Here is a 72,089-nt window from a genome sequence, read left to right on the forward strand (position 1 = left end):
CAATTACTTCTTCTCAATCCTGTAGAAGTTTTGACATGCACAGCTTGCAATTCTGCACACTATTCAAGCAGAAAATTGAGCCACAGAAAACCTCAGAGCAAAGCRGAGGAATCAGACAGATCTTTATCCAGCCCCCAACCAATGCTCCAAAACTTTAACCCACRCAAAAAACCCTTGACCTCTAATACACACTAACCACCAAACCTTCCTCCCCTCTAACTTCTGCTCAGAAGGTGCTGAATAAATTAAATTCAGAGCAGCTACTTTTAATCCATAATTGAATTATGTACTTGTACTTCGCACCTGTGCCTTAAAATTGTTTCCCCAGAGCTGTTTGCTTTAATAAATCACAGCTTCCCATAAATCCGAGTTCTTTCAAATAACAGGGTTTGTCAGTGATTTAATCTCTGTATCAGATCWGTCTGCTCATCGAGCTCCTCAGCCAAAATCAGCATCAAAGACAACTTGCTAGAGCTGCACAAAACCAGGCAGCTGCCAGCAAGATTATGAATGGAGGATTGGTTTGGGGCAAGCTTCCTGATGTTGGGCTGGAGGGAGARAGAGATGGTGGTTGCTGGGTGTGTGAAAATCTGCAGCTGTGTAAGACTGCTGATGTACTGATACTTCCTACAAATGCAAGGAAGGTAATTCAAAGTGCTGGCAGCAAGTCTGGGTGCCCTTTGGTGGTCCCACAAGGCCTGGCTGAGGATGGGCTTTCACAGGTGCCTCTCAAGAAAAAGTAAGGCAGCATTGTCGTTCTGGTGGATGAGACCACCCCAGAAAATGCTGAAGGGCTAGACAGCCCTGGGATTGCTGAAACTCAGTGGTGGAAAGATCTTGATAACCCCCATGGGAATTAGATAGTTCCTGCCATGAATATGTAAATCCTGATACCCTGGTTGGATTTGATGTAACCCCTCACTCCGCCTACCCCTTCCCCCATTGGTCATTGTATTCCCTTTGCCTCCTCTCTCACCCAGCTCCTCAGGTAACTGGTCCCCAGGTGTATCCCTGTGGCCAGATAACCCCGCCCCACTCCTTGTCGCCTCTGGTGTCCTTTGGGAATAAACTCCTGGAATAAGTACACGATTGAGCCCTCTGTTTCTTTGTCTCTGGTACCGTATGGACTATCAGCGCACTGGGGTGTGTGTGCCTGCCATTCACCGGCCTGGGCGTAGGTTACACTGCACAGCACCAAAGAAGGGCCAAAGCGATCTCCATAGCCAGGGATGCTTGTGGTACACACAGAGAGATCAGACCATCCTGGACATCCCCCACTTCATGTTATACAGTAGCAGCACTGGGGTTTAGTATTTGATGCTGTGGATATTTTTTTCCAAATGCTAATGGGACTGATTAAAGCATTTGTGTTTCCTGTATAAAGGAATGTAGAAGCTATATTTTATGGTTTGCGGGTTTTAAAAATAAAATTATGCTTGAGCTATACTAAACAAAGGTTTTAAATTTACTTCACTAGTTACATGAATCTCAACTTTACATGGGGTTCATTAGAGACACTGSATAAAGCTGGACTGCATCTACTGGGATTTCTCATACGATTGTTGATGMAAGATCTCTCATTTCTTCTGCTTTTATGTGCATAACCTGCCTAACAYATTTACTTCAAGACAGAGGTTCATGACAAAATTTTCTGTGCACAGCCTAAAGGGCTGGTAAAAGATAASGGTCTTTTCATAAAAGAGAATGGGATCCAGCTGTGAAGATTCAAATTTCAGCCCCTCTTAAAACATGGAATTTGGACTAAAGTTCACAGTTCTTAAATTGCACTTCCCTGTTTGGATGCTGTAAATTARGCTCTTTTTTGTTCTCAGCAGCTCTGATATTAAATGCTGATTTAAGACCTTTGGTCTTCCAAAGAGTGCCCTTGCCTTTCACTTAGCTCTTGAAGAGTACAGGATTGTGATACAAAGAAGTAAAGGAATTGAAATACATTGCTAACAGGTGACATCTATTTGTGTTGGGAGACAGGTCCAGTGAGAAAGGCATAGACTTTGTATCAGCTTCCTGAGCTGGAAAGAAATATGCATTTTAGAGAAAAAAGGGACAAGTTTCAATTTTACTATTCTTCAGTTTTACCATATTTTGACAAATATTCATCATTGACATCCCTGAGACACTGAAGACCTCAAGAAAAGAAAGTACCAAGTACTGTTCTCAGCTTTAGTAACTACTAGCAAAGCATAACTCTGAGTAGCCAAGGCTGAGATTTGTTTATTTTTAAATTCAGCTTTATTATGTTAAGTAGAGAGCAAGACGCTCTACTTGGAATCTACACTATCAGCCAAGAGTCTCCACGACTCATCCATCATGCTGTGCTGGCCAACAGAAAATTAGTTAATATCTTATTTGCAGTGTATAAGCAAGGAAAAAAACAAAAGTAATATCTTGTTCACACAAAAAAAAAGACAAATGGCACTAAAGCTTTAACAAATATTTGCTTGCATAAACAATATCCAAAGCAAACACTGAATTGTCTTCCGCATTTTTGAGACACTGCACTCTCTAGTAATCTCAGAAATAAAGCACGAAGTTTTAAGCAAATATTGGGCAAAACATGTATTGTAAATGCTAAGCAGTAATTTCCTTGCAAAGYTGTTCTAAATACTGCACTCAAATASTTCATGCTTTTAAATCAGAGCAGACAAAAGAAAAAACACAAAACCCCACACCAAACCCAAACCTCAACAAAAATGTCATACACACTTAGGAGCCAACTGGTTTCAAATGTATTACTGAATTCTATACATCAGACTACTCCTAAACAAGATATTGATTGATCACAAAATAATTTCAAATTAGAAAAACGCTCGCGAGGGCTGCAAATTATTGATAGATTATTTGACAAGAAGCTTACATTTAATTTCCTGAGTTTGTGAGTCAGTACAATAAGTAACTTTTTTTGTCTGTGGGCACAGAATGATCCTCAGTAAGAACTTAAGCACTGTGAGCATTTGAATAACCCCSAGAGAAAGGATCGCCGTGATCGTAATCAGATTATTTTTGATCTTCTGCCACTAGATGGTGTCCGGTTACCTGAGCCGTAACCACAGCTGCATTRATCAAAAAACAGCCTTTAGAATTGCTGAATTCTCGCTCTTACAGCTTTTGCTGATATTTTTGGTAATCTATTTTCAAGGGAGTTTTGGCTTTTCAAGTCTTACTTTTGATCTCTGTATGGTCTTTTAGAAGGGAAATGAGGAAGTCTTTGATGAGGATTCTTGCATAAACAGAAGCAACGAACTACAGAGCACTTGAACTGCAATCAATGAAATGTGAGCCAGGCTTGAAGCAATGCAAAATATATTTTCTAAAAGTAAGGAGGAGAACAAAAGGGAGAGTAATGCAAAGTCCAGAGTGCAAAAACCAGCACCACTGTCCAACTTAGCAAGCATCAAAGGATTGTAAAAGTCAGTCTGAAGAAAAATGAAACCCTTCCTGTGCGTGTTGTGCAGCTGGTATTGTGGTGCTTTACCTCTCATTTAAAAGGTACTGCAGAGCCTTACTGCTGAGAGGAAAGCTGCAAGAAAAAGAAAGGGTAAGAGAAAGATATTGGGGTCCAGACTGGAATGTGTATTGGAAGGGAGTATTCTCTCTTTTGCCATTACTCCTTTTTTACCCAAAASAAACACAAGGACAGAGAGAAAACTGCAATGCTTCCCTAGCTTCTCAGATCTGCTAATAAATAAGGCACCGGGAGGCCTCAGTCATTCACCAGCAAGAAAACCAGGGCACATTAACTCTTTACTTGCTGAATTAATGCACTTCAGACTTCATTTAGCAAGAGACGTAAGAGAGAAACCATAGAAAAGGAGCATTAAAATTCAGCCATGTAGAAAATTGCAGGAAAATTACAAGAAAATGCCACTCAAACTCAGTTTTACTGTTTGCAGGGCAAGTCTCAAAGTATGATTTCATGGTAGAAAAAATAACAAATCCCCCTTACTACTGTCAAAATGGGGGATTGAGTGATACAAAATTGAATTTTAAAAAGTGCATTTGAGACCTTTTGATCAGCTCAAGCATTGAGAGTTGCTTAGAGCCAGCTATGCTGTGTAAAGGAAGTTGAGTCAGTGATGAAACTCATGAGTTCAGGGTTGTTTTGCTGTAATTTAAGAAGAGAGCACTCTGAGTTTTCCCTCACTGATACTGCATGTACAAGCACAAAGTAGACTCTTATTCTGTAAGAGTATTACAAATCAGTGCACCCACCACAAGTTGTCTTCACTGATATCAGTCAGCTTGCATGCAGTCTCTCCTACACATCTGGAGCTTGTAAATTAGCACACTTGATACCATTCAACAGCTGTCTGGAAATAAGATTAGTTCAAAGTAACTCGCATTTTCTGCAGAATAGCTTCAATCTTACTTCTTTTTTATTCTATAAAGCACTACAATTACAGCCATCTGAGTGCTGTCAGAAGACTGCACAGCAAAGTAATAAGGCTGTAGGATCCAATTACAAGCAGCTTAAAAAAACCCCAAACCTTCTCTGATGCCCAGTCTATTTTCCATTTGAGGCAGCTGCAGCTGGATGYATCTTGGGAGTTCAAGGCAGCACACTGATCCAAGATACAAAGAATAAAACATTGTTCTCTTGCATAACTCTGGGAAGCTTCTCATATCATGAAAACAAGTAGAGAAAACTGTACTTGAAGGCTCTCCCTTTGGAATAAATAACTTACCTARCCACCTGAAATGCCGAATCAGAAATTAGTATAACTTAAATGGTACTGGGAAAATTTGCTTTAAGAAAATGATACCTGAGCCATGTGCAATATTATGGCTAATTTGAGGATGATAAACTGTAGTTAGATGACTATTTAGCTGATTACACTAGAGCAGTACTGAAAGTTTAAAACATTATTTGTGTTGTGCAACTTGATGTCATGTATTGGCAGTAAGGATTAAATTCCAAGACTTACGGGAAGATATACTGCACTTGGAAGTATTTTGCTGCTGAATGTTYTGGTATCTCATGACTGGACTGACTGGCTTTTAAACATTTCATGAGACCACTTGCAACCCAGAGTAACAGAAATGWGGAATCTGAAATACAGACAGACACAGAACCAGCATGTCTTTCTGTGATACAACAGTAATTCTTCATTTTCCAAAGCCATGATTATATTTAAGATTGCTATATCAAAGTAATTATTTTGTTCACAATATACCTTGTTAGTAATTGAAATGACAGAATCTTTAATTTACGTTTCATAAGGCTCCTTTTCCTGTGACAACATTAATCTTGACTTCAAGGTAATATCAATCATTTGGATGAAGCTCCTTCTTGTCCTACTGATCTTTTGAGAAAACACTTAGGCCCCATCCTGCATTTGCAGCACATGTATCATGCCAGTACAAGAGAACAACCTCTGAGTGAGGAGCTGTTAAAATCTCCCCTGAGGTACCCAGTCCCTGGGCGGAAAGGTGTGTGGAGATATTTGGGCAGGTTCCTAGGGCGGTTATCACCTCCCATTGCCTGGGACTTTACCCCTGAAGAAGTAAACAACCTTGACAAACTAGCCCATCCATTGGCAGAAGGGTGTCTTGCTTACACCCACGAATGTGAGCAGCTTCTTGCCCTGTACTGGGGCCTCTGTTCAACACTCCCAGAGGACTGAGAGTCGAGTAGTCAAGGCAGGAACACAAACTGTTTCTGAGGACCCTGTGGCTGAGGGAGGAACATAAACCACAACAACTATGGCTGAGATAGGGACTCAAACCACAGCAACCGCAGTAATTGCCCCGGTAGTGAAAACAAAAAAATGGACAAGGCAAGTTTCAGGCCCATACCACGGACTAGTAAGGGAAGAAGAAGAGGAAGAAGAAGAAGAAGAGGAAGAAGTAGTAGGAAAGGAGGAGTTAGATCAAGAGGCAGGCCCTTCAAAGAAATCAAAGGGAGTGAGGCAAGTTAAGCAGGCAACTGAAGTTACTCAGTCCCTGACCTCATCAGAACTTCGAGACTTACGAAAAGATTACAGCCATCAGCCAGGTGAGCATATTTCTGCATGGCTGCTGTGATGCTGGGATAATGGTATCTTTGCTCAAAATTCTGAGGGCTCTGCTCTTCAACCTCATGGTTCAAGACTGCAGCCTGACAGGTGAGTTGCTGACCTGATACCCATGTTAATGGCCTTGCTTTTAACCACCTAAATTTTGGAAATTTTCACCTCCCACTACTGAGATTGAAGCTGCCCATATCATTTCATGCCTAATATTTATAAGCAGGCAGTAATTTGGCACAGAATGTCTCTTGACACTGGAGAACACTGGTAGCCATCACTGCTCAGTGAATCACAAAAGGAATAACGAGCAGACCCAGGAGGGGTCYTAATCATCACAGATAGGACATTGAGACCCTCACATCCCCTCCTGCACAGCCAGTCACTACAAGGTCCAAATTTCACCTGGTGCATACCCAGCTCTATAGTCTGACCCTGTCTAGGGCCCAGCAAAACTTCAGAGGAAGCATTTCTTCGTGTGTTTCCCACCAGCCTTCCCAGTGAAACTCCCTCCAAGTACTCCAGTCTTTCTGTATCCAAAAGCCTTTTTAGCAGCCCTTGGACAGTTAGAAAACTCCTGTGTTCACGCCAATCCTTCTAAAGTTGCAATTTGGTGGATTAATTCCCCTCACACATCGGGTATGAATACAGCACTCATTTTCCAGGACTTCTCTCAGTCCTTCCTAGGGCTTTCTGGGGAGAGCGGTAGTAGTTCTAAGAATTCATTAGATCTAAGAGTTAAAACCAGGAGCAGCAAACAGACAAATAGCTATTTTATGTGTTGGAGTAGGGTTCCTACAAGGCAGAAATGCCAAGAGCCATGAAGAATGACACACTTTCAGAATGGCCACAGTGAATGAGGAAAAGACACGAACTATCCCAGCTTCCCCCACACACACACCCTCAAGGCAAGCTTAGTCTAAGTCTTCTACTACTTAAAGAAGGGACCTCAAAACAAGCCCTTGCATAGGTGCTCAGGGAAATAAAAAGAAGCAATGGCCACTAGTTGCATTAAAGGAAATTCCTACTGGACTCAGACCTCAGCACTGAAATGGTTCAGGGCTGAGATGTTGTCCAGAGAGGCTGTTGCATCTCCATCCTTGGAGATTTCAGAAGCTGACCAGATAAGGTCCTAAGCAAGGTCCTAAGCATTCTAACCTGGGAGTTATACCACCTTTGAGCTGAAGACTGGACATGCTCCAGAGCCTAGTAACAATCCAAATACCTCCATGGATTTTCTAAGAAGGCATATAGTTAACACAAACTTGAGAAATATTATAATGTGTGTTGGTTCATTTTATTTRCCTTTTGGAGCCAAGGTTATTGAGGGTGATTTTTTCATGTGAATAAAAGCTGTGGTTCTAAAAGAAAAAAATATTCTGAATAGAAATCTGTGAAAAAGCTCTTACTGTGTGTTTCTTAACTGTTGTACATTTGTTGCTTTTTAAAACAATGTCTGAAGGAGGATTTTTTGAATATAAGAACACTCTCATTCTCCTTTTGTGATTCTTCATTCTAGTAAAAATCCAATTCAAAATGAAAGAAATAAAAATTGTGTAACTGCAGGAACATAAATTTGTCACAGCACCACAGAATGAAAATGAAGCTAAATTTTCTTGCTTCACTAATAATAAAATACTATTTCAGAACAAATGTACAGTTTACAGAGGTTTTCAGACCCTAAAGTAATTTTTCACAGGCAGTAAATCTAGCTGGCAAACTGAGAAATAGACAAATCTGAGTACTGCCAACTTGTCCTTGAAAATTTGGATTCCAGGGAACACCCACTGAGGACTGAGCTTTCACAGGAAGCACATAAATCCCACAAGAAAAACCATTTCCTCCTTTCTGTCTCAATCAAAGGGTAACATTAAAAACATCTTTACTGGCAAAGTCCAGGCTCTCAGGTCCATAAAATTAATCAGTAAAACCTAGCAGAGAGAYGGGTGTCACAAACAGCCAGGGTAAAACACATGAAGATCACGGACATCTGTCTTTACTGAAAGCCTTCCTGCCATGACAGAGCACAGACACGTCTGTCTGGAGGAGATACATCATGSCAAATGTTTTTGGCCCAGGACCAARCACACTTTATTTAATAGATACAAGAGGCCATATCAGACGTCATACTCKGACTTATTAGTTGGGTGTAACACAGCACAGAATCTGGCAAACACGCCAGGATTTAGGCTGAAACACCCATAAAGCAAAACCCATTGGTTCTTAAGGTTAAGGGCAGATAAAAATGCCAGTGTGGCCTGTCAGCACAGAAATCTAGTATTGAGCCATAAAAGCACAGAAACTGATTGCAGTACATCAGCCTTTTACTAATTTGAAGAAATTAGTGTCACATTTGCATTGTCACTCGGGAAGCAAAAGCCTGGAAGGATACTCTGCCTAGAAGAGGATGAAATGTGTGGTTTGCCATCTCCCATATGTGTATGTTTGAAATTGCAACAGGCCACTAAAGATAAATGATTGATTAGAGTGCAATCACTTAAAAATACATGAGATGAGATACATCCTCTCAAATGTTAATCACTAGTAAGACAGCCTGTAATACAATGCAAGGGGAAAAATCTCGTGGTTACAAATGCATCAACAGGGACCTTTGGATTCAAGATGCTGAATAGGTTTAGCAACTTGTTAGCACACTAGTGCTTTGTTGCTGCTTAGTATTAAAGGAGGCCCTATAGCACACTTGCTGTACAGTTAATGTGCACAGAAAGCCATAGCTAGAGGATCTAGTCCTGGAAAAGGTGGTGCAGGTGGGTATTAGTTGGGAGTACCAACTAATGGGAGCAGCTGCACCATGAAATGCCAGCAGTGGCTCACCAGGGTATATGGTCAGATTTCTGAGTATTCAGCAGGGTATTCTAGCTGCGCCAGAAATGAGGCAAGTTATGCCCAGCAGCATGCTCTCCCCCTGGTTGGAAGCTGGCTGCACCATTACTCTCTTCTGGCTTATCTGCTTAGGTGCCTTATCTGATAAAGCAGGGAAGAGAGACGGGAAAAGCAAAATCTCCTGCTCTTGGGTTTTGCCCTCAAACAGAACAGGGTCTGGAATCAACAGTGGCTGAAGTGGCTAGGATAGTGCGGTTCTGGTGGGAAAGAAAGAGCCTGGAAATGTTTCTGAAGTTCAGTGTAACACAGCTATTCTGCATCTGAGTCTCTCTCACCCAGCAGCACACTACTGAACTGACTGAAGACCACAAACACAGTACCACCATCACACTGCTAATTGCTTCTCCTATCTCCCAAACTTCACACACTTCTGCATCTACTGCCATAAAACCTTCCTCTTCAGTGCCTTCCMCAGCATTTTCCCTTTAACCCTGGGAAGCTCCTGGAAGATTTGCACCATTATCCCCAGTGCTGCTGTGTGAGTTGCTGGGTGAGACCAAAGGCACCACGTGCCATGGCCAACCAGATTCTGTACAGCCAACCATTTTCCTCTTGTTGAAGGCCCTGTGCTGCACAGCTCCTCTGTGTGCTTCCTGCGTGTTCCAGACACCCGATGGAGCAGGAAACACTGCCTGCTTGGAGCAAGCAACACCACCATAAACCAAATAGATTCTGGTGAATACTGAAGACCAAGAAGCAAAAGGCTGAAACACAACATCCTGGTTATTTGTGGAAATGGCAGTTTGTCCCCATTCATCAACTCCTGAATCCTTTTGGACAAAAAGCCCCATTAAGTTGTTGCAATCCCATCTGCTCTGCCACAAAGCAGCAGGGAAGGTCACTCGCTGCATTCCACTGCCAGCCCAGCCTTTTGTTTGCCAAGCAAAGCTCCAGACTCATCAGTATGTACATTTGTAGGGTGCAATATACTGACCTTTCACCTATTTTCTTGCCATGCTATCCCAAAATCATTTATAAGATAAAGGACAGGCTTCAATTAGAGTAGAATTTAAACAAAGAAAGTGATTTAATCAGTGCATGAGCAAACTCCTGCCGGATCCCCAGCTGGGGACTCAGGTTCTGGAGATAATATTTCATTCTTACTGACAGGACAAGCAGGGGGCTTCTCACAACTGTATTCCCTATAACCATAACCATACGTGTTTTACATSCTACTTCTTTTTTTTTTTCTCTTCCCCAGCAAATTGTCCAAGGAGTAAATTATGAAATACCACACAAAAATACCAGTTTGCATTTAACCATAGGTTAAACTGATGCATTGTGACACTGCCATGGARGGGCCATTATCCTCTAGTAATCATCTGTCATTGTTAATCATATGCCTACAAGTTAAAAATCTAATATGTTGTGACAAAACTGTGCAAGTGGATAATGCAGACTAAGCAATTTGTCAACCTGGAAAAACACACTGGTCAGGATGCTGAACTTCAGAAAGCCACACAGGATTTTCATCATGAGGAAGGGTATTTGCAAGTTAAAAAGAAAGTAAAGTTGGTGTTTTCAAAGACCTGTCAGATGGAAAGGTAGCCAAACCATCCAATTAAGTCATAAGGAAGCCATAACTACTTTCAGTAGTTTCACTGTTTTGCTACATATCACAAGATTGGTAAACATCATTAATAATCTGATCATTAGGTGTTTTTGTGTGTGCTGGAAGATCTGAATGGAAGCATTTAAGAAAATATTTGACTTTCCTCTGGAATAGCTCTAAGAAGTATTTTGTCTTTTGTTTAAACATTGAAGTAGTTTTCTTCTTTCCTGGAAAACCTGGGAATCTACAGGTTTTTGTAGGAAAAAAGAATGAACTGTAGTTACCCAGAATCTTTTCTTCAGCCAGAGACTGACATGACTACTAGTCCCAGCCTATTATAATAATAGAAAATTAATATTAGTAATGAAATAAAACACATCCTATTTGGCACTGTCTGCCTCAGCTGGGGTACCATGGGACCGGTCCATTGAGGGGAAAACCATCACTTYTGCTGGCCCCCCTTCCCTGAGGGAAGAGCTTTGCCCTTGCTGCAAAGAGCATAGAGCTCTTTTACTGGCATAGAACTCCAAGAGCTGAAATTAGCTGCAAGCATTAGCTGAGAAACAAAACGTGATGCCAGAGCTTTGTAAAAGGTCATCATTTTTAGGGACTGGAATGCTGAAGGTTGCCTTGAAGCAAAYTGCCACATCTACACCACTGACATGGATCTGCTGAAGCTTCCCCTTGTCCAGCTACCTACTCCCASAAGTGATACCTGAATTACTCCGTTCAAAACCTCAGTCCACAGTAATATTGTTTGTTTCTTTGCATGACAGACTACTTAGAAGCTCACACATCAACACTGGAAGTTCTTCTGACATCTTGACATCTTTGTCATTGCTCATTGATTTGCCTAGAATATGCAGACTCRTGCTTAGTAAATTAGTAAACACCATAATGCACAAAGAGAAACAATGTGTTGATTCATAGTTAAAAGATATGAATAAATCAATGTATACAGTCCAATTCTATGTGCACTCCCCAGCATATATCAGCACCTATATCCTGTTGTAACTCCAAATGCCACTCTTTAGATCCCAGTAGCTCTCCCTGCAAAGCACCCTGCCACCTAGAAACTCAGTACCAGGGCATCTTTGAGCATAGAGATAAATTCTACCCTTTTTTAATCTTGTCCTTGTCCTATATTTTCACTAAGGCAGAAGTCTGAAGTATGGGATAACTGAATTATGCTTATTTGACAAAAGTGAACAAGAATTTATAACCAGCAAAAAGATTGTGTCAAAACAGAGAAAGCTCTATGTTCCTCAAGCACTCTCATGTATGTGTTTGGAAATATCCTACTTTTACCAAAATACAAAAGCCCCAATAGCAGTTTTCTCCCCTATAATGCTGCATCTTTGAAGAGAAGTACCATCACTAGATATGGGAGTTAGCTAAAATGCAGAACTCAACAGCAAAATGTATTTGAGACACCACATATCACTTCCTTCTGCAGGCATGACATTCTTTTTTATAGAAAATAAAAACCAACCATTTTTATTGACGGTATTGTAGACACCTGTACAGAGTGTAAACTTTAATATTTCACCAGATATGTGAATACTTCTGGAGAAAGAGTTACCAAAGCACCTTCATTTCAAAAAAATGTTTGATATTTACAGTAAGACATACTTACGTGCATGAATAGAATTAATTAAAAGTTATAAAAAGTTATAAAAAGTTACAAAAAGATCTTTAAAATGTTTATATGTTTTGTTATTTTATGATAAATATACAATTAAAGAGGAAGATGTCACAGAGTTAAAACTCAGAATGGCTCTGTTTCAAACTGTCACTGCTGTGTCTGAAGAGGGAGTAAGGAAATGGAAGGTTAGCTTACTACTCTGATCAGGACACGGTGAAATGTGCTCTGGCAGGAGCCTCACAAGCCCTGTTTTGCACTGCCAAAGTTTGGTTTGCCAGCAACGTTCCTTCCCAACAACTAGTGGGGAGCCCAAACTTAACACCCAGATTTGTTACTGCTATTTTGACATAAGAGTATGCATTTAGTTTTTTCCTCTCCACACTTACTGGTGGTGATGAGAACATCAACTTTGCTTTGATTTTCAGAACACCTTTTTGCTGTTACTGAACACTGGCACAGAAGTGGGACAGCATTATATTTTTATCTTTTAAGCACCAAACCAGAGGTGAGCTTTCTGAAAATSAGATTTTTAACTGCCATGGTTTCTCACGGTCTACAAAAAAGCATGGCCTGGTTTACTAAAGAAGAAAGATTGCTAAGATAGAATTCAGAGACCGCTTTGAGGCTTATAGAATCAAATGTTGAACTAGTATCTTAAAATCTCTCAGGAAACAAATATGACTCTCTATCTCTTAAAAACCATTTGTCTCCCAATAAACCAAAATCCATTTTTTGATGGACTATTGTTCAAAATTGTTCAAATTGTTCAAAATATCTAAATTTTGTTTAGTGAATTTTAGGGAACTACTCAGGAATCCACCTCAGACAGAAGAAAAATAAATCTCTTARAATCTAACAAAAATGTCAAATATATCCACTAAGCAGTGTTAATTATCTACAACAAATCATGTGCTGTAGGAAAGGATCACATGAGCCAGGGTGAGAATTATAATCCTTACAACACGTGGATAAAGTACTTCGGTRATACAGAAATCAAAAGTTGAAATTCAAGTTTTTCAAGTGAAAGGAMTGGTAGTGAGAAGGAATGTGGCTAGGAATTAAATACGTGATATTAGTGGGTGTTCTTACTCATGTGTCCATGCTTGGGACCCCCTGATTGTTTCTAGCTAGAGATAAGCCACTCCACACATATGATGGGCTAAGCATACCACTRCTGCAGGAAACTGCTGCATACTCCAAGGTACGATTCAGTCTCAGGATTTGAGTAGTTCCACTCTCCTTACTCTGTTCTGTGCTCGTTACTTCAGTTTTGCCAAGAGACACATCCTCCTCGTCTGGGCTAGGCACAGCTAAGGCCTCCACATTTATCTTTAAAAGCAAGGAGATAATATTAGAAGGAATAAGGTGAAGTTGGACCCAACCTGGGCAGCTCTGTCTTGCTACAAAACAGMCTCTGCCTCTGTGTGTGTCTGCAAATGTGCCTTGTGGCTTGCTGTCAGCAGCATGGAGCACTTATCTTCAGGGCCTGATTGTGTTGATAGTAGTGAATAGTTTACAGCACATTTCCAAAAGGTGTCTGCTGCTCTAAAGCTTATTTTAATGCTCAGTTTCTTTCTATACAATCTACTCCAACTGTGTTGTCAGGGCAGCGGCAAGTGCGGCCTCCTGGGGTGGCCAAGCAGAGGTGAGTGCAGCCACCGTTATTCACTGCACAGTAGTTATGTCCTGGAAAAAAAAAACAGAGATGCAAAACCTTAGAGAAAAACAAGTGCAAACCCACAATAAAATCTGAAACAGACACATAGAATACAAGAGATGTTAAGGTTTATGGCTACACTAGGGAAAGAAGCCAAAATGAGATTAGGAGTGAAAGAAAAACTATGCCATATCCCTTGAGTCAACTTGATATTTATATCAAAGGAAGATCAAGATATCAGGACAGAGTGARAGAGGAAACATGAATCAACTGGGATGCTCCTGAAATACCTTTCATAAACTGGCCACAGGGTCACAGCATTAGAATGAGGAGACAGTAAGTGAGTAAATAGAGAAGTGCAACGTGGGGGCTAAGTCCAAAATGCTACAGAACATCATCCTTAGATACCAACCATACAAAAACAGAGGAATGGTCCATGAAAACAAGCAAACCAATAAATTGGGTGGTTGGGCAAGTGTTAACATTAAGGAACAAAATGCAAGTAAAATCAGTKCCAAAAGCAGTGGATCAGAGAGGAAAGGCAWCCATCCAGAAAACCACTTGAAACASACATATGGCAAGAAAGAWATGACACCATGGTTCTGAATATTATAGGTATAAGCAGATACTCAGAGCACACAATATTGTTTGGTTTTATAATGCCTCCAAAATGGATCTGTGAATTAACTAAWAATGACAACATAACTAATTTCTTAATTATGACATTTGTATGTATTTTTAAACTCTGAGCCAAAATTTCCACTATATAGTTTTTCATTGCATATACTGAATAATTTGAAGATAAACTATCCTAGGGTTTTTTTAAGTCTTAAAGAAAAAATAGCACAATCCCTATAATTCCAGCCATTATAATAAAAAACAGTGGATGCTTCTCCTGTGATTTGCTAAGAACAATATAACTGCACAATGATAGTGCTTCACAAAAAAGTTATATTTCAAGGGTATCAGCTTCCTCTCTTCTTCTTTTCAGTAGCATATCTAAAAAGCTTAGCATTCAACAGGGCAGAAGGGCCTGCTCAGTCCATCTACTCTACCACCTGCTGTTTTCTGAACATTCCATTTTGAAAAACACTGGATCTCATTAAGGACATCTGAAGACCATAATATTTCTTTAAATTTATTTAAATATTTCTCAAAATTTATTATGTGAATAAGGCCCTAGCCACGAACAYAGTATTCAATTTAGAAGATGAGACATTAGCATTTATGAAAGGTCAAATGTTCATCTTAATCATAATCATGTCCTTTTACAAAGGACATAGCATGCCCCTTCCCCCCTTCAAATTCTGGTTTCACGTGGACACTACAACAAATGCTTTTATGAAAAAGAAATTAGGTGGCTTTTAATTTCTTACTAAACAGAAATCTAAGCACGAACTCGTTCCTCACTACCTGAATCAGTAGCCAGCTTATAAATGGGAGCTGCTACTAAGTTAATTTATACAGCAAGGTGTTACACAGCTGTAAAAACTTGAGAATCATCTGGATTACCTCCTGGRCACTGAGCAAAGGCTGTGGTGATTCCATAGAGTCGTGAGCGCTTGTGAGGCTGGAAGTTATCATTTTCCAATGAAATTGTGCGATCCACTGCTACAACAGCATCCCTGCCATATGCAGAAGAAAATATACAGAAGTGAGATGAAGGTGAAAGTACAGGGAAAAACAAAACCACACAACCAAAAAACCAACCAACCAGTCAAAAAATCAAAACAAAACCAAWAACAGAGAAAATCTGAAGCTGWTTCATTTTTAYGATAAGGATAAGATAACAGAAWTAAAATCTTGCAAGACATCACCTTTCCTGGACAAACATAGTGTGTTATGACTTTCACTCCCGGCAGTTAAGAAAGTTATCAGAGAGACACCTTGATAATTTTGAAGATACTTCCAATATAGGACAATGTCCCCCTACAGGAAGGATGCATGTGTTAGTAGTTTTGGCACATTTTTCACATTCTGCTCCTCTGGCAAGTGTTGTGATATGGCTAACATTGCATTTATTAAGCATGGCATGACAGTAATGGGCAATGTTGTATTTCAGGTGGAGCCTGATCTCTAGAAGGAACACAGCTAATCATAAGCAATCCTTCCTTCCTAAGTGTAAAAGGGCAGTCAAGTGACAGACTTGCAGCACACTGCATTTATCCAAGCCTGCTCTAAACCAGCACTTCCTAGTTGTTAGTTTCTAACCTGGAAATCCTCACAGACAGTAATAGGTACTCCTGCAGAAATTGGTAGGGGCATTTAGGTAAGAGTTTGCTGATAGAGCACATACAACCATTTACAACCAGGAAAAAAAATTATTTTAAATTCAGGGACTGGATTTTTTTTCCAGAAGTTAAAATAAACCTTGAAGTCTTGTTCATGTGGCAATGTTTTAGATAATTTGCAATAAAGAAAGTGTCATCAAGATAGTGAATACCTTTTTTTTTCCTTATTTTTGATTAAATGTTCATATAATATAGGGCATAGAAGGCCAAGAGTGATGAATGTCTGCCCTCACACATAATGCAGCAGCTGTAGGAGAAACAAGTTACTGCCCACTCCTTTCCCAGAAATGTTCAATGTTAGAAGTATTTTCTTCAAGGACAAATCACTGTGCTAAAAATTGAAAACTCAGCTAACTGGCAGCATGAATAGGTCAGCTCTACAGATCCACTCCACCCTGCATCAACTATTGCCAGGAAAGCAACCAAACAGGAATGTGTGAGAGGTCAGGCATGAGAAATGCTGTATATACTTCAGTTTCCACCAGGGAGGAAAAAAAAAAGATCAAAGTACTTTGATTACTCCATAATTTSTTTAGCAGATAACGTACCTTCTCCAGTCTGTATAGTATAAATTCTTCCCATARCTTGTAACACCAAAAGGATACTGAATCCCTTCAACAATCTTTCGTCGACCAAGCTGATTAGGGTTCATGCATTCCAGCCTCTTGGTACCTRGGTGTAGGGAAACAATTAAGTCTTTGAATCAGAACAAGAGAGCTTTCTCTTATCAGGGATAAAAGACAAGCACAAGTATGTAAGAATGACAGGGTAGAAAATCTTTCAGCGTGCTGCTTAATCAAAGCCTTCTTCCATGTCACATCTATGCATGTGCCAAAAATTGGATGGGTAAGTACTTCAGTGTCAATGCTACCCCGCACACCACTGAAGTTAACGAAACACAGACATCTCACGCAGCCATGGGCAATTTTCACAAGCTCAGATTCCTGCTAGGAATACCAGCACCCTCAGGTTGGTGCGGAACTGACAGAGGGATACTTCATCTGGAGGGATACTTCATTCTGGAGGGGTACTTCAGCTGTTTAGTTCCACTTCCTCTGACAGGTATTTTTGCAAAATTTGTTTGTGAGCATGTTCCTGAAACGTTTGCTGCATTGGGCTGCGAAGGTGAGACTGCAGGGAGAACATCTGACTTGTAGGTGCAAATAGGGTGCAAAAAGGTTGAGCTGCAAAACTACTGGGGGCTGGGGACACTGCTGGGGACACTGCTGATGAATGTAAACACCTGTAGGCTTCTCCTAAGTAATGGGTTTCAGAATTAGACAAAAAAGGAACATATGCAAATGTGAGAACAAGAAAGGGAGAGAGAGAAAGTAACTAGAGATAGCAGAAGGAGATACATTTGAAGGAAAAAGTGTTTTACAGTGAAAGAGAGAGATCCAAAACTCGAAAGGTGATTTGAAGTGTAAAAGCACCTCCACAGGAAGACATCTCTGCCAGACCCTACAGGGTGAAAGACAGCAAGATGCAGACAAGGATAAAAAAATAAATGAGAATTAAAAGCACACTTCCCACACTTTTTGCCACAAAACTAACAATGGGATCATCTCTTGATCTTCTGGGTGCATTGCTTTTTCAAGACTTGCTTCAGTCAAATATAAGCCAGAATATGCCTCAGGTTGCAGGCCTTAGAACAACAGTGCCAGGATGGCATTCTGTAAGGCAGATTAGATAAATCTGTGGTTTTTCCCCTAGTCTTAAACTAACAACCTCTACAAATCCCTAAACTACATAAAAACTACATAAAAAATAGGCACATACAAGACACATAGACATAGATCTGTTGCATTCCTAGAAAGTTTTATGATCAGAACTGAAATCCTTCAGCTTGCACACAGTCTCAGGTGAATAGCAATAAATAAAACATTAAAGCCAAAACCTATGCTTGTGCATAATTTGAGATTGGACATACTTGCACCACCGCTACTATAGCCCCTCTTTACCTGCATCTACCCAGCACAGCATTGAGGAATAAGGATCAAATGTCAATCCATTGGGTAGCCCAAGATCATCTTTAACAAGAATTCTTCTGTTTGTGCCATCCATATATGAAGTTTCAATTTTAGGAGCTTCTCTGTTCCAGTCAGTCCAGTACAAGTTTCTTAAGAAGAAGAAAAAGGCAAGAGTTAAGACAGGAACTGATCTCAAATGATTTTTGTAATTAAGAAAATGCTAAAAACACAAAAGTAACACACAGCCCTTAAATCATTTAAATAAATAAGAAGGGCCCTACTGCACTTCAGTGTTGAAGTCAAAAAAGTATAGTAAAAATGTAGCAAATATGCTTCCATTAGAAACAAAAGGAACAAGCATAAACATAAGAAATGTTTTCTCTACATTGTTTAGCTTACGATCAAGATGCCAGCCAAAAAGAACCATATTGCAACAGTCCTGAGGGCCATTCAAAATGTGCATCTACTCTTTGAGTTCTTCATCTCACTTCCCATCATGTCTGCTCAGGCTAAAGCAAGAGCATTTGGCAYACATTTGGGCTCCATTTGAAACTATATTTTTCTTTTCAGTGTACCAAGTAAGCAACACACAATGGAATCAGAGYGGTTTATCCCCAGGGGAGATCCACAGAGAGGTCCATTAATTCTCTGATATTTTATTATTAATAGCCATTTTTTAGTGGCTATTTTAGTGGAGTGCTTTTCCTGGGATGTACATTCTGTGCATGGCCCCCCAATGGYACCTTTGCTGTTTACTCCTTAACACACAATTTACTCTAAGATGGAAGTCCATGGTACTTGACCTGAGTTCAGTGCCCTTCTCCATCGGGGGATGGAGGGGTGGTGGGGGGTTGCATGGAGCACAGGTCTCCCCTCAGTCTGTTAACCTCAGTTTTATTAATCTGATTATTTATCTCTTGACAGCACATCCATACCCTCTCACAGGATCCACGACAATTGCTCTGGGGTTCACCAAACCAGAGTCAAAAAGGATGCGACGCTGGCGCCCGTCCAGCCTGGCCACTTCTATTCTATCCAGTTGAGAGTCAGTCCAGAAGAKGTTGCGACCTAGATGATCCACAGCTATCCCTTCAGGGCTTCCCAAGTCTGCAGGAGAACAGAGAAAAACATTCCTAGGCATTATATTTGTTCCCAATATGCTGTGTCAGCCTCATAGGAATGGCCTTTAACAGAGATAAGTTTTCTTCAATATTCTGGCTGTGGTACAACAAAAGCTGCTTTATATCACTTGGAAGAGGAACATGCATTTTACTTTGAAGTTTAAATGCACAAAACTTTCATAAAGACATAGAATGAAAAGTTCCATACAGAACAAACTTGCCAAACATAGAAACTCTACTTGAAGGGGCAGACAGAGAAAGAGTTGATAACACAGAAATGAAGAGCAGATAGCRTCAGAATCTTATTCTACCTTCCTTAGAAGAGCATAAAATGGATTTTATAACACTTAATATTTTCCCTTCTTTAGTACTGGCATATGTGGCACCCTCTGAAAGCTGAATTTGTGCTACATTTACCCTATGCAACAATTAAACAAAATCAAACTCTAAACACCAGAGACAATGACACTAACTAACTGATGCAATCTAGATCTAGTTCTTTGTTTTTGCAGAGCAATTCTTCTTGGAACACATTCTAGTACTGCATTCACACAGTTTTTCTTGGACAGTAACTTGTTCCAAAAGCAACAGGAAATAGCAGATAGTGACTTTACTGCTTTAGCATTAGTGATTTCTAACTTGGATGCAGGATGCAGAAAAAAAAATATAAAGTTTAATTCAGCCACTGTGAGAAAGAGCTCTGTTTTTTTCAAGGTTCATATATTCATTGAAAAAGAGCATGCAGGCTGTGTGGAATGTAAGGCAAGTAAAATGAAAGAATGAAAGACAAGTTTAAAAAAGAAAAATTAGCACTATTTCAGTTCCAAAAGAAAAGGGAAGGATGGTACATGGTCACTCCACAAAAGAGAAGTGACCCTTTATAGCAGCCAGCTGTTGAAAAAAGCCATCTTTTATTGCTGATCCACACCCATGGAAAGTGGCCCATTCACCTCCTTTTAGTTCTTAAGTTTATTTACTAACAGCCATTAAACAAATAGTATGTGACACAAGCAACCTTTCCCGTGAAAAAGCATTTGTCCCAGAACATGGGGTAGGGCTCTCTAGAATTTGCTACTGTGACTTTGCTATGAAGAACAGTAGAACAATGCCTTAAGCATCCTTTGCTCTCCCACTGGAGTGGATTACATTTACCACTTAATCTGCACACATGACATTTCACATTTATATTAATTGTTGAAGAGGTGGAAAGGAACAAACAAGATGTATCTCACTGTTTCTGACTCACATCTCATGGCTGGAGGGGAGGGGCATTGTGCAAGAAAGTAAATATAAATCAGGCGTTTCTTTACTCCTCCAGAGGACTCTTGGGCATACTTTGACTCAGTTATACTGACTTCACATTACCACCTGTATTCTCTAAGTGCCTCTGTGGAGCTGAACCATCAATTCATCTGCAAGAAACCAACTCACATATACTTCAGACCGTCAAATGTTTCTACTTATTTTCTTGCTAATGGCAGAAGCTGCAAAGCAGGCCCTCATTTTGAGGTGGTGGTGGCAACAGTCTSCAGTCTCTGGGAGCAGAAGATTACTGGCCAAATGGTAATGGAGGAGCTCCCAGATGCTTATAGGAAACAGAAGACAGTAGTAGGCAAAAGATTTGCAGTCACTGATTCCCAGGAGCCCCTGTTCCCTGACTAGTTTCCTTGTTTCAATTTCCTTATGTCAGCTATATGTTAGGAGATTTATAGAAGTCTAAAGTAAACGTCTCTTCTGTGTGGTTGATAATGAGCCAGAATAAACTATTCCCCATGGAGGGACGGGTAAGGGAATATTTATAGGCTTCATTTATCACCAGTCTTTCCAGAGACACAAATATGTTCCTGCCATATTGTCATCAGGCCTGATAGAGTCACGGGCTCTGTCCCTGGGGGCAGGTTTGTGCAGACATGCACAGCTGATACAGCTTTCAGCAATTACAACAGAGGAAAGCTCTCCTGCCCAACCTGCCACAGCTGCAGAGCTGAGAAAGCCTCCCCAGCCTAAGCAGCTGCAGGGATAAAGGGGAACTAGATGGGGCTCAAGTGTTTCTGCACTGCAGTGCAACTTGGATCACAAGAGCTTTAAAAAAAACCCAAAAATGTAGTACATTCCACAAAAATACACATGAACTGAAGAAAGCAGCTGGAGCTCACAGGAGGAAGAAGGCAAAGATCAAAACAAAACAAAAAAAATTCTCATGAGTCTTCTGAGGGGGAGGCATTTTTCTATTTAATGRAATTTTAAAGTTTGGCCAGCATAGAAGATATCCATTTGAATGCTGAATATTCCATATTATTTTGATCTGAATCCTYATTGAAATACCCATTAATACACAGAAAGTAAAGTGTAACCTCTCTCCCAGTCTMTTCAGGAAAAGCATTCACATCCTACATAAACAACAGAACAACAAAATTAATGAGATATCTTTGTACATTAAATATTTTTGTAGCAGATAAAACCCATGAGCTTTCCATGTGGCATTGAAGCATCTTGAATTSCCTTAAGTAATCAACTAAATTTATCTGAAAGGCTTCACAAAGATTTTCCCAAMATTTTATACATTGCAAGAATTTAAATGCCTACAAACGGTCTCATTAGACAAACATTCATAGCCATATAAAATTTTTAGCRACTTCCCCCATTTTTTAAAGTTCAGATTCTGAAAAAATTCATTAATAGTGCAAAGCARGAATCTTTTCCCTGCAGAGTTTCTAAGTTGCACAGGCATGTACTTGTACTGCAGGTTAGAGTTCCTTTCAGATTAAATATGTTGGGATGAAAAAAGAAGTCATACAAAGTATCTCAGCCATCAAGTGGTACAGAAATATGAAGCTCCATAACTSCTGGAATGGTTAGGGATGGCCTTAAGCTTTCCCTTTTTCCCTCCTAGGACAATGGTAGGATCCAAGTCACCCCTGTCTGTCTGCTGTCCCTAAGAGCCTGAATGGAGTCCYCACAAACTGACTATTCCAAAGCACAAATTCCAGGCAGCAATTCTCTACACATCTAAAGAAAACAAACAAATCTAGTGTCAAGTTTTATAWCTGGCTGATCATTTTTCTAAAATAATTTCGTAAGTTTTTGTAACCATGGCTGYATAAGATTCAAAGYAAAGGTGACTTCTTGCAGTAACTTKACTTCACAGGTGTTCTAGGMTCCTGGGACACTAACCTTTAACACGTTCCTCTAGATATTTTTGCTGTTGCTTTTTTTCATGACACCTCCCCCAACCATGCAGTTTGTTCTCTAAACCTGTCTCTTAGGCCTTTCCTCTCAAAAAAGGGTTTTAGTATCTAAGATGCAAGGGGTTGCACTTAACCCTTCTAATGAAAATGAATATGGACAGCAGCGAGCAGCAACCTTGAAGGAAAGAATGGAAGCAAAAGATACAAATTGCATAAGCAGTAACTCCACAATATCTCTAATCTAATTCTCAAATCCTTGAGCAACAACAAGGGTAAAAACCAAACAAAGTGACTTTACTCAYTTCCATGTAACAACTTGAGTGGCAGGCATGGAAAAGTAACAGCTGAAATGGTTTCTAACAACTTTTCAGCTGTTTGATCCCCAAGCCAAGGAAGAGAGAGCAGAAGTTCTCTTCAATCTCCATGCTCACCAGTCCTTTCTCAGTACAGCAGGTAGCTGACAGGCAGCGATCAGGAGAGAAAAAATATAACATATAACCAAATCTCAGCCCTCCAGAACAAAACTCACACACTCTCAGATGATATTTCATACTAACATATAAACACAACTCTTAGCACAGCTCAGGCAACACCTGGGAAGCACACATTACTAAATTCAAATCTCTAATATCAATCCTAGGAAGCAGTAGGAGAAGGAATTTTATGCTGTTTTGTGCTGTTACCTGTTTTGATGAGGGTTGTTGGCTCCCCTCCATGCAGGCTGGCCCTGCTGATTGAAGGGCCACTGATGTCTGTCCAGTAAACCATCTTGTCCACGCARTCGTAAGCAACTCCAATAACAACTTTGTCCTGTTGGACAGCAAGCAAGTTAGATCAGCTTCAGATAAACAGCAATTGCTCATCAGCAGCACTAGCTTATGGTTCTAAATCTCAAGCCTGAAGAAACAAAATTCTTAAGGAAAGGTGGAAGATTGGGTAATAGGCTGAGACAATCTTTGTGTGGCAGTCATTGTCAAATATCCTGGAAAAACACTTTCAGTTAAAAGTCCCTTTTAAGCAGCAGATGCTGTTCACCATTATTTCAAAGAAGTTTTRGAGATACTAATACTGAACAGTTTGACTTCTACAACTTCATCKGCATAYCCATCCAAAGAAAGTTCATGCTGAYGTTTTACTGTGATATCCCTTCATGTACTTTTTTTCCACATTCCTTCCCTTTAAGGGGGAATAATGACTTCTGTCAAATCTAACTTGCATTGACATCCAACTCATGCATTATGGTTGTGCTTCAGCATTGCAACCCAGGTAGCACCATTTGACCCTAAAAAGTTCTAGCAAAGGTTTCAAAATAAAAGTTAGCTTAAACAAGTACCCCATAAATCATTCTGGTGGAAAGAATATTCTCAGCAACAAGAAATATTTATATGCAGTTTTTTCAGGCAGAAAGAAGATAGGACAAGAGTTTGAGTTTATAGTTCAAACCCCTTCCTTCAGGCAAATAAAAGAGATTAATTCATCAGAGTATGTTAATTCTGTCGGTTGCAAAATAATCTAAACACCTCTAGTGTCCTTTTCAAATAYACAACACGGACAACACAAAATTGACAGTGCTAATAGAGACTGAAAGTTTCATTTTAATTGAAAGTTTCAAGGAAGAATTTAATCTTATCTCTTGGAAGTTGTTTCCTGAAGCCAGATCAAGTAGAAAATGAGACTAGGTGACAAGTGTTCAGAATCATGTCTCTTTCAGCCTTATTACATCATGTTTTACACAGCCTTTTATTTTTTACATTATTGCAGCAGCACTTTACAGAAKGGAGAAACTCTTGATTTTGCCCTTACATCACACCAGCTAATGGTACTTTTACTGAAGTGAATCTGTGTAATTTAGCCAGTATTTGATTTACTAAACACTCATACATATAAAAAAGGGGGACCAACATGCTACGTGCTATTGCCATCTATTATAAATAAAATAACACTGGAATGAAAACTAGAAATCCTAAACCCAATGAATGTGATGAAACTCCCAGTGAAAAGGGCTGGCATGTGACACAGKTGGTGGAAAAGAGAGGTTGTCAGCACCAGGAAATTTTTCTAGGAAAAAGGATTCTCAAGACAGGAGTAAGAAGCATGGGAAAAAGATCTACCACCTGCTGGGCCTACACATGGGGAAGGAAGAAAAAAAAAAAGAAAGAAAAATATATGTGTAGCCAAGAAATGCAGAGAACTGACTGAAAAAATMGGAATAGAATAAGACTTAGGAAAAAACTTTGAGGGAGTAGGAATGGAAAAAAAGGCCTCTTCACCTACTGTTATTGTAGGTCTCCTAAACTTTAATACTGGAGTCAGAAAGTCAATAGAAGTRTGAGTGTAGAGGAGTAAAGATATTGAGAACTGGAGGCTTTTGAGATTAGATTTTAGTCTTTCGACATACTGCGAGCCATTCTTTAAAGGGAAATAATTATTTTTTTCTATAGCTCAGGTTTAAGATTTTTGACTAGTCAGGTCTGGAACTTTCAGTGATGAATTGATGATGCTGAAATTTAAATAAAGAGTAAAAATCAAGTTTTCAACTTAAATTATCAAGGTATGTAGACAAACAGTAGCTCTCATCTTTATCAGGAATCTTCTGAAAAACATGGACTTAGTATAATAAGTTACTTACTGGAATATGCAAGAGTGCTTTTGCACCATTTTTCTTCATATTGTTTCCCTCTAGTGGAACATGTTCAATTTTACCACTCTGGGCAAAGAGCAAGTGCGTTCCTGGCGGCAGCGGTATCGTATCCGGTCGAACAGAGGGCCTGATAACAACAGGGGGAGTGGCTGTGCTCAGACCTGGTTAACAGAGAAGGAAACAGATGGGGGAAAAACATGGGGCTTGTACAGCACAACAAAGCTCCTTCTTCTCTGCAGAGACACAATTACAATCAGACTTCTTAGAAGGACTACAGCCCTATACTACAGCCCTGTACTACAGCCCTATAAGCAGACACTAATAACTATAATCAGATGCAGAAAGCTTCTGAAATTATCCCCTTGGCTGACAGAGRAGGAGCAATTGACATAATAGGTCTTTTCATCTTTGGCTCTGTAACTGCTCTTTCCTTCAAATGTTTAGAAAAATCCATCTTAKTTTGCAGATGAAGTGAGGAAGACGTAGGAAGGAACATCCTTCATTTCCTGAGGCAAGTCAGCTATTACAGCTCCCAGAGGGCAGAGACTATCTGCGCCTCTCACCATTTCAAGGCAGGGAAGAAGCTGGAAAACCTACTTAATTAGAAGCTTGCCATAGCTATCCAGATGCCCTGGCTGAGGAAAAGTGTGTTAGAGTCACTGAAGGACATGAGGGAGAGCAGAAATCTGCATTGCTTCAGGTCAGTGCTGTATCTCAGGGAAGAACTAAGCCTCACGTTTGGAGAGAGTGAGCTCGGGTGGAGAGACACCCACAGGAAATTGCTTCAGCCACTTACATGGTGGTCGAACTCCTGGACCGCTCCTGGTGCCATCAATCTCATTTCCATCCCTATCCACACACCAACAATATCCACTGCTAGAATGACACTGAGTGGGTAGGTAATTCCCATACTCATCACACTGGGGAATGAAGTGACCAACTCTTACATCCCTCGGGAAGAAAGCRCCTCCACTGCCCAGAGCTACTTCTCGTTCATGCTGGCATTTGGTCTTTTCTGCTTCTGAGGGRAAAAAAAACAACGAAACAAACCCCAGTGAATATTTCTGTTTTAGCTGATGACTACAGTTCATTAACAATTAACACATGCTGACCACCTACACATGAGCATCCTTACCTCTCGTGGAACGTGGCATGTTACAAACCTTTAAGGCAYTGCCTTCTGCACAGCTTCAACAAGTCTGCCCTATCTAAGTGTGACACAGTTGCCTTAAGCTTGTTTCGTCTTTCACTGTCTAGTTTAAAAGAGAACAAGCAGGTCCCCTGCATCTTCGTTCACTGAAGGGTCATAAACAGAAGTTGGAAAACATGGTGATTCTCCTTGAGGCAAATGAGCAAGAACATTCTGTCTGACTTTTGAACCTGATGTCTACACACTGGCAATTATCCATGGGCCTTAAAGTGTGACTAATTAGACAGACCCTACAGTGGCTGAAGGTTTCTTTGTAATGCTAAAAGTCGAGATTCTCTTCAAAGCCACAAGAGAAAACCACARCATGAGGCAGATGCCAAAATCTGCACAGATCTTAGGAAGTGAAGCAACTCCTTGCTATGATGTATATTAGGTTTTTAAAGTCCAGTTATGAAGTTTGAGCACTGATTTGATTTTTCTGGATCTAAGAAAGGAATGCAGGGAAGGGTTGTCCAGTTGCTGGTGAAGCACAGAGAAACATACCATGCACATTGGGTGCACCACATGCGTGTTTATTTCTGTAGAGATGAGAGAGGTACAAARTAGTCTGAACTAAATTCACTCTTACTATATTATCTATCGAGCAGTGGGGAAAGTCATCTGCATCAAATATCTTCTAGAAGCCAAACAACATAATGAAATTAAAAGAATACAATCAAAATTATATATTTCCTTCTCCAGACAAAGAAATCTGGCTTGGTTTTACTATACACTTGAGATACCTTAGAGAAAAAGATGTAATTATGCGAGAGTATCTTTTGCCTGTCAATGATTTCTACAGACATTTAGAAACACTTAGCAAAAACTGTCTGCTGAAGGGTCTTTAATATTACACTTCCATTTATTCCTTTCCTTGTTTTTACATTGCCTGGTGTACAGCATTAGTTTTGTGTGGTTCAGACTGGACTAACCCCAGCTGAGCAAAAAACTAATCCCATGCATCTGCAAACTGTTGTGGTGTAAATCACCCAAAATAAAAAAAAAAAAAAAAGTTTTTTATTATTATTTAAACTAGTTATGCAAGCAAAAGCTTTGGACAAGTTTCATGCACCTGGACATAATTAGAGAAATAAGTGACTGGAGAAAAGCTCACTGAACAACTGAAATATTTGGCATCAGTTTTAATGTGGGTGGTGGAGAGCCTTGAATCAACCTACAAAACCAGGCCCTTTGGAAAAGCCTCTATTATCTGTCTCAAATTTTGTTTTCATGTATTCAGTGTGCTCTGCAGCATGCAGGTAAAAGAAATGTTAATTTCAGAAAACAGATGGATTTGCCACAGGTTTTTTTTTTTATTCTAAACTGTCATTATATGCACTGCTCACAGGAGAAAGCAGGGGGAACACAGAGTATTGGTGAACAGCCCCAAGAACATTTTTGTCCAGTGCAGAAAAAAATTCATAATTGCATTACTATCAGCTTTGAGAAACTCTATTAACTCCTCCTCAGTAGGATATAAAAACAAAGGTAGAGGCTGGTCCTTTTTTCCTTCCCATCAGAACTCATAAAAATAGTGTATACACCAACAGTTTATTGTTTTAATCAATATTCTTTATGAAAAGGAATTAGCAAATATGAATTGCGGAAAAGAGGGTGTATACACTCCCACATAGGACCCAGTGGTTAAATATAAAATATATTAGTGTTATTGGTAACTTGAAATACCAATATCTGTTCTAATTTCAAAGCAATGTTCACATAATGATTTACATCTGCAGATTTTATACAGGAATTCTGATTGCATTTTTGAAGAGAACTTATCTTGCAGTTATCAAGACCAATCTCACAAATGGCCTGCTTATGCAGTTAGCAACACTAAAGTCAAGAGACTTGTCAAACAAAAAAAAATCAGAATTAGTAMTGGATTTATAGAATGATTGGTTCTTTCTAAAAAAATCCATCAATGAACTGTTTCTTCATAAAAATATTTGTAGGTACTTATTATCACTTGCTTTTAGGAATAACTGTATTTCACTGCTTATTTGCTCATGAAAATCCCTTATATTGGTGATCACTTTAACTGTATCAAGTACAGCAAAAAATTATGTTAATAGACATTCTGAAAAGAAATAAAGCCAGTGTTACCATGTTCATCTGTGCTGACTCAATTATTTTAGCTTGTCTTTCAACATTTTGTCTTGACTCTCTAATATGAATTTAACCAATATTAAAACTTATAACCCAAACAAGTCAGTAAACTAAAGGACAGTTCAACCAATCTCTTGGAATGCAATCTCCATTTTTCCCCCTTATCTCTGAATCACAACCAGGATTACTATGCTGTCATGGTTTTACTCAGTCCAATTTTTGGTGGTGGGGGATGTGACCAAGAAACCACAAAGATGGCTCCTGTGAGGAAGTTCTAGAAGCTTTCTCCTTCTTCTCCAGCAAAAGGAGAAGTGTTTTAGAGCCAATCCATCATGCCTCTGAGGTTGATGGACAGGCTGCCCATCAGGCCTGGGCCAATTGCACAGGCTGGTTACACCTCTGTGATGACGTATGGTCGTGTACTTAAGAAGAATTCAAAACAAGATAGAGTGCAGCCACCATTTTAGTTTTTATGTTGTTAGTATTTAGTATTAGTGTCATGCACTGGGGAAAAACAGAGCAGGAGGGTGAGGAGATGTAAGAAAAAATGGAGACCCAAGATCACAGTAAGGAGAAAACGTGTGCTGTGCCGTTGCTGTGGTGCTCGAACATGGAGAAAACAAGCTGTTCTCAAAAGGACTATTTCTTCAATGGGAGACCTGTATAGAAAAGAGAGTGACCTTGCTCTGAGAAAAAAACAGCCTTTGAGGACTGGATTGATCAGAAGCCAAAAAAGGGGGAGAGGCTTGGCCTCCCCTCATGTCTGAAGCGAGTTGACGTTTAGAAGAAATTGTGTTCTGTGGGGAAGAGGTGCCCCTCCCACCCCCCAGCCCCACATCTGAAGCAAGTGGATGGTTAAAAGAAGCTGTGTTCTACCAGGAGATTTAACAGAGTGGCCTTACGATTACGAGATTACGAGATTTGGCACAGTGGCCAAGATAATGCAGTCAGCCTTGGGGAACTGTTTTTCCTTTCTCCCATGAGGTAAAGAAAAGAATCCCTTGCCATCAGCAGTTATACACTGATGTTTCTTGGGAAAAGAACTTCCATAGCTTGGAACTGTAAGAATGCTTCTCCTATGATGCTGGATGATAACTGTAATGAGTAGTTTGAACTGTTAAACTTTCATCCCTGCCCCCTTTGCGTGCGAAAGGCATGGGGGGGTGGAGAGGGGCGACTTGAGAAAGAGACAGGTCCCCRGAAAGAATAACAGGTGTCTTTAAATGTCCATTTTTTTAATTTTCTTTTCCTTGTAATTTTTTTCCCTATCTTTGTTCCCCTCCACAGTGCAGTAGTATTCTTAGTAGTTTTTAGTAATAAATCTATTTTGCAATTTAAATTATTCAGCCTGTCTGACCATTTTCTGGAGCATATACATACCTTTCTCTCAATTATGTTATGTTATCTAAAAGCCATAAATTTTAGTTGTAATTGGGCTTTTACTCTCCCTTCTGCCTCTCCGGTGGGGGCGGGGAGCAAATATCATGGGTGCGGTGCTTTTGGCTTTCACCCCAGTTCAAACCACGACATTTTGGGTGCATTGGCTGGGAAAGGGGAAAAAAATGGGTTTAAACCCACGACATATGCTTACAGTTTAGAGGTACCTAGAGAAACATGAGCTGAAATCCAGTCCAGTGTTGGAGCCTATGCAACAAAGAAGGCACAATAATCTTGGATACAGATGACAGCAGGTTGGGATTAATAGTCTTTTTACACTGCTTATATTGCCATACCTTTTACTCTCTGGGGTTAAGAGCAGATGCTGTGATTTTACTAGTTTTAAATTGTATTATTAAATTGTATTATTGTATTAATGTCTGAAATTAGTCTAGCTATGACAGAGTTTGAAAGATGAAATTGACACAGAAAATAAGGCACATTCCCTGCCTGGATGAGCTAACAGCACAAGTTAGACAAAACAGGTAACTGAAAGAAATAATCTGAGCCAGTAGTCAAATGTCATTAAGTAGTGGTGTCTTTAGGAAATTCCCATATTATCTTAGTCTTGGTTTTAAATTTCGTTATTAAGAAATTTAATTCCATCATTGGGATTCCAGGGGAAGATAAATCATAGGCTGTATGATTTCTGGAAGTGAAACCAACCACAAAACATGAGAAGGACAGGATGTAAATGTGAAGTTACACTTCTTGGAATATACTGTGTAGACAAGCCTCTAAAGATAAGTCTATCTTTGAAGCTACAGCCCAAGAAAGCGGTCAGCAGATCATAGCTCAGTGGTGTAGGGATTGTGAGAGGGGATGAATAAGAGTTCAGCATATACAGAGGGAGCAGCACAGAGGTACAGAGAAGAATATGAGGCTGGGGGAATGATTAAAGAAATACTGAGTCCAGCTCCAGCAACCACAGCTCAAAAGAACAGTGAAAAATTGAATGAGTGTATTGAAAGATGCTCCTAAGACAGAAGCTGTAGAGCAGAACATAAAGCAAAGGTGAAACGACGAATTTGTGTCCCATGGAACACAGCACAAGTCAGACTAGATACACAGAATGGTGCATCCTGAACTTCAGCTGAGTACATATCCTTCTTCAGAAAAAACAATTTGAATTTAATGTACTTAACATTTTTTTCAGTTGATTCATAAACTACCAGTAGACATCTGSAATTTAAAAGTCATTGAAATATATTATTGAAATTGTAAAAATGAAAATGGAAGTAGCATGCATATCAAAAGATGAGATGAAAAACATAGATATAGACATTTCTCATGTGTGAAGAAAAAAAACAGAAGGGAGGAAAAAACTAAACTAAAGCCATATACAAATATTCAAGGTATTATTTTTGGTCATAGAGGAATGCTTTTACAGCAGCACTGCAGAAAATGATTTATGGACTTTACTAAAAAAAGAGGGAAGCTTTGGAGTAAAAGGATGAGAAACTGAGATGCATGGATTTCTCTTCTTCAAGGACTTACACTGACATTTTTAATTGCTGTTCTCAGATGTTGGGGGAAAAAAATAAAAAAAACCCAAATGAAAACACTTCCCTTTGTCCCTTCATTTTCCTTTGTAATTCCTCAGTTACAGTTTCGTCCTGGTAAGTGTGCTTCTCCTGTGAAACCAATTGCATAAAGATGATCAGAGAGTAGCTCTTAACAGTTGCTAGTTCCAAGAATCTAGGCTTGTTTCTGTTTAGTAAACAGTGTCTGGGGTCTGCAGTGGTAGAAGCACTCAGACATCTGGTTTTTTTGAAATGGAAAAATGAAGCGTGAGGAAATAATGAACTACAGATTTGCTTAATAGCTGGGGGCAGCAGGACATTCCAGCATCATTAACTCTTTCATTGACCTGCTGGTTCACTCCAACAGACATTCCCATGTGTGCAACTCAGATTCATTTTTCTTGTTAGTGTACTTGTTTCAAGAGCTGCCGTTGAGATTTAACAGTGGGTTTCATGTAATAATAAAGACACCAAACAAGCAAGTAATTGTACTCATGGGCTGGAAAAGAGAACAGCAAAAAGAACTGAGTATTTGGATGAATGAAACTTTCCATGTTATTAACAACCAGGAAAAACGTCAGTTACTACACTGATGCTTATTAAATCAAAACCTTAGTGGGTAAAGAGGGAAAGAAAGGGTCTCTAATTACAGCTGAATACAATACAGATGCCTCTGCAATCTCCATTCTGAAGCAACTTACTTCACAAATAGAGTGCTGGAGTAAACTAAGCTACTTCTGCGAGGCTTCAGAAAGTATAGCTTGTTTGTGTCTCCTGGCAATCATTAACTGATGGATTTACCCATTCTAGAAGCACTAAAGCTTTACCAACAGATGACACTCCAAGGGCAGCTATTGTTCTATTAACTCTAAGAAAGGAGCAGTCACTAAGTTGTAAACATTGCCATTGCTGCATGCAAGCTGAGCAACACAGATACTCTGTATTTCAGTCACAATTCAGCAAAAATGAGATTTCTTATATATACAGGTATTCTTCTGCTCAGAGCATTTAATGAGCAGAGATAGTTGATGCAAGTGTTTCTAAAAGCCTGTCTTCTACTGGCAATACAAAACAGTATAAAAAAAATCAGCGAGGCATATATGAAGATTAACAAAACTTAGCCTATCTCCACCTCCTAAAACAATAGATACAAAACTCCTAAAAAATTTGCTTTCTACTATTAAAATTGTGACATGGAAAGTGCACCATTCAAGATACAATTGTGTTGAGTAGAGTAAATGAAGAAGTGTACAGGATAAGTAGCAAAAAATAAAGTTTTGACAAAATAATACCATGTGCTTAGCAATTTAGTAAACACACTAACCACTGCATAAGAAAAAAATGTTATTCTTAACACAAAAAAAACCCACTTAGGTAAATCATCACATATACTCTGAAGAAGTTACTTGGGTCCTTGCAACAAAGTTAATTGGTTGATTTCAAATATCAGTCCACCAAACCACCTGTTTCATCCAYAAAAGGTATGTGGCAGATATGAAAGCAATGGTTTTGCTTCTACAGTTCTGCCTGAAGAACTGGAAGCTTTAAGGTTTGATTTGCTTCAAGTTATTCACATCAAGTCTCTCCTTTAGGAGAAATAATTCTGTTTTTATCAGCTAGATAGTTAGTTAAACATTTTTACACAGGTCATAAACTCCAAGTAGTTTTTCATTCACCTGGCACTAAAATGAAAATACACATGGGTGATCATGCATGTCATGCATAGTTAAAAAGGATATTAAAAGACTGACAAAGTGGCAAAAGCTAAGCCTCAGAATTAAATCCTTCAAAACCTCCTGCAATTACCTATGATATAAAAATCTACAAGCACTGCACTGATTTCAAATAAGATGCGTTATGGTGCAAATGAAGTGCCATGTAAATGTGATCTAAAATGAGGAACAACTTTGTGATTTTCTTCTTTCCTCTGTACAGTCCTTTGCTTTTTGGTTTTAAAAACTGAGCATCCAATTGTGCAAAAAAAAGTCAGAAAATCATAATTAGGGAATATAGAGGCAAGATAAAATAATAAGTTTCAGGTAGTGATATTATGTCACAGAGACAAGCACTTTAAAGCAAGTATATTCACTATCAAAATAAAAAAAAAAAAAAAACAACAAACAACCCAAACAAAAACCCCCAAACCCTTTCTTTCTTTTTGGCCCCAGTATATTCTTTTTACTCTTGACTGCACAATTTGAGTTTCAGTCTATTGAGAAATGCCCAACAACTCTCTTCTTCTTTGAGGAAGAAGAATATACTCAGAAGATAGGCTTTATTTCCTGGATGAAAGCATTCACCATTCAAACAAAATCCGAGTGCTGTCCCTTAGGTCTGGCATGCTGTTGAATTAAAGTAAAAAAACAATGCTACCTTGTGCTCCAGTGTTTTTTTCTTTTTTTTTTTTGGTGCTGTTGGGGTTTTTTTTTTTGCGGTTTTTTTTTTTGTTGTTTTTTTTTTAGTTTGTTGTTTTGGGTTTTTGTTTTGTTTGCGGTTTTTTTTTAAGCATACCTTCAAGATGAGTTTTATACTTCGAGCCTCAAAGTACAATGTAGAAACAGAAGAGTGAAAGGATAAAGAAGCTTTGGCTGAACAGAGAATAAGTTGGGTAAATACATAAACAAGTAAGTGCCAGCTGGAAACTGAAGTGTTTCTAGACCAGGGGCTGTATGATGGCATGTAGGCATCTAGATCTCACTGCAGACAACAGCCTCTTGACTTTGGTCTCATTTATCACTTTTCTCCTGTAAATATTGCACTTATTTGCATTGCCAGCAATTTCAGATGTTTTATGGTAAGTGATTACTGAGTATGCAAATCAAATTACCCCCACAGTCAAACTTTTACACAAGACAAACTCAAAAGATAATAACTGCTCAAGGCTGAAACTGATGAGGATAGAATAAACAAAGCATAAAATGGGGTATTGAACAGGATATCATGGAAAAGTGATATTAGTCAAGGTATGAGTTTTGACACAAGCTTGGTAAAGTCCTAAACTTGAAGGACTTGAGAAGAATAAACAGACCAATGTGGCTGTAGACATTTTGTTTCAGAAGGGAACCAAATTAAGATATATATCCTCCAAATCCCAAATCATATTTCTGGTCCAACTTTCAAGAACTATGGAATTTTACCTCCTAATACACATCGGAAACCATCCCCACGATAACCTGCCTTGCAGTGGCAGCTGAAGGACCCAGGTGTGTTATAGCAGAAAGCATCTGGATGACAGTGGCCCTGTTGACATTCATCTACATCTGTAAAAGAAAAGATCAGTCTCAGGTGACTGTTCCTTGTGATGGACAAACCAGAGTGATGAATTAGAGTACAAACCTGCAGCATTTTCAGACTCCTATTTTAGGGTATCTGATTAGACATACAGACTTTTTTTGAACATACATCTAGTACAGAAATACAAAGGAGCAAATAAAGTGGGGGAAAACATGCCTCTATTTTAGATTCTGTATCTCAGCAAATCCCAGCATTCTGCTGTTTAAAACGGTGATAGACATTATTGACTCACACAGTATTTTAGACTGTGCCCATATTTCCCAAAGACTATATAGACTATATATGCCCATATTTCCCAAAGAAATTACTTAACACAGCAGGAGAAGGCTTTGGCTAGCAATGCTTCCAACATGTAGTTAGGTAAAGCTGCTCCTCCACTGCACTCAGACGGACATGAAACTGAATGTACATTTTTTTACAGAGTCTGAGGATTTTGTTTCACCACCTCTGTAATTTAAACCACTACAGTGCAAACAATTGCAGCAGACAGATCTGCAGCTGCACCTACTGTAGTTTCTGCAGTTATCTCATCTTGGAGCTTCTATAAACCAAATATTGGAGAGTGAATTCTAAAGCTAGGGGAGGAAAAGACAAATGCTTAATAAAAATGCCTACCAAAGGGACTTAAACTATGAAATTTCCTACTTGAAATCACAAGTAAATATAGGACACAGCAAAGGCTAGCACAGCTGTGCAATAGAGAGTAAAAAAGCCCCACAACAAATGGCTCTACCCACCCTCACAGGCATGCCCATCTCCGGAGAAGCCAGGGAGGCACGTGCAGACGTAGGCAGACCCTCCAGTGTACACACACTGAGCACGCTGAGGAATGTCACAGTTGTGTGTGCCCGTCTGACAGTGGTTCACCACGTATTCAACAGCTGCAGGTTACATGTGGAAGAGAGGAAATGAAAATTTGAAGTTTCCTTCACGATGTCTGAGCCTCATAGTAAATTCATAGGAGAGAAGAACAGCTGTAAAAGCTGTGAAATCTTACAGAAGAGTAAGGAAACAAGGAAACTGAGTTTTTTTGCTCTGGGGATTGGGTTTTGGTTTGGTTTTGTGGTTTTTTTTTTTTTTAATTATTTTTCAAAAATCTCCCCTTTCACTGGTGTTAAATCTTATTTGACTTATTGACTGTCCTCAGCACCTCACAGGTGCTTGTTAATATGGAACAGGGCAGAAATGCTGCCATAGTGACAGATCCCAATATCCATAACAGCTTTGTTTATGAAAAGCAGTCCTGAATGAAGAAATGTAAGGCATCTCATAGAGCTATCTCACATGTTAGCTAAGTGGCCAGCTCACTTCACTGGGGATTATTTAGATGACCTGCTACACTAACCTAGCACTGACCCAGGGCTGCTGTCACTTGGCAACAAATAGGAGCTGTGAGTCACTCAATGGGAGATAAACATATTTGTCAACTACTGGAGAGATCTGGGACCAGACCTGCAGCTTTTCATAACTCTGTCATGTTGACATCAGTGACTCTGAAGACACTGCACTACTTTGCAAATTGTTTCAGGAACTTACTGGAGCTCTGCCTATGCTTACCTGTTATGTAAGAGAACAGGAAAGGAAACTATGGTACTTGAAATAGGAAGATGTAAAATGCTGCAAGAATTTGGGTCCTGAAAATAGTGTCCAGTGTGCATATCCAGGAACAGACTTCCAGCTGTTGTAACAAAGGCTGTTGTAACACTGAGTCTCTCTTTACACAACTCTTATGAGCAGTTGGGGGGGGGGGTGGCAAGAGAAGACTCTACAATGTTCATTTCATCATAGTACACAGATGGAAACTAACACAGTGTCAGCAGGGAAATAACAAAAATCTGTTATCAGAGCCATATCTTAAAACCCTCTTTTTTTCTGTATCTTTGGAGGAAATTACATCATTGTTAGAATAATTAATATCTTTGGTGAAGTAAGTTTTAGATTACAAAATAATTCATTAAGAACAGCATCATAAATGCGTAAGTTAAGAGTTGGAGCACAAAGGGACTCCCCAAATCCTCCTGTTTCTCATCCTGCAAATGGGAGAACAGGATTTATTTACAACTCTCTTCTAAAACTATCCAGTGAATCACACAGCTGGTATGAAAAAAAAATGCCAGATCCATTGATATCCCAAAGCAATTTGCAAAAGCAGAGAGGGCTGCTGTTGCCCCTTCTGGGTTTCAAAATGTCTGTAGGTTATAAAACCCTCCACTGTGTGAATATTACCATGATATTTATTTTCAATATGTTGGGAAACTAGAGTTTATCTTCCTTCTCTTCAGCCTTACAAACGCAATTTAGTTTTGGTTGAAGGAAAYGATCAAACTGAAATTCTTCAATCTGGGCAAAGACTTACTTAGCACTTGCTAAAAGTGGAACATCAGCTTCGTGGGAAAGTGGTAGAGTGAAGCTGGTGAGGTCATGGCTGGAGGGAAGAATGTTCCCTTTCAGGTCCAAGTCACAAAAGTGCTGTGTTGGACATAACGGAAGGAACATAAAGCTGCTCTTCCACATCTCACCCTATCCCTTCCAGTGGTCTTGTTAGAAGAAGCTGCTTTTTTTGACTCTTCTGCAACAAAGGGAGACTTAGGGCTCAACATGACTTAGACAACAGATGTGAATTGTAATTCTTACTGGAGCAGAGAAATTTGGCTTGTGACAAGAGCGTAATRCACAGCACGCAAAGTCAAAAAGTCAAGGAAAGCAATGCAATTGTCTGCTGTAGGATGAAGGCTCCCCAGTCTTAGCTGAAGAACAGTCTTTGCTACAGTGAGCAAAAACCTGGATGAATTAGCTGATCAAAGGGTAACTGAGCTTCCACCACAAAGCAGCCACAACAGAAGCAAACAGCTGTTATCAGCTGTTATCACTTCTTTCAAAAAGAAAGTGGAACTTACAGCCATACTGGAAGAGTGTGTATAGGGTTTTTTTGSTATGGAATTACTGTCAGGTTTCGAAGATAAATATTCTAACAAGAAAAAGGATTTAGTGCCTATCCTATCCTGATGGTTGCAGCTGTAGGGATAGAGACATCATTCCTCTTTTATCTGTTATTTGCCATTATCCCTCTTCTATCTACCAGTTGTGGATTCCTTTTTGCAAAAGRAATTTCTACAACTTGAGTGAAAAATGGGGCAAATAGGAAAAATATATCCCTTGTTAGAAAAATCTTAGTCTAGCAAGATAGATTAACTCAGTCTTCCTCCAGAAAGAAGTTTTTAAATTACAGAAAAATAAACTAGTTCAGTGACAACCACTGAATGTGATATTTAATGATTCATTAAAAATGAGCTGAAGAGCCAAATTTCAAAGATTTTAACAGTGAAATTATCTGCAGCTACAATTCCTTTTCATCATGATAGATTTTCACTTCAGAATAAATCTGCAATAGCCAAGGCACACTGGTTTAGAACTGTGCACTACTTTGCCTAAGGGATGAATCTGTAACCAAACACTCATCTGTTAAATGGAACTCTAGATTAGACATAAGAAACAAAGCACAAACCCCCAAAAAGGCAAAAGGCACAGCACCTAGAAAACGCAAAAGAAGCCCAGAATCACGAGCTGCAGAACAAACTCCTGGATTCCACTGACATTAGAAGTCAGCACAGATCATGGAGCACAGTTTTCTGTCCCTGTGAGATGAATCACAGCCCATAAGCTGGTGGGCAATGCCTTTAGGAAACATGAAACTCACCCACACAAGTCCGCCCGTCTGCTGCGAAGCGGTATCCCTCGGCACACTCGCAGCGGTASGTTCCTGGCTGGTTGTTGCAGTCTGCATTGCTGCCACACAGCCCTGGCTGCTCTGAACACTCATCAATATCTAGGATATTAGAAGGATTCTGGTTATTACAAAGATGCATTTAATATGGATGCCAGAAAAACAGAAACTGGGGAACTATTGATTAGTAGTAGTCTTCTATACTTAGGCCACTCTTGGATAGACAATACTTCTTAAGAGATATTGATAACCTGAAAATAAAATGTGAGGTAACTGTGTCCTCAGCTAATCTGCAAAAAGAAGAAAACAAACCAAAAGAAGTTCTATCATGGAGTAATAAGGGGAAGGCAAAGGAAAGTGGAGAGGAAAAAGTTCTATCATGGAGTAATACGGGGAAAGCAAAGGAAAGTGGAGAGGAAAAAGGAGCCAAAGAAAATTCAGCCTTAGGCGATCAGAAACAATGATAACCACTGGGGTAACATGATCTCTAGGAAAGGCTTCCCCTTTCATTATCCATATCCATATCCGTATCCATATCTGTATCCATACCCATATCTGTATCCATAACCATATCCACTGCTACTCAAGTCACAGCACCAAAGTACTGGAAGGGACAGTGTGATGCTCTTGTTTTCATTTGTGAGTTGATTAAAGGGTTGGAGTAGAAGGAGAGTTGTGCTTTTAGTTTAAAAAAAACCCTGAAACTTGCTTAGGTGATAGGGATGACACTTTCACCTCTTGAAAATGAGTATTAATATTGTGATTTGATTACAAGGCAAAACTCAATTATACTAAGAATACAGAGTTAGGCAGAACTGGGAAATATGAGTTTTTGTGAAGAGAAAAGGATTTTCAAAGCAGATCATGAAAAAGATTACTTCAATTAATTACACATATCTGTGCTCTGTCTGCATGTGCATTTCCTATTTCTCATCTCCCTTGAGAACTTTTAACYTAGTTGACTCATTTTAACCAGAACTTGCATTACAGTAAGTTTCTCACAACTAAGTTTCCAAATGTTTTATAAAAAGACAAACTTAGTAGGAAATATGCTTTGCAAGCTAGGAAAATGTACTCTTCAAGACAGTCAAACTTGCTTACTTTGATTATTGAGATACATCAGGGAGCCCACCAACCCTCTAACCCTAAAGCCAACCCCTCAGGGCAGTTCATTTTGCTGGAATGCCTAGTCCTGAGGGTCAATATACCCCAAGGAAAAGATTCTATGTCAGCTTTCATTTTGCAATGAACAGAAGCATTTTGTACCATAACAAACRTTTCCATCTCCGCGGAAGCCAATTGAACATTCACAGAAGAAACGATTTCCAGTTCCTGGACGGCACACGGCGTTGGTGTCACAGTTATGAGTGCCAGTGTAGCAAGGATTCCGGTTAATATCAGCAGAACCATCTGGCAAGAGAGACCATTTTTAGCCTTGACTACTCTGTCCAAGTAATAACACTCAGTTTAAGACTCAGAAGGAGATTGCTTGTAATGCTCATTAAACAAGGAAATAAACTTTCTGGATCAGGAAGAAAGGGACTTGCATGTGATATGCAGGATACCAGTCTYAGATATGTGTTTAAGAGCACCTGCATTCCTTGTTTCTTGTATGAAGGAGTATCAAGTTAAAACAAGCCACAAAAACTTCTCTAATCAAGAGATAATTTATCAAGATAAAGATAATTTATTTTCTAGTCACTGACACTAGACTCAAAACATGATTCTTAACAGCTTATTTATAAATTGGTATATTTTAATTAGTGGAACTTTATTTTGTAACAAATAAAAAGTAAGCTCAGCCTGTTTTTCTACTCATCTGGTGTACATTTTCAAATTGCCTCTTTGCTTTCTTTCTGTTGTTAGTACAAGCTTGGATAACTCATCCAAAAAATATGTTTCATAAGCCTACAATTCAAAGATAAAATGCCATGTTTCAAGATAAATTATAGAAATTTATCCCAGGTAAATCTTATTCCCCTCTTTTGCCCTTATGTGTGACAATGCAAAAAAGTAATTAACAAAGAAACTACAAATTAGGAAAAAAATATACTCCACGTTTCCATGTGGCAATAGATTCGAACAGGTGAGTTGAAAGTATTTYAAGGAATTAGACACAAACCCCACTGAATTTCAAGAATAGGTAATCACTTACGTACTCTTTCTCTAGTAAAAATACAAACTTTCTACTGTCCCTTTTTCCCCCTTAACCTGTCGATGTGGACTTCTACTTACTAATGAAACTAATTATTTTAACTCAATACCAGCTAGGGCAGGCTTAAAAAAAAAAAAAGCATGACTGCTCTAAATTACTCGTAAAAGGGAAAAAGCAAAATTTGCAATTGATACTTACCACTGATGGGGCCGATAGAATTGCTCATGGCATATCGCAGGATCTGCTCATCTCTGTTGTACAGGACAAACACACTGTCCACTGAGAGCTGCTGGGTGGCAGGAGCAGAGTGGTGGGAGTCATCGTGGATGCACTCATCGAAGGAGATGGTCTGGCGCCACTGATAGGCMCCCGTGTACGTGGAAGCCACCCCGTCCCTTTCTGGCTCTGTCACTGTGTACTCCCTCGAGGAYGATGAAGTTATCACTACAACATGACAGCAAACACACTGATCAGAGCAGAGAACAAAAACACTCTGTCAAATGCTGTCTGTTTATTTGGGATGCAGTCTGTGTAGTGCAAATAGGAATTTCAAAGGCAAGAGGCTGTGAAAGTGGATGTGTTTCTATGCAAAGGAATAAGCACTTGAGTACACTTACTCTGCTCTCAGGTATCACAGCTTTGAGAAATTAGTAATTTGATTAATTTGGATGTATTTAAAAAATTTAACTTTACTTTGTGGATTTCCAAGTAATGAAAGGAAAATTCAACTCATCAAAATCAGAGGTTCCTTTAGGTAGGTTTATTTAATGGATCTCCAAGTTATGGACGAGACCCATCTTGCCAGCACTAAACTACACCCACTTTTAGTTCATTGAAGGCTATTTGCCTTTAATTTTAACAGAGCCCTGAAAAAACTGCATGTCTGAGACCTCCTGTATCCTTCACAACAGTTTTATACACAGTGAAAAATTTTGAACAAAACTCTTAAAAAAATCTGAGCTTGTGGATCCTCCCACCAACAGAAAGGTCCTTAGAGCACCACTATTCTTTGTTTGTACTCCTGAACACACCTTCATCAACCCACTTGCAACAGCTGGCAAAATCTGGATTTCTGCTAAGTAATAATCCATTAGATATGCCATAGGACAGCAGAATAGCAGCTGTTTGAGTCCTACTAAATCAAATCCAGCCTAAAGGATGCTTCCCTCCAGCCCCTGACTTTAGCTCCATGGGAGCAGCCTTTCTGTCACGCAGGCAAATGTTCTACAGAGCACACACTGCCCAAACTCTGAAGCTGTTCAGGACAAAGCAGAAGCTTCCTGCTGCTTCCACCTCCTCCTTCTCCCAGTTCATAACAGGCAAAGCACTTAGGGGGTTCATCACTGTCTACCAAACCCAGACATTAGTGAATGAGGGCAGTGATGATGCAACCACACCATTTTCAATCTCTAGCAACCAAAAGTGCACCCTTGCAGCAAAGCAGTCTCTCCAGTATGCACGTGCATGTGGGTGCACCACAGGCTGCCTCCTCTGTGTTGCTCTTTGACAGCTGGGCTGGCTGGCCAGCAGCAACCCTCCAACCTCCCTTTTTTTTCTTTCTGCATTGAAACATCCATAATTTTATCCAGGAAGCAGAAAGCAAAGTAAGTAAGCAAAAGCAGATTGCTCTGTAAACAGTGAATGAAGAATGGTTCTCTTAGAAAGCCTAGGATCTGCGATAAAGGAATTGCGAAAGAGGAGAGAGAAATGCTGAGGAGACAATATAGGAATCTGATCAGGGAATTAAGAGATTTTTAATTCTTCTCCAGTTGATTGTTGAAAGTCAGCTCAATGAGTACAGATAAATGCTTGCAGAGTCATTGTAATGCAGTTCATATGAGAGAAAGTGGTAAATAAATGGTTTAGTCTCATCAGACAAGATCAAAGCTCACTGAGTGGCATAGCCACAAAAATATATGCACCAGTACAGCTCCTACAAAAGGGCTGTGGAACTACAGAAAAAACTTTGCAACTTGTGCACTGCCATCAACAGTGTAAAAACAAGGCAAACAAAAAGGGAAATTGAGAATGTTTTGGAAACATCAGTTCAGAGAAAGTTAAACTTTTTTCAATGAAAAGCTTAGAAATATTTACATTGTCCCACTCGAAATCTACCTTCTTTTGAAACCTTTTCCTAAGAGGCAAAATGCAGCTTTCTGCAAGTCAAAGGACCCTAAATGCACTTGCTAAAAAGGGAAGAATGTTTTTTCAGATTGTCCTAGTCTCTGCTTTAAGGAATGTTTACTTACTTATAATTTCATTCTTATGGAACCTTACCAGAGCTAGAAGTGTGGTAGAGTTCAGTGTATGGTTCTATGTGGACTGATGCCCCAGATGGGATCTCAGGTATTCTGCCATCCATTTCTGTGCTGATGGTGAGGTGACCATGCTCATCAATGCCACTGAATTTCTGCTTCACAACCAGCTTCTCATTGTTGCCAAGGAAAGTTACTTCTGTTTGCCGTGTAAATTCGCCACCTAAAGACAGAGCATTTAAACCTTAAACTTAATAGAGTTTTCTGAATCCTGTTATTCCAAGTATTGCTTCTAGTAGATAAAATGCAAATTACTATTGTCTGCAAGTTTTGATGCAATTGCTAGTATCTTGTGTTTCTAGTGGAACAACTTTCAGACATATACTGATAATATATGTGGACACTGCAAGGAAATTTTTTTAAGCACCGAACATAATAAATCYGAGGACATAATAAATCCACCGAACAAATAAATATGAGGAAGCAGAGTTTTAGTAAATTTTAAAAAGAGGTTCTCACCAAGCTAATAGCAGTAGGCCTTATCCTGCCATTTAAAAGGACAATTTGGAGAAAATTTCCATTAGGAATACAAAGTTAAAAAAAATACATTAAAAATCCAGTACATCTGTTCTCAAATCAAAACCAAGAGAAACGTTGTTGTAAATTCCACAACAAACTTCAAACATACCAAATCCAAGAAAATCCCAAACCAAAAAGTGGTTCAACTAAATTCATATTACATGTCTGTAAAGGATCAAATTTTAAGAAGAAACACATGTTCCCCTAGAGCAGATTGAGGCCAAATCTGGTTGGTTGTGCAAATGAATTCAAGCTGTAGATTCAATCTCTTATAAAAAGCTCCAATTGTGAACAGGGATTTCCCTCAAACAAGTTAACAGAGTCAGCTGTCCTGCAGCAGCTGTTAAGTGCTTCAGACCCTCACAAGGTCAGATTTTTGTTTCTCTTTTGCTGTTTTGGTACAACCAGGGAATTAACATGTTAGATCTATTGAAGATGTGGTAGAAGCTTTTTTAGTTATCTATGTACACTTCAGTAACAAAAAAACCCAAACTCAACAGGTCTTTTTAATAATCTCTTTCTTGAAGAGGAACTGGCCAAGACAATCTTTTCTTTAACACACTTAGTTCCTGTACATTTATGGTAAATTAAAGAAATTCACTGTCTATACATTCTAAACAAGAAAAAATAGTGAGAAATTTGATTACAAAAACCCAATTTGCAGCTTAGAATAGATGTGTTTTCACCCTATATTGCTTTTAAATACACATTTCTATCAAGACAGAGGAAAACAGCATATTTGAACATGATTTTAATTTAGAAGTTACCAGTAATGCTGAATCCATTTCTATATCCTTGCTGTTCCACAGCAAACATCCATCCTATGATGCCTCCAATAGAGGCAAGAGGTAATAAAGAATATCCCAAAGTCTCTGGGATTGTGCTGATAGCAGTGTAGGCACGGCCTTGGTTCATCACGACGTAGGAGTGGAGATCAGTATTCTCAAATACAACGGGAACAGGGTTATTTCCTACAAAAATTCTTCCTCTGACCTTCCCATTGACTCTCTGAGGAGAACCTGGCAAATCAATAAAATGCATCAGAACAAAATAACAGTTCTCTCCTACTCTCTAAGGAACATGTTCAGAGCATTCACCAGATTCAGTGTTTAGWGTTGAAATAAATGGCAAACAAATGCTCACAGAATTCAGACCAGAAATTGCCATTCACTTGCTTATGTAGGTACATTCATGTGTGTTGTCTTATACAGATGATTAAATTATATTATCATCGTATACGGATGATAAATGAATTTGCCTGAATGGATGCTCTTTTATCCTCATTAACGATTTTGTCTGCAAGGGTAACTCCATGACACTGTTACAGTATATCTGACAGCAAGTGGCAGACAGAAACATCTTTTTAAGATCACACTTCATATCAATACACAATGAATGCAAATTTGTTCATTCCCAATTAGAAAATTAACCTATTTATTATTAATAGGTTAATATTAATATATATATATAATTAATTAACCTATATATAATTAATAATTAACCTAATTATTATTAATTCTAACCTATTACATTTCTTGACTTTGAACTATTGACCATTTTGAAGACTGTCAGTATTATATAGAAGTAGCTATTTATGGATTGCTAGTTTTCTTCTGTATACAATTTCCTACACGGAAGTTTAAATTTCATTATCATTAGATCCTTCTATCCTTTCTATGAAAAATCTAATTTTATGAACTGCAAGCTGAGTACTAGGTTCGCTTTCCTGGTTTATAAAACACAATCTTGCAGTAAACTACTTGAGTTGTTGAAATGCATCTGTACTCCGAGTCAAATCGCTACAAGGATTACAAGTGTATACATAAGAAATTCCTTTATGGATTTTACACAGGAACAAAGTTTAAATGGGTATTTAAGAAAAATGTGGCAGATCAGCCCTTTAGTAAAGCAGCTTAAGAGTCAGACAAAGAGGAGCCACACTCTTTGGTTCAATGATCAAAGTTAATTTGTTCATCACTTTGAACTGTCCATTTCTAGAGTGAGGACCATATCAGATTGTAACACGYTGGAACTTCATGACTAATTCTAGGAAATACCACTGGATATTACGCTTTCTATTAAATGATGTCAGTTACAGAAGAGTTTCTTTTTCCTAGAAAGTCACATTAAGATGCATCAAGCATATAATGACCACTTAAAATAATTTGCTTCATTCAAAAAACCACAGCATTTTAAAAATTWGAGCTCACTGATTAAAACACCTTTAACTATATCTCAGTTATAAGTCTTTCCAAAAGTTTTGAGCACATCTTTTAAGAAATGAGAACAGGTCACCTCATTCAAGAATGTCATGTGTATTTGTTGCTTATGTATCTAAATTTCAAACCAGTTACCTTCTGCTACACATTGTCTGCCGTTTCCTTTGTAACCAGCAATGCAGCTGCAACAAAATCCGTTGGGATAATCCTTGCAAATAGCGTGAACAGAGCACTGGTGACGGTTGTTAGCACAGGTCTGTTGGACATCTGTGTGGTAGCGAAACACTGGAGAGAAAAAAAGACCAGACATTTATACTTCATGTAATTATTGTGGTATTCACATACTCGAGACTAGTTTAAAAGTATATCTGGACTCACTTGATTAGTTTTTTYGTTTTCTCTTCAAGGAAAATGAACGATTGTAATTGATACTGGAAAACCTTGCAGTATGCAAGTAACTGCCTGCTATTTTGCAGAAAACATTAGGGCTTCAGCTGTTTAATCATTTAGTTAGAAAACTATTTAATTCTACTTACTTCAGTAGATCTATAGTAACACAAAACAGTTACAATTCTTGTCAAAACTAAACACACAAAAATTTTAACTTGTCCTTGTTCACAAATAAAAACAAAAAGACTTTCCAACTTTGGAAAAAACCTATCAGTACAGTACCAGAACCATACAGCAATCGATGTATCCTGTAATCCTAACTGTTTTGACCTATTATTTAGTGGAGATAGCAATTCTCACATCTGCTTCAAGATACAATTAACACCTTGATAGTCAGTCACACTACTCTAAGATTTCTATAAATGCTTTATCACAACATAGAGCTACAAATTCCACCCTTCTAAGATTTGAAGCCATGAAACCCCAGCTAAAAAATTTAGCAACAGCTTCTATTCCTGACCTTTAATAAATCACCTGTGTTCAGTAACATATCTGAGAAAGGTCTTGAGGAGCTTATTTAGGGAACTAATTTACTAGACTGGCAAGATCTGWGTCTGAGGTGACATCCAAGTTAACTACCTTGATGAATAACACAAACTTATGACYTATCCAGATTTTCAGATATGAAGCTAATGAGAAGGAAACTTTATTTCTTTTGTAATTCAATTTCTTTCACAAGTCTATTTTGCAGCCTTTCCATKTTAGAAGAAGCTAAACTGTACAAAAGACCTTACCTATTCCAGTTTCATCAAATTCTTCCACATCTATGACTTGAGGAGGCTGTGGGGGGAACTGCTGGATCCGAAACTGGCGAGGTGGAGCTTTTGCTGTCGGGAAATTTTGAGGACTGTAAAACGACWCAGTTGAAGGTGTTTCTGTTACATCTTGATATGAAGTCAGAAAGTCTTYTGCAGCTGGATGAGGAACACTGTATGTCACAAGATGCTGATCCTCTTCGGTGCTGTCTGTACTACCAGTGATGTACTGCTGTGTTATTTCAGTGGAGCCATAATCAGACATAAAGGGCTTAGAAGTCATCTCCTGGTCTTCTTCGTTTGCCTCCAGGCTCTCCAGAACATTGCTGATCTTGGCAGGCAYGATACTGTCAGATGAGCTGCCAATCTCGAATACCCAGACACCCTGCTTCCCAGCATTGCTGCTTCTGTCAAAGAGAAGTACATGCCAAATAAAGTGAGTTGTGTGGTATTTCTAGCCCATGCAMAATGTTATCCTTCACTGAGAAATGTCAAACAAAACTATCTAATTATCTTATCTACGTTACATACTTACCTACAGGTACAGTTTATTCAGCTGTAAAACACCCCTGACAATCTGAGTAACTTTTCTTTTTCTCCTTACTCAGAGCTCCACTGAGAACTTCTAGCTTTCTTGTCTCCAAAGCAGTGAGAACAGGAGATTTTAGGGACACAAAGGTCCTGCTACTACTTACTAAAGCTTTCTAACTCATTCAATTTCCTGCTTTTTCACTTTCTTTCAACAACATAAACAAACAAGCAACAAACACCTGCCTAGGATAGACTATGAAGAGTTGAAATCTAAGTGGTACTATTTATAGAAGAATTAAGTACACAACAGTTCTGACCAGTGACAATGGAAATATGGACTTTTGACAAATTACACCKAAGTCCTCAAAGTCCTCAAGAGGGTGGATATTTATCAGTGGCAGTCTTGTGATTCCCCATGCAATGGCTCATGGGATTTTATYAATTCTCATTGATTCATGCTACAATTAAGAAAATCATGGAACTCCAATGTTTTCTTGAGGAGTTTAAACAAAGAAAAAAGCATACTTGTGCAGGTTTCTAATGCTGTCTTCATCATTAGCAATGACATTGTAGGCTCCTGGCTTTTCCCAAAAGTAGTAGTTTGTAGAGGCTTGACTAAAGCCAACCATAGCAGGAATATTTTCATCRCCATTCTTGGAGTATGTGCTATAGAACTGCAAGCTATCTTCTGGATAAAGGAAAATRGCATAGGAACTGGAGTCAGAAGAGGCTAAGACAGCCTGGAATGTGTTTCTCTGTGGAAAAAAAAAATATAATACACATTTACTCACGTAGAAACAGTCAAGAAAGACAAGAGATTGCTGATTTTCATTTTGTGTTTAAAAAGAAAAAAAACATTCTCATTAAAAACATTATCAAAGGTAAATTAGGAAACAGTCAGAGAGACTACCCACGACATAACGATTTTCAGTTCTGTAATGCTATAGGATACTATTTCATTTCCTTAAAATAATAGAAGTGATGTGCTAGATTAAATTTAAAAAAATCTTGTAAACAGAATGTTTAAGGTAAAGGTCAAGTTTCATGTTGGTCAAGTCTTTTCCAATAGGAACACTCCTGCCTACTGTAGGAACCACTAGGACAGCACTTCAGACATCACTAKTGGAGTGGGTAATTGTTACTATGAGCACAATGCTTGTGCCAAGTTCAGCAAAAGAAATTAGTCCTTGATATAAATAGATTTGCTAAGTGGCAGTAATGTTCTCATCAGCTGGGATAATTGTGATACAGAAAGTTACATGACCTTGCAGGATAGTACCTGAATAGTTTTGAAAGGGGGAAATGGTTTGTGAATAATAAAACAAAATTTCACTCTTTAACTGCTTCTTAATTCAATACTAGCTACAAAACATTTGCTTTTGATGAATGCAATCTCTGTTCAAAATAGTCTTAAGATCCTACCAGTCCATATGGTATCGATTTTACATAGTTTGATGTCAAAAGRACTTCAGAGTCTGTTGAAAAATGCCAGCCAGAAGGATTATATTGCACAAAGGGAGATCAGGATATTCTATTTCAGTTATTCTATTTCAGTTATTATCACAACACATTTAACWTTCAAAGTAAGAATAATTAGGAAATACAAAATAACCAGCTATTTAGTTTCAAGCATTAYCTTTTGAATTAATAAAATATTATTAAAACTCAGGTAAAAATTCTGGAAACTCTAATTTTTCTACAGCCTTTTCAACAAGAATACACATTCTTAGCTCTATAGAATTCATCTAAACACAAAGGAATTCATCTAAACTTCAAAGCAATAAGTTAAGTGTTACACTTCASCTGAGTGTGTGTCCAACATAAATTCTGATTAACATTTACCTTTTCTTCCAAGGTGTGATCTTCTCCTGGTGCCTGGTAAGGAGCCACAAGCTTCCAGGTAACAATAACAACACTGCTGGGATCAAAAGCAGTCTCAGGAAAACCTCTTTTAATATAGTCTGATGCAAGCTGCAAGACATCTGAAGATGAATCTTCTCTGTAGTACACATTTCCAYGTCCATCTGTTGTGTCCAGGTCAGCCATAAAAGGAGCAATAGCCCCAAAACTCACTGGGAACTGACCAAGATATTTTTCTTCACTTGAAGGTTCATTCACTGCAATAATCCCATTAGTGGTAACCTAATAAGAAGAGGAAAATCATAACACAAGAACTGGCTGTCTCCCAAACATGTGCTATAGATGACAACATTTTCATTGCATTTCCAAAGAATTGAATCAAAAGTCAATATTGTATTTGAAAAGCAACTGCGTTTTTAAAAAGTTTTTGTTATGTATCCCATGTCAGGAGTCCTGGGATTTTGATTGCCCAGAACCAGAGGTCRACTTTATGAACAGAACAGCCTTTTTCTTCCCTAGAAAAGCATTTTAGCTATTTAAATTTCAGACACCTATTGTCTCTTCTATCAAAGACATACATAACCTTCCCACCGCTCTTTCAGAAGCTGATAGAACTTCTGAGTGAAGAACTAATTTACATATAGATGACAACCCAAAAAACTGCTCTTTGCTATAATATTGTAATAGCTTAAGTGAAAGTCTTTTGGGAAGATGTGCAGACTTCTCTTTGCCTGGCCAGGATTGCTTTAGTTTTCACTRCAAACATCCTCCTAGGAACTTCTCTGCTACTGTGCAAGGCTAACAACAAGCTGCTGCTCAYTCCTAAGACATGATGTGAGCACAGCACGGAGGCTATAGAGGCTAAGAGAGAGAACTTCCACAGCAGATACAGGCCACAATATAAATTTCTTTACAGCTGAGTGCCCTGACACAGTTTGATAGAAAAATGGCTCTATTACTTGAAGGGGGGAAAAAAACACCAAACATTTACAAACATAAGTGAAACTCTTGGTCTGAAAACCCACAGGTACTGTCTCAGGGAGATTTAACCCATCAGTGAGATGATGACACCAGTCAGCCACTTCAGACTAAAACAGAGATAAATACTGACACACATACAGGTAGGTGCTAGGTCACATCCAAGTGTGACAGCAACTCTACAAACAGAGCAACTCAGCAAACAGAGCCGGCTCTCAGACACACAAGCAGTGAACAAGACCGCAGGTGTCAGGGCTTGAGGCTGTGAACAAAGTGTTCACACACAGCTTTTTGTCCCAGGCCCTTCCACCACCTGCATTTGGCACAGTGTCATTCAACCACATACAAATCCRTCCCCAAGTCTTGGACTACCAATAACAAGAACATGAGGGGAAAGCAGGTCATGTTARAAAGGGGGAGAAGATGAATATTGTGATCATTTTTCCTCTAATCATTCATGACTTAACAGTGGCCATAGACCTAAGGTGAACCATGAATTTGGAATAAACAACTAAAATACCGCATGGGTTAAATCACTGCAGACCCTGCAATTGCAGTCACACATGAAAGAGAAATCTAGTCCAGAAATGTTCCCAGAACTCCTACAACATCTGTACACTACAAAATACCTCATATCCCTGTAAAGCTAAAACATGACTTGAAAATTAAAACCCACAAATTATACTATACCACTGAAAGACAGGGTGGAGGACRGTGGACATTACAGTCTGGTTGCTAACACCTTTTAGCAAGGAGATGCACTCCCTCTTTAAAGTAATGAATTTAGATTAAATTTTAAAAGTTACCCTCTTCCTTCTCTTTTCTTACACTTTTTGTACACAAGCAACCCGACTCCCGCTCTAAATCTTCTTGTGAGAGATGACTGGTGTTTGAAGTATTTTAAACAAATTCCATGCTCTTCATCAAATTTGGTGTGAGTAGACTTTGCGGCTTCATGATCCCCCATTTATGGTAGGGATTAAAATTAAGAGAAAATACAAGCAAGACTAGTTAATAYTGCAGAATAAAGCAGAAGCCAGAARAAATGGCTCCTCTTTTCACCTCTTAGCAACATGCATCTGAACATTCCTTTGCTATTTGCTAAAAATGCTGCAGCAAGAAGTAATTTTATCAAGGAGATGCAATATTCCAACCCCATKTTATACAAGTTTTTAAATTAGACAATTCATTTTTAAATGTTAGGGGAATGTTYCTAAAACCCAGAAAACATTTGCAAGGCATTACATGAAAGTAMATAAACAAGCTGCTCACTCTGCAGTGATTTTTAAGACAAAAGAAGAAACCAATAATGAAAAATTGCTTCTAGCTTTCAGATTTAAGAATACATTTATATAGACAAAGACAGTGAATATTCATYTAACTTTTCTTAAGTTTCTTTCAAGTTCACAAGCATAGGTTAAAGTGTGGATCCYGAAATAAAGAGAAGCAATTCGGGATAAGTACTGGGTTTCATCAAAGCCTCTTTCCTGTCAAAAGGAAAGAGGGGAAAAGAGGCCTCAGGTGGGCGTTGTCTAAAGACCAGCTTTACAGTCCATCTTTCCTTTTAGGGTATAACACTATTTAAATTGACAGGAACTAACAYAGATGTATTTTTTAGCATGTTAAACTTCTGGATTACACACAATGTTTACATACATTTGTGGTTTGTAGCAGAAAAAATTACACACACACACAATTATAGGTCTACCTTGAAAACCAAGTGAGAAAAAGAAAAAAGTAAGGAAGTACTTTCTATTAAAAGAAAAATTGTWTCTCTGTGTGTACAACAAAAACTAAAGTTTCTAACAAATAGGTACTTTTCCCCCTGTGCAATGACTAGGCTTTTTGCAGGCTTGAACATTTCTGCATAAAAGAATTTAGAAAATTTGCATTTRTTTTTATAATGAAGTGACAGTTGACTTAAACCAGCAAAGCTTTCTATGACAAACATAACCAACTATAAATTTAACAAGTTAATAAAAGTAAGGATTAAAAAAATTGAACCAAGCTTGCCTTAACGGATTCTCAGTTCTTTCCTAAGTGGAGGCAACCTCTAATCCTTGCATTTTTTCCACATCAGTGAGCCTTAGTGCAAACTGAAAAAAACTTATTAAAAGTGTGCTATTAAAGCAAATGGAACAGAAAAGGTTAGTGATAGGGTTCGGTGCTGTAAATCTTACACACAAAACCACCATATGGAAGATTACAATATCTGAAAATCTGTTTCCACTTATATGAAATTAAAGTGCTCTCTCCTGTCTGTGAGAAAAGGTTTTGTTGCCAGGGATTTTATGACAAGTTGATATTAAACAATCACTTCATAGACCTCCTTGCCTTTCTCTTGGTGTGTGTTTTCTAACTTAAAATTCTAACTCAAACAACTCAGCTTCTCAGCTGTTACAGAAAGTGAACCCACATGAAATTGCTACATAAAATTAACTAAATGTTAATTGTATYAGCTTTGTAATACCTACTACCAACTAGCACTACACTGGTAAATCCTGCTGGCGAACTAACTTCATAGGGTTTCATAAGTACTCATTGCAAATGTACAATAAAAACGTGTAATGTGAAGACACATTAAAAACTGCTCAATACATTTCCTATATTTCTGCTTTTCCTACCCCCATGTAGTTAGTGCTGTGCTTCCTTTCTGCAATACTTGTGTCAGATTCAGTGGCACAGATAAAACATAAAAGCCTCTGCATAGTGTGTAGGATGATACTGAAATGCCATTCCTTACAACTGCCCATCCTTAGGAYTGAGTAATGCTGGCAGAGCCCTGAAGTGATTCAAAAATAGGCTCTAGACAGGTATTATTTCAGGCAAAAACTAATTAGAACTGTTCCTGTTTGAGGGCATGGGCTGGTAATAAGGTTATTAAACTAAAGAAACCTAGACTGGTTAATCAGTTTATGGGTCTTTTAAAACTCAGTCTCTTCTCTGTCACTTACCTGACATGCTACTTGTTATCTTTGCTTCTCAGTGGCTAAATATACAGCCCACTATCTTTCAAGAATATGCTTGTGCTTTAAAAAGTGTATTTTTTTTTTCTTGGTTTGACTGATCAGTGACCAAATTAGAGTACAGAAGGCAAGACAATGAACTAAGGGTCAAACTGAAGTCTGAATTCCACTTAATACTTCATCTCAGTCAGCCTCAGTGAACAACATTCATTTTCCACACAAGCATAACCTGGATCCCTCAAAATCTTGGATTTCAGATACGATTTCAGGATTTATCTGGACAATGAAAGAGAGTGCAACTTAAGTGGCAGCTCTAATATAATTCACTGTAGCCCAAGCCAAGCCCAAGCTTTGGTGAATACTCATAAAAGAGATACAAATGCATGGCAACTGCATCAAATTTTGAATGAATGCAGCCACATGGAGCTCTAGTTTCCTGTGTCTGCATGTAGGGAAGTCCACCAAATTGCTTCTTTGACCCATGGTGCTAAACCACATTGGTTTATCTGGACAGGAGGTGAGATTTATTTTATCAGATTAATGCACTGAACACACTGTGACTTCCCTACCAAGGCCTTCCTCAATATGCTTCTCAACATCTCCAACCCTGAGCCTGGGTGAGGCTTCAGGGGAAAAGAGGCAGTGATAAAGTGTGCAGTATTCTCGCAGAATTCTGAAGGCATGCTGCCATCTTTAACAGTTTTTCTTATGGCTGCCCCAGACAATCTGTTTCTGATCCCACCTTCAAACACCAAACACCCTCCACCAGCTATAAACTYGCACACACAACTCTGGGATGCAGATTCAGCTGTGAGACACACAGACATGGCTGTGASGTGCTCGTAGCTCAAAGCCTGCAATTGCTATGGATATGGACTTCCTCTGCCCAAGAGATTTTTAAGGCAATGAACACCTGAGAGTGCCCAAGACATTAAGGGAATAAAGCTCTCCCAATGTTTAGAGGTGCAAGTCTGGAACGTGCCAGGCTGCTGGTTAGACACTCAGTTTCAGGTTTGTGACTCTGGCATGCTGAAACACACAAAACAGACCACAGCGAGGATGCTTCTGAGCTGAASACACTATATGAAAACAGAAAATGCCTGGGGATAGCATTCACTCTGGCTAATTGATTGCATTTTCTTTATGCTCCTGCTATCTGTTGCATTGTCTCCCACTAGAGACTGCACCGAGAAGAATCTGCAACAGCCACAGCGCGAGAAGATAATTAACCCGGCCCCGATACCTGACTGAACACAACTTGAACAACTCAGCTCTTTGGACGAGCCTCTGACCTGGGCGCTCACACAACCCACACGGAACCCAGCAAGCACCAMGGCGCACCCACCCAAAGCTCCCCGGGGAGCCCCCAGGAGCAGTTCCGACCCCCCGGCAGCCGAAGGGGGCCCCACACTCACATAGAGGGATCGGACGGCCGCSCCGTAGAAGCGCAGCGCCGTGCTCAGCTCCAGCTCCGCCGAGCGCGCGTCGTCCCCGGGCTCCAGGGCGGCATCACCGCGGTCCTCGCCGTGCGGCAGCAGCGCCAGGCGCTCTGCGGGCAGCGCCAGCACGGGCAGCGCCAGCACGGGCAGCGCCAGCACGGGCAGCGCCAGCAGCGCCCAGCGCGGACAGCTCGGCGGGGCGCGCATCCCGGCGGCTCCCGGCGCCAGCAGCAGCCCGTCCCGCCGCTATAAGCGCGGGCAGCGGGGCCGGCGGGCGGGGGGGTTGTGGCCAATGGCTGCGCGGGGCGGGCGGGGACAGCGGCCCCGGGACCCCCTGCGGACGCTCCCACAACCCCGAGCGGACGCAGCCGGCGGGGTTCCGACAGGGGGACGCTCCCGGCCCAGGGTCTCGCTTGCGGGAGCAAAGCGGGGTCCCCACCACCCCGCCAGGACCGGGTTTCGGGAGTGCTCGGGGTGCGCTGGGATCGGGAGGCTGAACCGCTTTGGGGACCAGTGTCGCTTGTGGGGTGCAAAACTTGGGAAGCTAAATCGCTGCGGGCATCCGGCAGATGCTTTCAAAGCACCGCGGCTCTCTGCCAGGGCCCGTGGGGTTTCTGCATTAGTTTGGAAAATGTGCTCAAAGTCATTCTAGCAGCTGCAGTACCTCCCAAGAGCCAGCGCACCGAGACCAAATACCAAAATCAACATGAAACAAGAATCTGAATCCTTATGCTGGCTTCTGAAATAATTTTGATACCAGGTGCTCACTGTCKGGGGAAATGAATAAATACACTTGGAATGTGTTCCATAAATTAACACCATCCATGTCAAAATTGCATTTGGTTGTAAAATARAACTAAAAATTAAATAATATAATCTGCAAATAAAAAATTACTGATGATATGAAATATGGAGAAAATAAATATGGGATAGATAAATACATTACTTCTGACTATGTCTTCTTGTTTTATGGTGCAGTCCATATTGGAACACTCAGAAGAAGTGGAAGAATGATTATATTTCATATATTTTTCCTAGAACTTCCAAGTGAGGTCAGCAGGATTAAATTTTGGACAGTGAAGTRAATGCTGTGATATTTCCACAGAATGTTTACAGCAGAAAATCACCTGAGGGAAGGCACCGAAATGCTACCCACATGCTTTTTACTTTTCTTTAAATGCCTGGGTTTTTTCCTTGTCAGAAAACATAATTCCGCATTTGGCAAATTTCAAGAGCACAAGACATTCCTGGGTAGAGCTATAACTATGCCTGCCTCAAAGAGAAACACATCTAATCACCATTTTCACTAGCAACTATTTATTATTGAGTTCTATATGGCAGTGAATAGTCCCCAGGACAAGGACCATGTKGGTCTGGGACAAAGACAAGTCTTCTCTCCCTGAGTTCTCACCGAACTTTCACCTGCAACTTCCCTCCATATTGTCAGAGCCTGTAAGACAGTAACTGGTGGATTCATGGAATCTGTGGTTTTGTATACATCCCAGAATATGTGGCTAAGCTCTGTTACAAGAACATCCTCTTGCCTGGATCACCAACATATCTGAGCGTAGTCATACCCACAAAGATGACTCAATATCCAGCCAAGGTATCTTTCTCCTCGTTTGTCAAACCAATATTTAAACCACAAGCAGTTAAACCAACTGCAACTTCTTACCCACATTAAATGTGTACACTGGCATACCACTGGCTGCCTTCACCACAAAATCATCTTCCCATTACAAACCTGCCCACCCCTGCATAAATCATCTTCCAAATGTGCAGGACCTAAAGGTTCTTGTGCTTGTGCAACTCAGCTCCAAAGCAAAGASAAAGCCCAAATTTAACCCCCTTATAACACCAGAACCTCATTTACACATTCACAACAAAAATATAATTTCTGTTAGGCTTGAYGTTTTCCACAGCCACATTTTCCTTTACTGTGACAGACTCAGCAAGAGGAAGATATAAGCGAAACAAGTAGAAAACTCGGAGGCGTAGCATTTGCCTGTCAGATTCACATGATTTCCCAGTAATATGTCCAGAATTTGGAGGACAAGGACCACTAGAAAGCTAGGAACTTAGTGTTGTAAGTTTGAAATAGGTTTGAAGGCTCTGGAGTTAAATATCTACCTCTGCATGTTTCAAACATGGGGTAATAGCCATGTTAGGGGAAATCCCTTCTCTTTTAGTCAGCACATTGAATTTGTTTAGTCTACATTTATCTCAAGAGCATTGCAGTGTTTCTGTTGTAGCTGAACAAGTTTGAATCTTGTATGCAGCTTCCACTGTGAGGAGTAAAAGAATTGATAGTTCTAAGACAAAAACAAAATCCTGTTGTTCTTTCTAGCATCTTCAACAATGACCTAAAAAGGGGATGGAAAAGCATGTTTACTTATGTTGTAATTAATTGGGAGATATTAATTGCTAACTCCAACCAGAATGGAGAATGCAAGTCTTCAGCAAGATTTAAGAAGGGAAGGAAAGTATTTAGACGCAAACTGGAATATCATAATAGAGAAAGACCTTCCAGTGCATAGCTGGCGAATACCAAGAACTCCACATTTACATTGGATATTAAATCAGATATAACAGCAGTTTACAAAGCAACAGCATCCCCTGAGCAACCACTGAGATCCCGTACAACAAAGGAGCTGGGTTTATTTTGTTACAAGGAGTTGACAATTTCTAAAGGCATGTAATGACTGCTTTTCCAGAGATTGCTTGYGAGATCAGAGATGTCAGAAAATTCACCACTAGAAAGAATTTAGCCTGAAACAGTAAAAAAGACCAGGGCCAAAAGGAAGTGACGTACAAGAAATTGCTGAATAACTGAACACGTGTACTTGATTAAATGCTAATGGGAGGAGATTTGATTAAGATCATGCATCAAAGATATTGAATTATATGCATCAAAGATTTGAATCTTCAATTCAAATATCTGAAGAGTGCTACCAAACAGATGGAGGAATTGAAGGGGTGAGTTTGAGGATCACAGATAACTAGGGAACTGAAATAGCTAAAAGAAATAACCAAAGAAACCACGTAACAGAAAACGCCTCCTTACCAAGGGTCTATTTTCAGATAAATCATAGATTAAGCATAGTAGCAGCAGAGTGATAGAAAGCTTTGATCAATCAACACTAGGCTGATCAGATTGCTCAACAACAGACCTTAAGGTACAATTCTGCATTTAAGAATGCATTGAGACAGTCCAACAGATTTTGACTTGAGTCTCTGTGTTCATGGAGTACTAAAATAGCTCACAGAGATACACATACATTCCACAGCCTAAATGTGAAGAGATTTGAAAATGGGAGTACAGACATGGAGAAGACTGACCTTCTCAAGCCCCTCCCCAGGTTTCAATAAAGGAGAAAAGGGAGCTAGTGTTCCCTTTGCTGGTATGATTGGAGTAAGGAAAGCAATGCCCTGGGTCTTTCATGATGACCTTCTGCTGTCCAATAATGACAAAGCATTTTAGTGGATGGATCAAAGGACAGAGTAACCATGCGGTAACAAACTGGAGACAACTGAGTATTTGGGGTRCTGGCAGGAAAGACTAGGGCTGAGGTCTGCTGAGAAGGAGCATTTTTTAAAGAGACAAGGTCATGGGAATCAGAGAGTCACAAGCGAAGTCAAGGCTCACAGGAAGATCATGGAGTGCACATCATAAATTTAAATCRCTGTCTTAGAACTTAATGTTCATTGTTCATTAGAGTGGGACATGGGGAGTTTCCTTCTGCAGCTCTACATGAGTCAATATCCCTATGGAAGGCACATAACTCTGGAGAAATTGAAAAAAAAGTGCATTTTGCAGCCTGAACTCTCTACAGAAAGCAACTAATTCTGAGGCWCTCTTAGATGCTTTTGGAAAAGATGCTCATGAAAGGCAATATTCTATCTGGGCTTCTGCATTAGTGCTGAGCACAGAAGATKGTAGAATCCTTTCTTTTTCTTTCATGCAATGATATTGCAGGGCAACAAAAGGGCAACTGTATTGCAGGACAATCTCCTTGGATACTCATATCCTGTTCTGGAGAACAGCTGGGCAAAGATGGGGATGTGTTAACCCTTGGCCAATGACCTGGTCAGTACAGAAGAGAGATGCTGCTGTGATATAATGGTGCATAGCAGCAGCAGATTACTGCCCTGGAACAGGGCAAGAAGCATGGGAGAATCAGTAGAGCTCACACAATTCCTTGGTCTGGTGCTAGGAGACACTTTTATTTCTGAGGTTGTCTTAATCTATTTCTATCTCTCATTTTTAGAGCTGGTAACGATATTAATAAGGGACAGAAAGAAAACCTCACAGAGGAAGTTACGCTTATACAGAGTCATGCACATGATTTTTCATYCCAATTTAAAAATTAGGAAAAATTAGATGGAAAATGGAACAGAAAAATATAAACCTCATGTAAAAAACAGCTAGATTAAAAAAGCAGCCTTCCAATCCTCCCATCTGTCTTGTAGCCACATGGAAAATATTATACTTTTGATTTTTTATGTATATATATTTTCAAAATATCCTTCTTACATCCTAATGCTTGTTCTCTTTCAAGAACAGATTCTCTAATCCAGTAGGAATTCTAGAATGTCTCTGCAGTAAGAGAGAGTTGTRACAGGGCAAAAGAATATATAATTAATGTTCTATTTAAATATTCAGCTCAACACTAACTACTGTATCTACTCTAAGTCTTACTGTTTTGTTATTATCTAAAAGTTTTAGCTTTGACCCATAAAAGTCTCCAAACAGACAATAAAAAATTACTTCAGAGTTTTAAAAAACACAGTGAAGACAGGAAGACAAAATGTATGATGATTTTCTCATATACACAAAAAATAATTAAATATGGAGGAACATTGTGTTTTAAACAATGGGAATGGGATGTGAAARACCAATTTGAATAGGACAGGAAGACAGCTATGGAAAAGGTATCATTCACTTCCYACTTACTCCAAGACTAAAGGAATAATTACTCTGACCCACTGATAATTGTGTCAGATTTCAGAGCAAAGATATTACAGACAGGGAAAATACATATCCTTGTGGTCAGGTGAAGAGATGGTACCCAAACCAAAAGTGATGATAAATGTTGTATTCTCTTTTGTGTGGCACCCAGATTTTGACTGTGAATTTCAAGTGCAGATGTAACACACACAAAAAAAYGTCACATTGAGCCACAGCAGCAAAGCTTCTAGATGAAAATCAGAAAGCAAAACAAGGCCAAGCACTGATGTGGTGTTTTTGCTGGCTAGAAATTCACAAATAAATGGTTACATACTGGACTTTTCTACAAACTTTCAAAAGGTCTAATAGTCTATAAAGCTCCCAGCCAGCTGCACAGAGCCAGGCTCTGTTGAGATTCTCTGCCTGCTAGAATAATACAATAAACTYTCATTTACAAAGAGTATATGATTTCTCAGATGAGTTGAAATAAWCACAACAATTCAGAGAAGACACCTAACCTGTTTCCCCTCATGATTATTGAATGATACCTTTAACAAGGAAAAAGTCTTATGCATGAAACTGTTTTTTTCTGGAGTGGAATCCATTGCCTAAGCTAGTGAAATTCACTTGGGAAAATTTATCWTTACCTTGAGTGACAGTGAATAAAACAGAGAATCTGATTTTCATTCAGGGTAGGTGATGCAGTGGTGCAGCAAAGACCTACAATTTACTGGGCTTTCTGCAAAAGGACCAGATAAGGTAAGAAATATTTAATAAATATAACATCTATTCTCATAAATTGTATGGTCTCAAAATTAGGTTGTGGCTTATCTTCACATGTAGATATAGTTGTGAAAGCCCCACAGAGAGGAAGAGCAAAGTTTCCTGTAATTCCATGCTTGGCCAGATTGAAAAATAGGTATTAATATTTCCTTTAATGAGATTGCTTGTAAGTGTTTTCATTTCTGGGCAAGATCTATCAAGAAAGAAAATACCTCCATCCAAAAAAAAAGGATGTAAATGTTTCTTGTCTTCTGGTCAGCTGTTCAAAGTTGGCTACACCAAAGGCTTTCTGTCTTCAAGAATACACTCAGCATACCCCAAAGTTTCTTACCAGTTACTGAAATTTGTCTGTGAACTTTACACAATTTTCTGAGGGGAGTGGATGTGTGTGCTTCAAGGCAAAATGTGCCTGAGGAGGGCAAGGACATTGTCAACAGGCAAAATTTTGGAGTGACAATTCTGCTGATCATTCCACAGAAAATGGTAGTGAAAACCAGCAGATATCAATTCAGTAGTTTCATAGTTAATTTTTTAATTTATTTTTCTTCTTCATAAATTTTTCAGTATCTTGAATTTAAATTATAGTTCTGAGGTGCTATAAGTATAGTAATTTATCCTTAGATTAGATGTGTAAGTTCAAGAACTGACTATACATTTTCAATCTGAACACAGAATTTCTGTGCTTGGAGATAAGTTATGTTTCAAATGTTGTGTGTAATGCATGTAGCTGGCTGTAACACACCATACATTTTAATGCTGAAAGATTTTTGCTCCTTCTTTTTTTTTTTGAACTGTGTAAAAACCATGAACTTTACCCTGACTTGAAACAGTCCAGAAAAAAAAAAAAAAAAAAAAAAAAAAAAAGAAAACAAAGAAAACCCAAGAGTAATTCCATAAATTACAGCTATTTATTCTTTCTGAACCAAGGACTTATACTGCTGTTCACTGCACTTGGAATCTGCAGACTACTACAAACAATGGCTCACTCATTTCTTCCCAAACACAGTTTAGTGTTTTACTCTAGGATGTAACACTATAGTTTTGTCAAATAAATAAAACACAACAATAAAACACAGGGATCCGCACTAAAGCAACTCAGCACAGAAACATTGCACAGAAAATCATATTGCCCCCCAGGAAAAAAGAGGCATGATTTGCAAACACCAGGATTGATGCAATAACTTATTCACTGAAGAAGTGACAGGGTTAGAGCAAGAAGTCTCTTCTACAAGAGGTTGCAGGAAACAAACTCTGTGTGTAGTCTACACTCCCAGTARAGAGCAGGACAGAGGTGATCCCTGAGGCCAAATAGCAGGGGCTGGATTGTGTCCAGACTACTAACCCTGGATCTCATTGGTGTGTCCACACTGCCAAGCATTTAACCCACAATGTCTGCTGGGTTCCTGAARCCCTAGGACACTTTTTTTTTCATTCTTTCCCCACCCCTGTTCAGTGTCTGAAATAAAATGAACCATTAAAAAGACTAGCAGTGTTTTAGTTAAAGCACAAAACTAAGGGTACTTGTCATATACCAAAGCCTGTGGCATGAGGGTACTGTGCAGGTATTTGAAGTTGCAAAGCCTTTAAGCCAACTCTGGAAGATAAGAAAGGGCAAGAATGAAGTCTGGTAGTGGCTTGTGACTTCCTTTTAAGTGTAGTTCTTGGAGCAAACTGTTGCAAGACCATTCCTGTGTTTTTCATGGAAGGAGCCTTTTGGAGAGGGCAAGAAATCAGCTAACACTCAGGCAGCCTGGATCTTGGGGTCTTCAGCACACCAGGGAGACCCTTGACCCCAGCTCACTTAGCAATACAGATGTACCTGAGTACCTGCAGCCAGAGGCTTTTCTAAGCTTTTCAATGGGGACAGGCAGCAAGATTCTTAGGACTTAAAAAGCTACACTTGCAAAGGAAAGGGTATCAAACCCTTTTCGGTAATTACTTCTTGCTCTAGTCAAGTCAGGCACTAGTGGACTTCCAGCTAAATGACCTCTCTTGCTGTGCTTTCTCTCCCTCGTGCTCTCTGAACCCACTGTTAACAACCTCCCCCTTTACCTTTTTCCCACAAGAACCTTTAACTCTGTGCTGGTTATCTGCATCCTCATTTCCTTCTTTATCTTTTTTTCAGAAGAGTCTTTTTATTAACCTTTTGAGATCTTAGGCCTGACCCTCTTTATGGCTCATTGACCAGTTCTCATTCTTTGAGTTCTTTCTCAGAGAAACTCACATCTGTTTCCTTTTAATTGTAAATCTTTCATGATTCCCTCAAACTTCCTGCATGGAGAACATTTGAATGTTTTCTAGAAGCGCAGACCTTTCAAAGTTACAGTTGCACAGTTCTAACAGCCTGGGTTATATGAATTTACAAATATGGCTACTAAAGTTGAAGAAATAACTTAAGCAAGAAAAACATTATCCAAAACAAAACTATGTCTACTCTTTAATTCTCTATTTTTCCTTGAAATATAGAATAATTGTTATTTATGGATTTTCTGTATTTAATGTACTTGTCCCTTAAAGCTGTCATCCTATCCAGCAAGACACCCATCTTTAGAATCATTAAATACAAGGTTGTTCTTTAGACACCCCTATTCACCATGTGTACATGGCTTGTATAGTCTGAAAAAAAAATTGTGATTAAACTATTGAAAACAATTTTTCAATTTTAAAAATTGTGGGAAAAACTGTGTATTACATTGGACCCAAGTTTTAACAAAATTAGTGAATTTTTTGATTGGTGTTAGTCTTTTTATCATCTGAGGAGGGTGTCTAACTTCCAAAGAGTGACCCATAGCATTTCAACAAGCAAGAGCATTGTGTTCTTCCTGAGGGAAATCTGCTGTCCTTTGCTTCTTCCATTTTAGTAAATAAAATTCAGTTATTTAAGTACTCAGAACAGGACTTTGTCTTATCCAAATTGTAACTTCTTCTGTTATTCCCCAGAACAGTGTTAAAACACAAAGATTTTCAAACAGTAGTCATGGTATAAAMGTCTCAAAAATGATGTAATAGTTTTAACAGTGCTTTCCATTTGTCAGATTTCTGCTCTGTCAAATTTCAGAATCTTTCCTGATGATTTAAGAAACATTTATTATTTCACTTCACAAAGAGAAAAATTAAGATACCAGAGAAATACAGCTTTTCCATCTGATTTCTGACAAATCAGAAGACACTTGGGAAACTCGGTGGAGATTTCCTAACAACCAGAAGCAGCTTTCTAAAGTAGAGCAGATCATGTTTCTTCCCAAGAAAATCTAATTTCAGCTAATTACTGTCTCTGTGGGTATGCAGAGTGTGAAGTCGTGTAGTTATTCCTAAAGCTCAGAAGTCTCAGAAAAAGCTCACCAACTTCAGACAGTCTGGGGGCTACCACATGGCAGAAATGAACTAAAAAGCCATCGTAAAGAAAAATTAAAAGTTAGGTTTTCAGAGTGTAACAAAGGAGTCTGTTGCTGCCTGCCGAATTCAGCCTTATTGGGGAGGATATGACTGACAAATTACAGCTCACTAAGCAGAGAAAGATACAAACAYGCAACAATTTTCATTCTCTGTGGTGGAGAAAAGGTTGGTCTTAAGTATCTGCAAGCTGTTTCTGCTCTCCATAAATTGTGCCATTACTTTGAAAACGGGATGTATGTAAAGTAAAACAAACAGATTGATTTAACACAACAGCATAAAATCACCCCTGCCAGTGCAGCATTGTTTAAACAGCYGTCTTATCCAAAGACAGCAAAATACAAAGGTAGGAGAATTAGAAAAGAAATTCTGTTTGATTCTTGCCTGAATAAAATCTTATCTTTAAAGTTTCAGAGCATCACACCCATTTTATGTTGCAAACTATGACCAAGACTAACTTAATTTTCTTGCTTGCTGATGCTCCTTTCCAGATATTCATCAGCATGCCCTGCGTGTTTCATGAACCTAAGTGTTCTCCGAAACTTGGGAACATTTCTGCCTGAGTATTTGCAGACTTGGGTCTTATATTCAGTAGCATTTATATTGTATATACAGAAGAACYTACAAGTATATTATCCTTATTATTTCACTGCCACTATTGGTAATATTTTTTCCAGTTTCTATGATTTCTGAACATTCCCTACAGTGTACTACAGTTTTCAGGCTGCCTTAAACAGAAATCCCCCCCAGACTGCTCAGCCTTGCCTAAGGTCAATGCATCCGTCATTTCCAAATAGTCTGTCTTCTCTGAACATGCTTTTTCCCTCTTGGTACCAGACATAAATATTTGTTGCATGTGGTGCTTCAGCAGAGTAACCACTCAGTTACTGTCCCAGTGTATGAACCAGCTGCTTTCAGCTGCTCCTGCTGTGGCAGAGCCAGACCCAGGAATAAGAGGAAGCCTGTTGGACTTCCACTGGCTTCAGTATCCTCATTCCATACTTTCACACTGTCATTTTTCAGCTGGGAAGGAACAACTAGGGAGAGGAAAACCTGGATTTCAAAAAGTAGTAAGCTGAGAGAAGAATGATGGGAAAGCAAAAGAGAATTTGAGTCTTTTAGGTCAGAGAATACAAATATAAGCCCTGTCACATTCAGCATTTGCTCACGCAGATTACCCCGATGACTTCAAGGGGACCAAGCACAAAGTAATGGAGAAGAGCACAATTTGGACTACCCAAACCTGCAGGCAAAGAAGCAAAAGGTGAATTTCTGCCTAACCATGTGTGTACTCAAAGCCATTTTAAATCAGGGCCTGCTGATCCTGCTGAYAAAATGGATCCTGGCACCCTGCAGACAAAATGTATCTCTTTTTTGACCAAAGATTCCTCTTTTCTCCAGCAGCGCTTGGCTGAGTGAATTCTCTAAATGAACATCTTCTGATTTTGAATAAAAGAGAAATGCTGCCACTCAGTAACAAGGAAGGATGCTTGAAGAAAGGAAAGGAAAGGAATAGGCAGGCCTGACTTGCTAAGCACAAGGAAAGCACTGGTACTAGTGCAAGGGGCAAAAACACAGTGAAGTTAGTTCCAACCAAAAAGAGAACAGCACACTAGAGACACTAAGGGGATTGAACACYGCATTTAGAAGTTATCCCTTGTGGAGCATGACTCCTGCTTCCTATGTCTAATGGTTTATTGTCGCTGTYGGCCAGACAGCCGACASAAAATAACAGACACAAAGACACACATACACACACACAAAAAGTAACCCCTTTATTCTGGGACAGGCCTCTTTTATCCACTTTAGCAACCAGTGCATACATTTGTGTCAAACATACATTGGTTAGTGAGGCTGTCACTTTCTACTCATCAGCATCGGATTGGTAGGTTTGCAAAAGCTACAATATTAGTAATGTTTATAATTGTAAGCCACCTGCATTATCAATTCTACATTCCAATCTCTTTTTCTCAASACAGCCAARGACGTGGYGTTTTTCTCCCATGCAAGTTGTTAACACTCCCTACAGTTTATTTCTATATTCAGACTCTATTCAGTGAGTGTTAAAGACTTCTTGGTGCTGCAGGCTTTTACTTTAGGACACTTGACAAACTGCAGCTATAGCTAAGCAGAAGCTGAGGGCTCCAGCAAGTTTTTCCGTGGTAGAAATCTCTTACCTGTGAAGCCAACCGGTGAAGATTCAGGAATATGCTATTCAACATGAGTGGGATACAGCACAGGATACTTTTAATACTACCAWCGTGCAGCCTCTAAAAGGTGACTTTTCAAAGGTGGCATCAGGATTGCTTGTGAACAGCCAAGAAGCTACAATATCACAGGGGAAGCAAAAATTCATTGCAAAGGATACACTGTGCAGCCAAAGCCTGGAGGAGACTGAAGGGACACCTCATTCTGGTCTTCAACATCCTCTCGAAGGAAAGCAGAGGGGCAAATACCTGTCTCTTCACTCTTGTGACCAGTGACAGGACACAAAGAAATGGGATGAAGCTGAGTCAGGGAAGATTTAGGTTACATATCAGGAAAAATTTTTTCACCCACAGAGTGATTGGGCACTGGAACAGGCTCCCCGGGGAAGTGGTCACAGCATCAAGYCTGACAGAGACCAAGAGGAATTTGGACAAGGTTCTCAGGCACACGGTGTGATTATTGGGATTTCCTGTGCAGGGCCAGGAGCTGGACTTGATGATCCTGACGGGTCCCTTTCAACTCAGCATGTGCTATGATTCTGTGCTAAAGGATGTAGAGCTTTGTTGTGCAGCTCCACAAAGATTTTTTAAAATAGAAACAGACAAACTGAGCCCCATTCCACGATAGACTGGGTCCCTGACTGTGTCTGCCAGCGTGTCGAGCCTTAGTCTTTGAAACTGAGACAAACCACGGACTCCTGCCACGTTTGGAGCACTCACTGTGCTGCAGGCTCCTTCTCCAAGGAAGCTGTTCCCCTCGTGTTCTCCCACCTCCCGCCGKGAGAGACGATGCTCACTATCAATAACTGTTAACCATTTCACAGATTTTCGAGGCTGTGGCGAACGGGAGTTCGCACAGACAGTGCTGGGAGGGGAGCCACAGGACCCCACGCTGGCGCACGGTATTCCCGGCACATTGCTGCCCTCGGTTTTGTTTTTCCACAGTGCTCCAGTGCAGAACAGTAACACCAGCACCCTCCGCTGGCCCCTGCCATGAAGACACCTGCAGTGAAGGGGCTGATCAGAGCTGCTGCTGGACCTGCTAAGTTAAATCTAGAGAAATAAACCTTTTTACTACACTTATTAATAGGTCAATGCCCTCTGTAAGTGGCCTCCAGCTGCCTCCAGTCGCTACACACACACCCAGGGTGTAAAAGCAAGGGCTGGAATTTTACAGCTTGTGCACAGAAAGAGCACTKAAGTTTAGTGTTAATTACAAGACTCATAAAAATGCTATAATATATGACAATATATGTTCCCCAAACAGACTAATCTTAATTAAAACTTTAGTTAAATTACCAASCTTATTTGGAACTTGTAATTAGAAGTTAAATTATTTGAATTTTCTTTGTTTCATTTAATCATTTAAATAATTATAAATYATGGCCATGCTTTTTCCTCCAAGATTTTATGACCATTGGATATGTGCAAAATTCAAACCAGAAAAAAAAAAGGACAGCCTAAGCCAGTGCACCTGAGAAAGACAGGGTGTTGGTGTGCATRGCAGCTTGCAAAAAATGCCTTTTAGAAGTAGTGACTCTGATTAAGCATATTCAACATATTTTAACTTGTGTTTTTCTTTGAAGATCACCTGTACATTTCTGCTTTTAAAACCTTTATTCTATGTAGTTACAGAAACTCTTTACTTATACTGAGGTGTCCAAGAACAAAACCACGTTGAAAATAATGGCCTACCTAAATCAGTTCAAAATTTGGTGACATATTTATTTGGGAGTGTGGAGGGGGGTTATTTTCTTTTGGTTTGGCATATGTGCATTTATGCAGGTTAGTAGAGTTTATTTTTATTTTTATTTTTATTTTTATTTTTATTTTTATTTTTATTTTTATTTTTATTTTGGTGGCTGCCCCTGCAGAGTAGAGGAGATTCTAAGAGTTGGCTGATATGTATATTTGATTCTGATTACTCTTACCAATTGCATAACCAGAACCACAGAGACTGAAACTGGGAAAGGTAATTAATATTTCCTTACTGTAACYACATGGATTTGAATATTTATATGGAATTTAAATGGGTAAACAGCATTTGAAATATCCTCTCCAAGTTCATGTGAGTAGACAGACATAGAACACAGATGCAGTGACTAGAGTAATTCTTAGCACAAATTCCTGGACACCCTACCCTTGTGTAAAGATTCTCAATGGATTAGATCTTCAGCCAGTATAACATAGAAACAAGAGTGAAATCAGTATACACAGTGATTTCAACAAAGAAAGGAATAATACTTTCCAAGACAGAAATATGTCCCTAAGTGGGAGGATAAAATCAACATGATGTGTCTCTGCACAAAAAGACAACGGAGACATTAATAAAATTACTTACTCCAATTCTGGTTATGTTTAAGCTTCCTTATAACAATTTGGCAACCTGTGGGTTCCTAGGAGTTCAAAAGTGCACTGATTTAGTATTAGCAAAGCAATTTTTTAAGAAATCYTCATAAAATTGCTTAAATGTAAAAAATATTTAAAACAAGGTTAATGCTAATAGAAGAAGAGAATGTGTAATGAAAGCTAGCACACTCACTCAGACTGCTAAGTTTATATCAGTGAAATACCTTTGAAAAGGTAGAATTTGTTACTACTGAGAGCTCAGGCTTTTCAACTACTTTACATGGATAGATATCTGTCTCAAAATTTGATAGAAACACTTGTATCTTCTCAATAATCTAAGTGTTTTATGGGGAATTTAAAAAGTCTGATAGTTTTTCATGGTCTCTGTCTTGCAGGAGAAAGCACAGACAGAGAGGTAGTTGCTTTGTTTTTCCATGTAAAGATTTTTTTTCCCAAAAATGTATCTCATTCCTTGTAACATTAAATTAATTTTTGATATACCACTATAAGGCTTTCATAAAGAGGATGGCCTGTGCAAAATAGCTAGCTTCATGTTTTCATTTTTCCTAAATAGAAATCAYTTTCTTTTTACAAAGTTCTGTAAACTTGACAAATAAAAATAATTTAGACTTAATGTGTCTCCTGAAAATACTTGGAAGATTGAACTTTTTTTGTGTTACTCACTTAGAGAGCTCTATGGGTGAAAATGACCACACGTCCTCCCTACTGTCTTCTGACTACCAAATCACATTCAATTTTTATTGTAAACATTTTCTGACATCAATATTATGCTTCTCTTAATTAAAATTATTGATAATCACAACAACATCGGTAGGTTATTGGAATAGATTTGATAAGATCGTAACAAAATTATAACCAAAACAGTCTCGTGATATAGACAGGCTTGCACAGCCKATCTTTGAAGATACAGCCCTGGAAATAAATTAATTCTCTTTTTGTTTATTTCTCCTTCRTGCCTTTAAACTCCTTTTGATCACAGGACACACTTTCCTGTGCCATATACATTGTAGGGCTACAATTTAATACTCATTGTTCTCAAAAACCCCAGTACCTAACATGATATATGTTGGAACAAACAGTCTCAAGAATTGCCAATTGCTTACARTCTCTTTTGATTTTAGCTCTCATTGATGCTGTTGACTGAGGCCTCTTTAGTACATTTCTTGCATTTAAACCTATAAATTATGTTATGCAAATCTGAAAATATTTCATACCAATTAATAAGTCTCAAATTCAGCTGCTCACTGTCTTCCATTAAGGGAGTTTTAAATTCTGTGTATTTTTTTCTATTCATTGATCAGGTGGCTGTACCACCTTTGCCTAGCTGGGACTGAGAAAGTCATTACTTCTTTAAAAAATAAGGCATGGTTAAGATGAAACAAATACACATAGGAAAGCTGCACATAGGAACACACCTTTTAAAACATTTTAATAGCAAAACTGATTGAAGCCATTTTTCTGCAAAGTTGTCCCTTCTACAAGAGGAATGGRAACTTGCCATTGTACTCTACTGGATTTTACTCCAAAATAAACTATGGTCAGCACAGCTGGAGTTGACAGAAGACTGTCCAGGCTAAATACTTACTCCCTGTCCTCCATCCCAGCTGTTAAATTTTTCTATTCCTTTTCCCTTCACAGCATGCACCACTGGCTAGTTTCTAACCTCTCCTCTATATGAAGTTCCTCAGCTCTCCTTACCATATACTTAAAAAGGGCTGATATGATCTGATGCGAACACTTATTTTACCAAATCTCAACTCACATATATGCTAAACTTTACAATCAAACATATGCCTTTTTAACAACACTTACTGCACTACCATTGTGTCCTCTGAAGTAAGGATCCTGGACGAAAAACAATAACTAAAGGTAAAACTACAAAACATTTGCAAAGGTGTCAAAATAAAACTTGCACTGACAACCTTAATTCCACCATGTCCTAATACTTGAAAGTTAATATCTTATTACTTGATGCTCAGACATTATAAATTATTCTCTACTTATAATTTAAATTATATTTACCAACATATTATGGGATAATATTAATATAGCTATATAATGTAATTTTAAACAATTATGACTCATTATAAATGTATTGTTTATTATTGTTATYATTATTATTATATTGTAATTGTTCTGGATTTGGCTGGGATATAATTAATTTTCTTCTTAGCTGATACAGTGCTGTGTTTTGGATATAGTACAATAATGTCGRTTAGTTTCTTGGTGGGGTTAAGACACCACAGTGGCTAAGATGCTTATTTAATATGATAAACTTACATAGACACCAGTTTATGAAAATAAATGAAAAAGACAGTTTTTGCTGTCCATATGGAGAGATCATTAAACTCACTTGTGAGAATTTTGCAAAAATCCCCCAAAGGTTATGAGATGGCACTTACTGTCTCCAAGAAGATTTTCTCTTTAATGTCCTTCCTTGTAAAAACATCTGCAGCTCTGTTTCTTCAAACTTTGTCCTTTTCCCCTTTTTTTTTTTTTTTTTTTTTTTTTTTTTTTTTTTTTTTTTTTTTTTTTTTTTTTTTTTTTTTTTTTTTTTTTTTACATTTTTACAGTTCTCTGCTCTGCTTCACCCACTAGGGCAATTTATTCAGCTGGTCATTTGAAGTCTAATGCACTTAATGTTCTGCACAATAAAACAAACATAAACAGCTGGCATGATTATTGCATTCATGAAATGGTCAACCTTTATTTTACTGCGTTAGAAGCAAAAGCAGTTCTGTTTACAAACATACAATATAACCTTGGCACTTTTTCCCCAATAAAAACAACATTTTGTTAAGCCAGCTACTATTTTTTCCCCCCATAAATGTATCTTAATGATGTGAAGGAGGAGGAGATAAAGCTTAATCGATTTCTACCACTAAGGCACAGCTCACAAACAAGTAAAGCCCTGCAGAACAAATCAGGACAATGCTGGCTACTGCTTTGCAACAGGGGTAAATACGGAAAAGCTGCTGGCTGGGACAGGAAACCGCCTGGCTAAATGGAGCTGGCTGAGGGACACGGACCTATGCAACAACCTCTGTTTCTCTTCCAGGGGAGCTTTATAGAGAAAACAAACATCTTTACAGGCAGGCATTGCGGAAAAGCGGATGCCCTCAGGACACACAGAGCTGGAGGGGAGAGCAAGGGGCTGCAATCTCTGTGTCCGTCTCAGGTGAGCAAAAGAAAAAGAAGCGAAGAGAAAAAGAGAAAGTAAAAGAAAAAAAAGAAAAAACTCCTAACAAAACAAGCACACAAACCCAAACCAAAAAACCCCACCCTAACAAATCCGGAATTCAAACCCATGAACAAGCAGCTGATAAAACCATTGCCGCGTCTCATTTCCCACGAGGGGTCGCGGTGGCGCCGGAGGGACAGCCCGGGSTGGCGCTGGCTCTGCCCGCCCCCGTGAGGGGAAGGGTCGGCCCGGGCCCGCCTCGCCGCTCCCCGCGTTGCCTGTCCTTCTCCTGGGCCGGGGTTGTCCCTGTGCCGCCACCCCTGCCCCTGTCCCAGTATGGCAGCTCCCAGGGTGGGGGCCCTGAGCCAGCCCTCCCTGTCCCTTCCTGAGGACAGATGGACGGTGCCTCGGGGAGAGGAGTGGCGTACCGTGCTCGCTTCTTTCCCGCTGACAGAGGCACCTSGGTGGGGACGCAGCACGGCCTGGGGGGCTGCAGGTGGCTCCCTGAGGGCAGAGAAGGTGCCAGCTCTGTCCCGTTCCTCTCCCTGAGCCTGGAGGTGCTAGCGGAGTTCTCTGCTCTCAGGTGTGGGCTGGCAGCTCGGACTGGTCCCGTGGCTGGCAGTGGGAAAAGTGCCAGCACAAACACTCGTGTGTGAACGTGGGATACGGCATCCAAAGGATCTGTGTGTAGGGCAGGGGAGGGTGCCCTTGCCTCGATCGGACTCGCTAAATGTTGAATGCAAATTTGGTAG

The 72,089-nt window shown here is 39.3% G+C and overlaps 1 protein-coding gene across 1 annotated transcript; it reads right to left on the minus strand.

Moving 5' to 3' along the window:
* Positions 1 to 12,151: 12,151 nt before the first annotated feature.
* NID1 (nidogen 1) lies at positions 12,152 to 54,677 on the minus strand. Its single transcript, XM_057389715.1, has 20 exons — positions 54,432 to 54,677; positions 49,055 to 49,354; positions 47,738 to 47,967; positions 46,661 to 47,088; positions 45,612 to 45,761; positions 44,025 to 44,276; positions 42,701 to 42,901; positions 40,622 to 40,867; positions 39,535 to 39,678; positions 38,242 to 38,370; positions 35,282 to 35,425; positions 34,388 to 34,510; positions 25,789 to 26,013; positions 24,981 to 25,153; positions 23,035 to 23,161; positions 18,978 to 19,149; positions 18,034 to 18,191; positions 16,621 to 16,744; positions 15,294 to 15,406; positions 12,152 to 13,810 (listed from the first exon to the last, which is right to left on the minus strand). The coding sequence occupies exons 1-20, from the start codon at positions 54,660 to 54,662 to the stop codon at positions 13,689 to 13,691; spliced, it is 3,792 nt and encodes a 1,263-aa protein (XP_057245698.1). The 5' UTR covers positions 54,663 to 54,677; the 3' UTR covers positions 12,152 to 13,688.
* Positions 54,678 to 72,089: the final 17,412 nt, after the last annotated feature.

Source organism: Malurus melanocephalus, unplaced genomic scaffold (genome assembly GCF_030028575.1).
Source record: "Malurus melanocephalus ecotype Western Australia unplaced genomic scaffold, MMel_1.1 scaffold_19, whole genome shotgun sequence".
In the NCBI taxonomy this organism is placed as follows: domain Eukaryota; kingdom Metazoa; phylum Chordata; class Aves; order Passeriformes; family Maluridae; genus Malurus; species Malurus melanocephalus.